Source organism: Carya illinoinensis, chromosome 9, assembly GCF_018687715.1.
Source record: "Carya illinoinensis cultivar Pawnee chromosome 9, C.illinoinensisPawnee_v1, whole genome shotgun sequence".
Taxonomy (NCBI): Eukaryota; Viridiplantae; Streptophyta; class Magnoliopsida; order Fagales; family Juglandaceae; genus Carya; species Carya illinoinensis.
The window spans coordinates 5530989-5597310 of NC_056760.1; the positions used below are offsets into that span (position 1 = coordinate 5530989).

Sequence of the window (66322 nt, forward strand, 5' to 3'; positions counted from 1 at the left end):
TTCATTTTTCATTAAAATTTCACTAGTTCCCAGAGAATGGAGCTTTCAGGTTTTTATCAACATCAGCAAACATAAACTCATCGAAAAGCTTGTGCAAGCTATTGTGAGAGAAAAGTTAATAAAATTCCAACCTTGTGCTGTCTTTTATTGTATTTCAGTCGATGATATATGTGGCCGTAGTATAAGGCCTGTGCAGTAAGGATCCCGCAAGTCACAACATATAACTGCAGACCACATAACAAGGAGAACTTCAATCAAACTTTCAAGCAGAAGGAAGCAAACTAAGACAAAAACTCAAATCTATTATATTCTAGATCACTCTAGGCTTCAATTGACATCTTACCACTGCCATATAGAATTGTGTTGGAAGCTGCATAAACGAGAAGAAGAAAGTTCAGTAAATCAAGTAAAGCAAGGTATGCATTTCATAAATCATGGACATATCCTGTTTACGCTCTTATACAAAGAGCACGGACATTGAGATAAAAGTATAACAAGTAGATGTGAGTGCAATTATGTTTCTTTCTCCAGAGAGAGAGACTCACAGTAGCCGGTTCCAGCCAGCAGCCAAAAAGGTTGAAAAGATCCCTGCCAAAGAAGTGCACCCAATATGCAATGACATGGGCAAATAAGAAATCAGGGAGAAATTTTAACTGACATACGAAATCAGCAAACTGTAGCAGACATGTAAGGAAAAAATCAACTTAAATGTATGATTTAGCATGTATGAATCTTAAAATTGAAGGAATCCGGTGAAACTTCGAAAAAATATTCATAAGAACATCGACCGTGACAAAAATTTAATCAACCCAAGGCCAAAAAAATCCAAGAACATGCATACATATATATAGAAATAACTACAGTTAAATACATTTTGCCCTCCCAATCTATATGCGGATACACTTTGCACTCTCAAACTACATAGGGTTTTGTATTTTGTACTCTTTAAGTACTCAAACTCCCAAAATATTATAATGTGCACCTTCATTAACATTTTTGTTATCACCCATTTTTATCCATCTTAATCATCAGAATTGGACGGACGTGCTATTTGTTATTTCTAATAGTTTGTATTCTTTTCCCAAATAACTAAACTACAATAACCAATGGATAAATCACCAATCAGGAGTCCCACATCCAATCGTCGAAGAAAAGATATGAATAATAGTCAGCTAAACATATCAAACTGCAATACCCAAGTATCCATGTCAGCAAGAAAGTGATAGAGAGGCCCTCTGCAGACTTTTCCCTGTAATTAGTGATTAATTGAGGTATCTCAGCTACACTCCAACCGATAATACTGATTAAGCCCAAAGTGAAGGAAACTTCATCTCTCGCAATCCGAAGAGAATATTTCATTGTGTACACTAGTCGCTTCCGAGCAACGCCAATCTTTGGGGCACACTGGCATAGAGCTCTCTTAAAGAGTCTTGTATAAACCAGAATGAACCAACTTTAATCTGTGCCATGGAGCAGGAGAGAGGGTGTGAGAGATTGAAGGCCATTTTCTAGAGACGATATATGGGTAAAATTAATGAAAATAATACAAAACATAAAATCAAATAAAAACAACGTAGAGGATGAAGCAGCTCATACTTTTGGCAATATTTATCTGACATTTAGAAGACTTGATTGTTTGATGTGCTTCTTTTCCTGATTGTATCTCCCAAATTATTTAGTTTGATTCATTGATGTACGTGGAGTTGGTTTATGGATTAATGAAAGTATTTTCTTATAAAAAAAAAAAAAACCCGAGCAAACGTTCATCACTAGAACATATCATAATGCAGTGGCACAGTAATCAACAAATGAACGTAGAATCGCAGCTCGCATTTTGTAACAAGGAAAAAAAAAAGTAAATTCTGTTCTCAATCCGGTATGGTGTTAAGTGTTTATATGGTACAGTTTGATTTAAAATTTAAACTTTATAAATTAAATTTTATTATTTAAACGAGGAGGTGATATTATGCTTTATTGGAGAATATTATAACTTCTTTTTGTAAGGCTGTCCTTCTAAATTCTTCTCAAATTTGGCAACAAAGATTCAAAGAGGATGCTCAATGCGGCAATGCCAAGCCAAACTTAGGCTTCTATAAACGAAAAGTAGACATAAAACTACTGGGAACTACTGAGTTATAACCGGGAAGCAGAAAAACTGGAAAACACTACGTTAGCAACTGGGGAAACAACAAAGGTTTTGAAGCAAGTAACGAAATAGAAAACCGGCCCACCAATGAATTCTATCCTAACATACGGTTCGCGCGTGAAAATTAAAATAAAATAAAAAAAGCTAATCTTGCAGCATTCAGAATATATACAAAGCGGACACAAAGTATCAAAGAAAAAAATTCTTGGAGTTTTTGAGACATACGATTCAAACGCTCATCCGTTTCTCCGACGAACAAAAAAGGAGATATCTCGTTTTACAGAGAACGCTCTTAAAAGATGTAGAGGAAGCGCCGGAAGGAATATCTTACGATCTCTTCCGTCTCTGGTAGCTGTATGTTATTCTCTGTGTTCTCTTCTCTTTTCCGTTTTTGCGGGCATCAACTCAGCTATCATGGAATTATATATAATAGATGGATCAGTCTCCCTCTCGAATTCGGATTAATCGTAGGTAGTTAGTTGGCACGTACGTAGGACTATGTTGTTCGGTCCTTTAAGAATTCAATAAAATATATATTTGTACACGTCACCAATTATTAATAACATTAATAATTTATATTGATTTAATTATTTTGATATTGCATTAAATTTAGGAAAAAGAATTCCAGCCACGCAAAAATTCAAATAGTTATAATCATACAATATTTAGCTATGCAATTAAGTCTTTAAGTATTTGTATTTTGTAAATAATTTCCATTTAGGTTGTGTTCTCATCGATATAGGCTGATTAATAGAGTTGAATGAAATTATAAAGGGTAATGTTCTACATGCAATGTACCTAAGGAATTTCCAATTATAAATTGCCTAATACACATTCAAAGATCGATTCACTTGAGGTGATCATCTCTCTTTTTTGGATCCTAGTTTTCTTTTTAATAATACAATAAAGTTTAAGAAAGACATTTTGTATATCTCATATTGAAAAAGTTTAAAAATTTAAACTTCTTTTACAACCCAGCTTGTGGACAGATTGGGGAGGTTTGAGGGTAGAGATGAGAATTTTGAATTTGATATGAGAGTTTAAAATATTATTTTTAATAATATTATTGTTTTGAGATTTGAAAAATTTGTATTGAGATTTAAAAAAAAATTGAATTATTTATTATATTTTGTATGAGAATTTGAGTTAGAGATGAGAATTCTTTGACCCCAAACCTGCCCTAAAAGGACTCTTAAGGTTGTTTGAATACTTATAATATCTCGGTATATCTATGAATAATAATAAAATGACTTGAATTAAAATATTTTTATTAAATTTTAAAAAATGAGAGAGAAAATATTATAAAATTAAAAAAATTTTGAATATAATTTTTATTTTAAAATTTGAAAAAAGTAATATTATGCATTGTGTTTTGTTTGAAAGTTATAATTTTTAAATAATGATTAAATGAAAAAGTAAAAAATTAAAAATTAAAAATATTTTTCATTTAAATGATATTGGAGTACGAAAGATTTGAGAAATAGTTATTCTTTAACGTTGTATCCTTATTATTAGAAGGAGCGAGAGAGTTAATAGCGACGGTAACTGGAAAGCCCGAAAAATAGTAATGTCATATTCCTGGTGGGGAGTAGCCGAAAAATAGTAATGGCAGTCCAAGGCAAGCGCTGCCGAGCAGAAATCAACGACCCAACAGCCATCCTTCGAAGGTTTTCAATCAGATTGAGCGAGGGACGGGGGGCTTCTATACATAAGAAACCAGAACATTTAGAACACACACGACCACATAATATAAGCTGCACACATTCCCCATCTCAACTGAAAACATAGAATAAGCAATTAGTAGCTACTTATCTAAAATACCTTTGCATTGTTCAAATTCAATTACTTTCAAAAGAAAATATCCTTTTACCATCCAGTCACCAGCAATAGACACTCTCAGTGTGTAGTAAAAAACTCATTACCGCAAACACAACATTCTATGCTGTTACAAGGAGAAATTCCGTAGGTAATGTGGTAAAAAGACATGAAGCACAAGGTACAACCCAAGACCATGGGCTGTTGTTGCTCATTTCCCTTTTTTATTTTATTGAAAGATCTTGCAGAAAGTTCTAGGGTACAGTATGGCGCTACTCCTTGGAAGCTGATTCCATTGTCTGGGCTGGTGGAGCTGTGACTACAGCCAAACTCAGATCAGGGGATCCAAAATCACCAGACCTTTCATGGATCTCCCGGTACTCTTGACAAATGGCACACAAATGGCAGAAGAAATGAGTAACAAAGTCCCCGCATGGCGCTTCCTTCATAAGCAATAAAAATGAAGTGGTAAGCTAGAGCAAGTTAATATGGCAAAACAATAATTTTATCACAAGCATTACTTACAATGGAGTAGAAAAATTGGTTATTAACCTAGTTTACCAGCATAAATCGCTACAAAATATTTTTACATGCCAAGACCTGTTAGGGGTGGTTAACCCAAAATATTGAACTCAGAGAAAGGGGATAGTCTTAGGTTGCCAATCAGCAGGGCATAGCAAACATCATTCAAAATTTTTTTTTTTCTTGCTGTTCAACCTTACTAATCATGGCTGCCAGTCAATGAAGACAGACAAACCAGCAAATAATTTGAGAATCAAAGACAGTGCCCATCTTCTCATTTCTCATCAAAGTTTACAAGGAGGCTGGACTAGTCTAAAGACATTCTCATGGCAACCTAATAATAGGCCTGGTTTTTTTTGGGGAGGGGCAGGGGAGTCAAAACCTCAAGCGCCTTTAAAGTCTAACCAAGATACAGAAAAAAGAATTACCTTAAGAAGTATTCAATGGGAATAAAAATAAATAAATAGAATTGATGAGACTATATCTTCTAAATACACGATTGAAGTCTAAAAAAACTGTACCCGCAAATTATACTTTGACCGTAGAGCCCTGCGGTATCCACAAGCATAGCATGAGATAAAGAATCCAGGTAAAGCCAACAAAGTGCCGTCGGTCAACAAGCAACAAACAGAATTGAAAAGAGCCCACAAAACAAAATGGGTCAGGCACGATCCCATCAGAGTCCCAGAACCGAGAAATTCTGCATTCTTCCCAAAAAGAAAGCAAGGACAAAAAAAACCTACACAACCTGTACCATGTAACAAACTGCAGTCAGCCAATAATCTTGGTTTAACAGACCTTGCAGATCTGAAGGAAAAAATTGCAATTCCCTGCTTCTATAATTTTAATGCTTATCCACTTACTGACTGTTGATTGAATATTAAGAATTATACCTTTGCTTTGTCCAACATCCAATAATTTTTTTTTTTTTTTTTGGCACCGGGTGTTTGGGAACAGCGCCCCAACTAATCCCGGGGGTGCACAGGCCCTTCGCAAGGAATTTCCCGAAAGTACACCTTGGATAATTCAAACATAACATAACATAAATAAAATCAAAGAAGTCACGTCATAGACCCTCAACCCCAATTCCCAAAACAATGAACAATTAGATGTTTTTCTCCCTCAAACAAGTGCGAATAAAGAACTACCATCTTATTGATGTTATATACCACTGAACCAGACTGCTCACTCCCTTTCTCTTTGGTTTACAAAATATTTTAAAAAATACAAATAAAGCATCTTTAGACCAAGCATGCCATCAACTGATTTTGGCTCTCAAAACACATACATTCAGCTCGTATCATTATGTCAGGAACTTGATCTCTTAATAGATACTTAACACACTAATATAAATATATTTTCAGCCTCATTTTGTTTTAGAGCTGAATAACTGTAAACAATAACATCCATAGAAAGTAAGCCCAGTACCAAGAAAAAGTTAAAAACAATTTGTCATTTTTACTGATTGTTATATTCAAGAGGCACCTTATAATTTTGCCTCTGATAAATCAAGGTCACAAGGCAGAAAGTAGCGTACAGCTCTGCATATCATCGAAACAAGCACAGATTCCAGAAGACCATTGCAACGGTCCATTGCTGACATGACCATGTGTAGGAATATCTTCATTGCCCAGAACAACCTCAGATGCTGAATCTGACTGTCCCAAAGGCACATAAGGGGGCGGCATATAACTGCTCTGGCTTTTCATCTTTCTCCGCTATACACTCAGCCTGTAAACCGTTAAGAGTGTCAGAAGGCAATTACTTGGAACACAAATATTTAGACCATTAAATCCACAAGCACAAACCCTTACAAACAAATGCATTTACTTATTTATTTAAATCCTTGTAATCCTAAGATAGGGCTGGAACAAAAATTCCTTAATGAATGCCCGAAAAAGGGCCAAATTACATAAGTTCCCATGAATTTAAGAGTGGTTTCAAGATGAAACCCTAGTTTCTAATTGTTGCAACTAGAAACTCATAATTTCAAACATTTAATAGTGTACCCCTTCCAGCAAGCCTGTGTACCGTCGTAAGATTCCTCTGGCCGGCAAAGAAAAGCCAGGGAGAGGAGGGATCCTTTAGACTTTAGGGCATCCTACTACTTTCGGGAAACAGCCTTGCCTCAGTTGAGTCTTTATCCGTGCCTATTGTTCGTACTCTCCCTCTCTTTTCCCCTTATCTCTCGTTTGTTGCATAATTTTTAGCTATTATTGCATGGTCTTAGGTTTGGTGATTTGTTCAAAGCAGCCTAAGCAGGTCCAAGAGTTGTTCTCACAGCAGATATTCGATGTGCAGCATTTCAAAGAGAGCAGCTCAAATTATGTCTAGAATGAATGGTAATTCCACCAAGTTCTTATACATTGAGATATTGCCCTTTATTATGAGGATTTTCATAAACCTACTTCTCGTTCTCCCAAAAATAGCTGATCACATCAATTCCCAACAATCAGATTATTATTATCATCATGTATAAATAAGACAAGCATTTAGATAGAAGAACTATAAAAATTACCTCAATGTTTTTAAGGGTGCCGACCCTGGAGGGCCTAGCTCGTAGCTCCAGTGACCTCGTCGGAATTGGGTCGCCGAAGGGGGCTTGAAGCGAACGGAAGGTGGCGGAAGGTGGAATTAGCAAGAGAATGGAGGTGGAAGACCCAAGCGTACGGTTGTGGGTGATGGGTGTGTCAAAGGCGTCGAGCAGAGAGAGAAAGAGGGAGGAAGGAAGAGGAGAGAGAAAAATTAAGATAAGGATCAAAAAGAGAAGAAAACGTAGAAACGGGCCTCTTGACGTTTCTTTGAAGTTTGGCAATCCATGGAAGCCCAATCAAGCAGACCTCCTGAGCTCAGCCCAAAGAAAACAATGGCCAGAAGATAGGCAGGCCGGCCCGTAGAGCGAGCTTAAAAGGAATTAAGCAGTTGTTAAGAAGCCCAAGTAAATTTCTGCTGCCTATATTAATTTTTTTTTTTAATTTATTTATGGTGAGGAATAAATTTCTGCTTCGTATTCGTATTATTGGATTGTGAAAGCTACACATTAGAAGCAAAGCAATTCAAGCATATGCCGTAGAGATGAGATAGATATATGAGTGTGAAAGCCAGAGATTCCTTTAGAGCTGCATGCCAGAAACCACAGCCATGCCAGCAACTTGTCTCTGCATAAAAATAACATGCAAGCAAACGTTGCTTTCCTTCTAATATTCCGATCCCTTTCTTCCAGAAATTATTTTCCCCAATCAACTCAACTCAACTCAACCCAATACCTATATAATTAATTATTAAGCTTTTGGTTAATTTAGCAGAAAATAATGTGACAAATCATGTCATATTATAATGTAGTACTACCCATGATTTTGTCACATTATTATTCAGAAAGTAGTAATCAAATCATGGAGGCCGGACATGATTACACTACCTACCTGGATCGCATTTAAACTTTTATCATGACTAGCTACTTCCATTAATGTCTTGCTCTTGCCGGGACTATTTTCCTGATAATCATTCTCTAATTTCAATCAAAGAGTGCGTATCTTCTTCTTTTTTGTTGTTAAAGGAATTAATAACATATATAGATATAGGAGGGATTTGGCCACAAAGAATAAAGAATCATGTTGATAGACGTACAGATTCGAGCTGAGACCAATTTGAACATTTTTGCCATTTAATGTTGACAATTATTTGTAAATTCGATCGAGCATTTCAGCCAAAAAAATAGTCATGTGAGAAAAAAAGATAATGAAAATTGAAATGCATGCATGGGATATCTCAAATTAAAGGAACGGAACATTATCAGGCTATATATCTTAAGCTTGAGACACAAGCTGAACTTTGCACGAGCAAAGACATCCATCCGCCCGCACTATTAAGGAACGAAATAGCCCTCCCAAGGCATATCGCCGGGGGCGAAAATGTGGCCAGAAGCTAGGACTCTGCCCATGATATTCATGTTTGGTCGCCGAGCTAGAAGTGCATCTAATGTCATGTCTGTAAGTGCGTGCTAGTTCACTTACATATATGCATGCCATGTTAAGTCTACAATCTCTGATCTTTTCATTTTCATTTGTCCGTACGTATAATGACAGATTGTGGAACTCTTGGTGCATATGGATTGCGAAGGATGCGAAAAGAGAGTTCGAAAAGCAATCTCGAAAATACATGGCATGAGTTCATCGATCCGTCTTAATTATTTTAAGTTATATCTATACATGATCTTTTTCCTTCTGGTTCCTGATGATCTCTTTCATTAATCATGTTTGAGGGAGCTAGGCAGGGGCCTGCTGCATATATATAGGTTTTCAAACCCTTTTTTTTTTCTTTTCTCATATATATTCAGATCTTATTTCTCATCAACTTCTTATATATGGAAAGCTCATATATACTCGTGCACCATTTTTATATTTATGAACATGATCAGTTTCTCAGTTCGTTCCTGGAATAGATCTGGCTTCAGTAATCTGCTCTTATTTCTGTGTCTCTTGCTTGCAACAATTGGCATGGAAGCAGGTGTTGATAGCTTGGAAATAGACATGGACAGGCAAAAGGTGACAGTAACGGGATACATTGACCAGAGGAAGGTGCTAAAGATGGTGAGGAGAACAGGAAGGAAGGCTGAGTTTTGGCCATTCCCATACGACTCCGAATACTATCCATATGCATCCCATTACTTGGACGAATCTACTTACTCCTCTTCCTATAACTACTATCACCATGGCTTTAACGAAAGCGTGCGCGGTTACTTTCCAGACCAAGCCTACTCTACTGTCCCTGATCAAACCGTCCATCTTTTCAGTGATGATAATGTTCATGCCTATTGCAGTATTATGTGATTATACTTGCATTAATCATGAACGAAATAAATAATAATGCCATTTCAAATGCAAACTTATATTATCTTGATTTGATTTTTATAATGTTTAAGATATTTATCTTATTTTATCTTAATATAATTTTCTTATAAATAGAGATATATGTCTTGTATTCAATAATATTTGAGAAAGCAAAAAATGTAACTCTGAAAATCTCTTTTTTTATTCTTCATCTTCTTTTATATGATATTATATTATATTTTATATCATGGTATCAGAGTACAGGTCTTGAGTTTAAATTTTAATTCTATATTTTATTTTATTTAATTAAATATTTTATATATTGAACCACTCAATAAAAAAAAATCTGACTTATACGTGAGGATAAATAATAAGATATAAATAAATAATAAAATTTACCTATTGTTATCAATATAAACTTTTGAGATAATTTAACGTGATATCAAAACCTTGTATGAACGCCACAAACAAATGTGATACGGCATATCATTTGCATGTAAACTTTTAATAGAATATAAATTAATCAGAAACTGTTTTTCTCTTTTTAAAACTTTCCAAGTACCTGTCTTGTCTGCTCCGCCGCCATGTCAGTTACTTTAGTGCGTTTCATTAGTAAGTTAAAAATAAATAATAAATCAAATCATAGAAAAGAATGAGTCATAACGTATTATAAAATTTAAAAAAAAAAATAGAATTCAGAAAGGTTATAAAACTTACGAATTTTTTAAAAAATTCAACGATATATATAGGCGTATAAAGGAGACTATGCTAACTCACTATACTAACACTATGCACTATGCATATGTCGGCCAACTCACTATGCTAGCACTATGCATTATACATATGTCGGCCAACTCACTATGCTAGTACTATGCTAGCACTATGCACTATGCATTTGACGACTAGATAAATGTGGTCATACAATTCAAGATAGTTTATAACACTTCTCCTTTGGATGACCATATTTAAAGAATATGCCTCGTTAAAACCTTGCCAAGGAAAAACCCTGTGGGAAAAAAACCAATGGCGAAGGAAAAAGAGTATAGTATTCATGTGTATCGCCGAGTGCTTTAGGATTGTCTCATTAAAACCTTGCAAAGGAAAACCCAGTGGGATAAAACCTTAGCGAAGGAAAAAGAGTACAATCAGCACAAGTCTTCAAGACATTACTTCCCCTGAAAAGTGCATGATAACAGGTCTTCAAACCTCCGCATTCCAATGTTCTGTATAATCTTCTTAAATGTTACAGTTGGTAATGCTTTAGTGAATAAATCTGTCAGATTTTTACTTGACCGTACCTTCTTGATATCAATTTCAACTTTCTTCTCATGAATTGCAATGATCTTCTTGTATGTATCTAAAAGATAACTCGCATCTGTACATCCAACTAACTGTGGACTTGATCCATGTTGATAAAATAATTACAACTGGATCTTTCTGCTCATCACTACTCTTCTGGAGTTGTACTCTTCTGAAGTTCTTGTAAATAACACAGTTAGTAGAGAATTCATCAACATTAAACCGCTAACCTCATTTTTTAATAAAAACGGTGGCCAGCCTTTTAAGATCAGACAAGCACCGCAGATTTTCAACTCCTCTGTAGGTGTCAGGCGTGTTGTCAGGCACCGCAGCTGTCAGGCGCCGCAGAGCTATGAAGCTATATTTCGTCTCTTTTCTCTTGCTTCACGAGAGATGCTGTATCATAATTTTCTCTATAAAAGAGATATTCAGCTCATCTTTATTCGCATCTCATCTTCTTCAATTTTCTGTAATCATACTGCATTTTTACTCTGCAATCTCTTTCTGCATTCTTATCCTACAATGGCTCAGCGATCTTCTCATGGCCAATATATGAGGCACTCTGCACCTCGTTCATCAGCTGTACCTGCTTCTACCACAAGTCCTATTATGCAATATAATGATCTGACTCATAGGTCAGATAATGAAGCTATCTATGAGCTTGTGAGTCTCGGTACCCGATACTCATAATCCATTGTCGCATTTTCTCAGCGACTGCAATCCAGAACTTGTGGAGTTGACAATCTCCACGAGAATATTGCTATACTTCAGCGACTTCTTCTGGAGTCCAACATGAAGATAGAATCAATAAAGCAAGAGAATAGGAAATTTAAAATTCTTGCTTAAATCTTCTTTTCGATTGCCCATCCCTTTAGATAGGGATGCCATGCAGATTCTTGAAGAACAAGAGCGTTTAAAGAATGAGGCAAAGTGCCTCAAATTTCTGTAATTCTTGCTTCAAGATAATAAAATAATATTTCATAAATATTCATATTTGTGTTTCTATCTTTTGGTAGATGTTCTGTGTGCTTCCTTTTATTTCTTTTTTAATAATGCACACTTCATATCAAACCCATAATATGAATCTGAAATACTAATTGTATTAAAAGATGGTATTTCATGACTAATAACATCATCCATCTTCCCCTTGAAGCCGCAAGGGTTTCAGATTTATATTTCAAATATGTGCAGTTTTTATGAGCTCTTCTGGAGCCTCAATGACATTTAAATCATATATATAAACTGCAATAATAGCTTGTTTTCATTTGGATTTGGATTGCTTTAGATCATATAAGGATCTTTGAAACTTGATAGAATACATATTTCCAGATGTATTCATATTAGAAGTTTCAGACATTTTCTATCCTTCAGGAATTTTCATATATATATCATGATCCAATGATCCATATAAATATGCAGTTAATTATGCATATCCAAACTCTCGGTAACTTTCAAGCTAATAAAAATCTCAATATGATTTCAACCACTTTAAAATCATATCAATATTGTTTATTTGAGAAACTAACTTGTAATTTCTATATCACATTTTCATATTAAAAGTTTCAGGCTTTTTATATCATGTATATAAATATCTACTGATATTTAACAAAAATCACCTCTTTAGGCGTTTGGACTTCAAGTCCATATTTATCACATTTTACTTAGTGATATCAATTCTGTAGGAATTGAGAAACTGACTCGTGATTTATATATCACATTTTTATTTCCTTTCCATAAATACCCACTGACATTCAACAAGCATCACCTCTTTAGGTGTTTGGACTATAAGTTCCGATGCATCATATTTTACTAATGAATCAATTCTGCAGGAATTGTTTCTTTCAAATTTGGCCAATATTTTATGTCGTATTCTTCGACGATTCTTGATTCACTTTTATCATTACTTCTGGTAATGTCAATTGTCATCTCATATGGAAATACATTGTCGACAACAATTTTATTTCTATCCATAATTTCTCCATTATTCATGAAATGTAACGAGATCTCGTTATTTTCAGGTACCTGTCACTCTTCAAGGGAAGACATTTTCATGAAAAATCTCTTCAGGAGGTACTCTTCAAGAGTTTATATAGGATAATTTTATACAGAGAATTTGGATGGACTTTATTACTTGTTTTGTGGGAATGGCCTCTTCAGGAGTACCAAATTATTTGTACCTTTCTCTTTTGAGATACTCTATCTTTTGTATCGATAAGTCTCACATGCCTTTATACATGTCTTTAGACTGCTGAATTTCTTAATTGTTCTACAGAGACTTCAATCCTCGCTGGGATTTTAGCAGCTAGAATATGAGACATTTTTATCTTATTGTATCCAAAATTTAATTATCATCTGAACTTCTGGTTCACATATGATAATCAAAATAACATCGAATAATTTCATCTTATTTGCTTCAAGTAAATTTTTCTTTCCACTTCTGGTGGTAAAAATTTATTGTAACAGCCCGCTAGAAATTCAATTGTGAAATTTCTATTAACTTTAGGAATCTCGTGAAAAACCCATAAGTTTTCACGAATCCATTAATCGTATAGGTTTTTGTCTAACTACATAGTTAATGTTATTATTTACTATGGTATCAGAAGTGTATTTTTGATTATTGGAGATAGTTAGAAGTGTCAAAATGTATTATGATTTATGCCATTAGACTCGGAGGGTTATTTAAAGTCTTATGGCGCAATAACATTTTTTCATATTTTCGGACAAAACGTCTGTTCAAAACTGTAGATATTATTGGATAAAAAGAAATATTTTGAGGTAATTTTCGTGAATATTATTGGGTAAAAATATTTTGAGTTGATTTTTATAGATATTATTAGATAAAAATATCTTAAGTTGATTTTTGTAGATATTATTGGATAGAATATTATGAGATAATCTTTTATAGATATTTTGGGTAGGAGAAAACCACACTCAACTCTCAACTCCAGCCTTATCACCTCCCTTATCTCGTCCATAAATGTGTCCAGCCAGCACCCATGAACTTATTTTCAATTACTCCTTCTAATAAAAGATTATCAAACACTCTCTCTCGGACAGATTTTAGGAGATCTTTTGCACGTCCATTTCGAAGCTGTTGTAAGTGTTTTATCATAAAGTCTCCTTCATATAAGTTATTCTTTTTTTAGTCTAGTTTACATGGATATCTTATTTGCCCCATTTGAAGATCATTTGGTTAGTCAAATATTGTGTAAACTATAAAAAGGTCATTCTGGGAGATAAACTGGAGAATATGTTATAGTTTGGAGTTTTTGACCAAGCTAATGGATAGATATTGGTCCGAAATTTTTATGGAGTATTGTTAACATGTATATGTGACTATTGGTTGAGGATTTTTGCATGATTAAAGGTTTTGATGAAAGATGTTCTTAGATTTAGAAACTTAGAAACTGGAAGAGGAAAAACAGTTTCTGTTTTGAGAAAGTTTAACTCTTTGGTGGTCTAAACCTATTCTAATGACTTTGATAATTTTATTGGAGGATCCTAAACATATTATATACATGTTATATTATTATTTTGTAGATATTTGATGTTAGTTTCAAAGATATGAAATTTTATGCAAAGAGATATTCAGATAAGCCAAAGTGTGGATATTCTTGGCTAAATTTATGTTTTGGTTAATTTCTAACCATGTGATCTTGAATTAGAAGCTTGTATATGTTTTAGGACATCTTTTTAAACCATGTAATGGTTTGGTTTGAAGATCATATATTTATAAGTCATAGATCAAGAGATTTATCAAAACTAGTTGAGGAAAAAGTTCCTGTTTTTGGACTAAGTGTAAAACCAAAAACTCCAAATGTTATTTTGTGATTTTGGTGACTTTAGTTTGATGATTTAAAGCATGGTTGATGTTAGGATGATATTATGAATATGTTAGAAGTAAGATTTGATTTTTGAAATTCTTGGAGATGTTTTGATTTAAGGTCAAAACTTGTGATTCAAGTGCTTGGATCTTTTTACAAAAAAGTTTGGTGTTGATTATTAGCTTTTTCTAAATGGATGTTTTAAGTATGGTTTTGAACTTAAGATTGGAAGATGTTTGTTGCAAAATTTTGGTTTAAGCATGAGTTTTGAAGTTGGAAGGAATTGCAACAAAAATAAAGGGAAATGGCCTATGGATATTTCGACCATAGTGTGTTCTTCATAGTTGTGTTTTGTTTTAAATTTTTCTGAGTTGATATTTAAGTTTAGGACAAAATTTACATGAGGAATGTAAATTTTGGAAACTTTTAGAGTTAGTATGCAAAATCCTTAAGTTATGGGTAAAACGGTCATTTTCCCACATGTAGAGAGTAAAATGAAAATTTTACCCTTTAAGTTAGTATTTTCCATATTTCAAATTATTAGTGATTTAGTTCTAACTTTTAGAATCACTAATTACAGTTCCTCGTGATCGCACTTGAAGTTTTATAAGAAACGCGGAGGTCGATGTAAGTTAGCTTTTAACTTACTAGCAGTCTACTGTGTATGTGTGCTAAGTAAAGGAACTATAGTGTATGTATGTATGTTATCATATATGTCATGTCATGCCAAGTTATCACGTAATTATCTATTATACAGAATTTATTCTGTCATCAATTTTTATCTGTTACATAATATATTCTGTCATGTATTACTGTACATTACAAGTATGTCATGTTAAATATGTTGTCTATTATATGTTATGCCATGTTACGAAATGTTTCTATCTCAAGTTGGTCATGTATTTCAAGTTATATTCAAATCAAGTTATGTTACGTCAGGGATCCAGTCCTTTAGTTTTCTAGTCACGTTTCATCTTGAGTACATTCAGTTTGTGTAAAATACATAGGGCCACAACAACTGTGGAGTATGTATTTAACAACATTGTGATGTGTAGAATACATGGGGCCACAACAACTGTGGAGTATGTATTTACACGTAGAATACATAGGGCCACAACAACTGTGGAGTATGTATTTTTCATGTTAAGTCAAGTTTGCGTAGAATACATGGGGCCACAACAACTGTGGAGTATGTATTTACACGTAGAATACATGGGGCCACAACAACTGTGGAGTATGTATTTTTCATGTTAATTCAAGTTTCAGAGTAAGTTCATACTAAGTCAAGTTCAGTTCATGTTTCAATTTAAGTTATGTCAATTATGCTTTAATTATTTATGAATTTGATTATACATTTATGCTTTTACTGTCATCCATGCATCATTAGCATGTGTGGAAGTTTTTTGTTAACTTGCTGAGATTTGAAATCAAATCTCACTGTGGTAGTCCCAACTACCATTCCCCTCGAATGGTAGATCTTGTTACAGGACTTGAAGGAGGATCAGGAGCTGACCAACTAGACACAGTCGATTGAACGACGGTGCGTCGTTAATGTTAATATAGTAGTTAAATTATTACTTGTACGATGGAGTTGCATCTCCAGTACTTTTGGATCATAACTATTTTGGACTAGTGTTGTGATTTTAGTTGTTCAATAGGTTTTTATGTATGGAGTATGTTTTAAGCATTTGAGATATTTTCAATTTGGTGCATAGTATTGCTAAAAAAAAAACAAAAAATTTATCCGCTGCGAATATTGCATATTGTTAGATGCATGTTAGGAACATTGCATCTTATATGTCATGAACGGGGGCAGGTAACCTTGTGTTGCATGTCTCGACGCTTCAAATTTCCGTTCGATCCCAAATGGAATTTGGGGGCGTCACATTTATAGTAAAAGAATCTTCTGGTTCTTTTATGAACGTCCATATGAAAATCATTCGACTTATCGTAATTAATTTTGGATGATCAAGATAACCATGAAAAGATACAAATATTTTGAATCATATCACCTTTTGATGCATCATAATATTTGATTCAATAATTTGTATAATATCATCTCAAAGAGAAAGTTTACAGCTTTTCCAATACGAGCTTCTGGCCCGAAAAGATATTCATTATTACGTCCAATCTCTTAGTTTCTTTGAATGAAACGCATCATTCTTTTCACTTCAGGGAATAGAATGATATAAATTCATTATCATTCACTTTAGAGAATGATGTAGATCTAGTAAGACGTGAATAATGATTCTTATCAAAAGCTCATTATTTTGCTCAGTCACTGATACAGATTTAGAATATATTGTGAACGTTTGCATTTCATATTGCTACTTCAGGAGCATACTCGATATTGCTACTTCAGGAGCACATTCGAGACGTTCATTTAAATATATATTATTTCCACAATTTCAATTATGCAACTTCAGGTGCATAAATCATAATGAGTTTTTGGTACAAGTATCACTCATATGAGATACTCAATAAAATTATTAATTTAGGGCGATCCTTCAGGGATGCTCCATTTCCATTCTCAGATAAATCATATCATCAATAATTTATAACAAGTATAAAAGAATAAATAAAACTTTCATTACTACAAAACATTGCAGAATATAAAAATATTTTATAATAAGATAAAGGAAATACATTAATTAAAAAGAACACTTTCATGATCAACTCTACCACTAGAATCCTCAAAGAAATCAGAAACATCAAGACTTGTAATATTTTCTCCATCTATAGAATCTAAAGCATATGATGGTTCAGCAAAATTTGTTTCAAATTTCTTTGTTTTTTCTTTTATAGAAGATTGGTATAAGTCAACCAAGTGCTTATCTGTACGACAGATATGAGCCCAATGTCCAGTCATACCACATCTATGACATCCATTTTCATCTTTTTTTAAAAATTTGTTTTGAGGACCTTTGCCCTTCTCTGAGTTGAACCACTTCTGGTGGTACGGTGTATATCTATTATTGCCCCTTTTAGTGTGGTCACTTCTAGGACCTCCACTTCCATAGTTTTTCCTACCACGTCCACGCCCTCGTTTTCTTTAAAAAGATGCACCATTCGCTTCTGGGAATGATGTAAATCTAGTACCATTCACTTCAGGGAATGATATAGAACCAGTAGGACGTGACTGATGATTTCTTAACAAAAACTCATTATTTTGCTCAGCTAATAGAAGACAAGATATAAGTTCAGAATATTTTTTAAACTTTCGCTCTCGATACTGCCGCTGCAGGAGCACATTCGAGGCATGAAAAGTAGTATATGTTTTCTCTAACAAGTCATCATCAGTGACTTTTTCACCACATAATTTCAATAGTGAGCTAATTTTAAAGAGTGCAGAGTTATACTCACTAACACTCTTGAAGTCTTACAACCTCAGGTGCATCCAATCATGATGAGCTTTTGGGAGGATTACAGTTTTCTGGTGTTCATATCTCTCCCTTAAATCATTCCACAAAATAAGTGGATCTTTCACCGTTAGATACTCAGTTTTTAATTCTTCATGAAGATGGTGCCGAAGGAAAATCATTGCCTTAGCACAGTCCTGCAGGGACCCTTGATTTCCGTCTTTAATTGTATCTCCCAGGTTCATCGCATTCAAATGGATCTCAGCATCAAGGATCCAAGATAAATAATTTTTTCCAGAAATGTCAAGAGCAACGAATTCCAATTTTGTAAGATTTGACATTTTTTACATATATAAATCAGGAATATAAAAATATATTGAAAAATTTACTTGAAGTAGAGGACTACTAGTTTCAAAATCGTCAGAACTTTCGTGCTGATAACGTGTTATGAAATCATAGAAAAGAGAGAGCTATAACGTATTATAAAACTTTAAAAGGAGAGAGAAAGAGATAGAGCTCAGAAAGGTTATGAAACTTATGAATTTCTTAAAGAATTCAACGATATATATAGGCGTACAAAGCGAACTATGCTAGCTCACTATGTTAGCACTATGCTAGCACTATGCACTATGCATATGTCGGCCAACTCACTATGCTAGTACTATACTAGCACTATGCACTATGCATATGTCGGCCAACTCACTATGTCAGTACTATGCTAGTACTATGCACTATGCACTATGCATATGTCGACCAACTCACTATGTTAATACTATGCACTATGCATTTGACGACTAGATAAATGTAATCATACAATTTAAAATAGTTTAAAACAAATCAATATTTCTTACATCGATGATGGATGCTTCATATCGAGGACATAAAAATTGTAAAAACGCTTTAGTATTATTTTTTTTTTTTGGAAATGTCGGGAACCTCCGTAAAGTAGCATCCTTAAGACACATTCCTGTATAGTAAATTTCGATTCCTATACACTGCACTTTTTAAAGTTTTTTAACATCAAACTGATTAAATCAATAATTTTTTATTAGAGTGTCGTGTTTAAAGTATTATTTGCACTTATAAAGTAATAAATCTTAGATTTTGAAGAAAGTGATACTTCAATATTAAGATCTTCATCACTTGAACTTAGGAATGAGAATCGGTCGATCTGGTCGGTTTCGGTTTAGACTGAATAAATTGATCGAACCAGCTATTTTTGGACCGGATTGGACCGAATTGGTCCTGTTCGATCCGGTCCATGGTCTAGGAATTTTTCACCCCGGACCGGATCGAATGAAATATTAAAAAATAGATATATTATTTATATAAATAATTGTATAAATTAATTATATATATCACAATATTATATAAGTATTACATTATTTAATGTATAACTATAATATATAGTATTAGTATATATTAATAATTATACAATTTATTATGTAATTCTTATTTAATAGGTCACTTAATTTTAATTTAATATTTTAAATAATTTTTTTATTAATCGATTTAAAAAAAAAAGATTGGACTGATCGAATTAGATCGATAACTACCAGTCCGATCTGGTCCTTAGGGATGTCCAGTTTGATCCGGGAAAATGATCACTAGGACCGGACGGTGCTCTCCCCCACTTTGACTAATCCCTTGGAGTTCTTTATAGTAAATTTCATAAGAAGTTTTAACATTTTCAGTTTTATTGCTGTTTGTATTGCACGACATGCACCTTGGTCTTATACTCAATTTGAAAGTTGCGGTATAAGGAAATAAAAGTGGGATAAGTGTAATTTTGCTTGCATACAACGCCGTGGTGAAGTCAACCATTGAAATGAATAGAAATCTAACTTTTTATCACCGAGAAATTCCAAAAGTTGTTATGCATTAAACATGCAAATTAATCAGCGTGGCTTTCTGTCTGGACTGCGTTTTAAGTGGTCGTGTATAATGGTCGTTGTCCGTAAATTCATCTTGTCCCTATGATCCCCCCCGCATGTCCCCTTGCAATTGCAAAGATCCCATTCACTCTGTTCAGACTTCAACTTGCTCTGCTATGCGCAATATTTTAGCAGTATCGTAAGCTTACTGATAACCTTAATGCAAGAAAAAGAGAGAGTGACGGAAAAACCCTCAACAGGGAAGGAGCAGGTTCTACATTACATGCTGCTGACCATACACATCGTATATATAGATTTGGAAACCATCTGCCTAGCAATAAAATGCAATCAAAAGGGTCTCATTTATTCAGCTCTCAGATCTATTTTGTTACTGCCATCCACAGCAACCCACTACATGATTAAAACCTCAGCTATATGCTCAGAAGCTCAACCTCATGGGGAGGAGAAAACCAAGAAAATGAAAGCATTTTCTTTGTATCACTCTAGAGTCTAGGCCAACAAACTAACTCCTATTTCCCCCCTCTATTGTGCTTTTGCTTTTTCTTGCGGGTTCCGACTCTCTTCAACTTTATCTCCACTTTCAGGGTGCTCAATCCTCGTTCCTTCTGGGACAAGCTGCCCAACTTTCGCATATTTTTCAATGAATTTATCTTCCCAATCCTGCAAAATTTCAAGCTCGGAATCATCCAGACCTTCAAGGTTACCATTAATGTCTTGGGGGTTAAAAGATAGAAGCGCTAGGGCTCTGCTGGCTTCCCTTCCCGCAAACATTCCATACGGTCCACCAGGACCGTAAAACATCCTGCACGTAAATATCAACTCAACTTTGAGGCTCGTTTTAACCAAAATCCAATATTATGGTAAACATTACTATCATTCAAATTGTAAAGAATATATCAAGATATTAGATGAATGGTATAGAAACTGAAGACAAGGAATAGGTTGTGATGAAGTGCCAAAGCAACAACAAGCATACCAGTCCTAGTAATCTCGTACAACAAAATCTAAGCACAACTTGATGGGGGTATTTGTCAAGCAGAGGAGTTCCAGTTAGGCCTGAACGCAGAACAAAGAGTTGTTTGGACGAAGAACCAATCTACTCATGAATTTTATAGGTTTGAGGAAACAATATTGGTTTTTTCTCCCTTTTCTCATGAAGAAAAGATTTTGGTGGTTCACAAGTCACTAATCTCAGAATTTTTATTCGAGCTTAAAAGTTCAGAACCAATCCAAACAGTGAGAATTTGAAACCAATTACACTATCCGCAATCGGCCCAGTTCCATGATTTCAAAACACCACCAAAGTCCCTTAAAGAACCATTCAAGAGAGAGAAATTGAAAATTTTGAGGAACCAAATCATGATCCTGCTGAGAATTGAAACAAAAAGAACAAGATTTTATTAGGGTACCTGGAGCTAGAGACGTCGTAGATCTGACCTTTGATGGCCATTAAGATGGGTTTATTGGAGTCAGAACCGTTGTAGGCTCTTAGTTGCTGCTCACTCATGTCTCCCAATTGGACCGGGTTTCCATCATTAGTACCGGAGAAACTCGAGTTAAAAAGGTTGGAGCGGATGTTTCCGGCGGTAACGATGGGGGGTTGATTGAAATCTTCGGGGGAAACAAACATGCCGCACACCATCTTATAAACCACGACCATAAGAGCCGCGATGGTGAAGAAGGCCGCCGGAGATAGCCCCGTGTACTCTGTCATCTCTTCCATCACAGTTGTATAAAGCCCCATCCCAATTCCCTATCTTCTTCCTGGTTGCGTTCCAAGCTTTGTGGTTTAGCAACTTTACTTTTTCACAACAAGCTAAATAAGGAAGAAGAGAATCGAAGAAATGAAGAAAGAAAGAAAGAGAAAGGAAGAAGGGTCTAGGACTCTACGCTTACCTACCTACTGCAACCAACCAGCTTGGCTTCACCTACTCACTTTTCATTCCAGTTCAATTTGCAAAACCATCCCTCCAAAAAACGTCGACGTGTAAGACCGTATTCCCTTAAAGGGGAAATCGGAGCCGACCCAATGTGCCGACTCCGCTGACGGTAGTGAGAGGTAACTTTACTACAAGAAACAATCAATTCTTTTAATTTTGATTTTATAAAGAGACACTCGAGCACAGGGTTACTTTTTTAAGCGTTCTAAACATAAAAGTTTGATTATTTGCGTCATTGATTTTATCAAGAGAGTATCATTTTCCTTTTAAAATCTTAAAAAAAAAAAAAAAATCTGACAAAATTTCATAATTTAAGGTGACAAGTTGAAGACGCAAAATGATTGTTCCAACGAAATTTGGAAAAATCATTCTTCTTTACCGCATAGTCGACACGGGGGTAAAGAGTAGCAGCAATCCTAACTGGAAAGTTTTTGAACAATAACCCAAAATCATTTGTACCGGTCTATAAACGTTCTCAATGTTGATCAATAGTTCTGCATGCCAAACAAATATAAAATAGACAAGTAATGATACAGTTCAAAAATGGACTGTATGAAATCATTAATCTCAAAAGTTCATATCTGTACAAGGTAAAGAAAACGCACTTTGATGTTTGCGTTCATATCTATGCAATTGATGCATAAAGTACTATATATATATATATATATATATATATATTATATACACATGATATGTCAACATTTAGCTACTCAATTTTCATTACTAGGTGGCTGCTTCAAGGCCTCACCATTTGCAACATCATTGGAGCTTGGTGGATGGACTTGTATTTTCTCGTCAACAACCTCCAAGTTTGAAGAAGCTGCTTCATCACCGGATGATTCATCCGAGGCCTCTGAACAATGATCAGTAACCAATGAGTCTGATTGCTGGCATTCAGACATTGCAGATGATAATGGAGATAAACCACCAGAGTCGATTAAATCAGAAATTTTCCTGTCATCTTCCATCATTCTTTGAGCATAAGTTTGGTAGACAAAACCAGCTGAACTTCTCCCACCAAATTTGGATTCCAACTTGTCCATATCAAAGAGCTCTTCCATTATCTTCTGGCTTTCTGGGTGGTTGGGGTAGACAAACTTCACTTTCTTGAAGGTTTTGGGCTCAATAAATGGTTTTACCAGCTATTTCAAAGGGAAAAAAAATTGTTCAATTATTTTAATCCAAAATGCATGAAACATAGGCTAGTTGGTGATATGTTTTTTTTTTGATAAGATGGCTAGTTGATGATATTGAAATCCAAAGATGTCTCATTTTAGAGTCCTTTTATACAAATTCTCTCTTTGCCTATTATACTAAAAAGTTTTCATCATTTTTTCGGGTACCATAAATAAAAGGTTCCTGTCGCACTCACTTTTCAGTAATTCTGAAGCAGTCTATAACTGCAGAATATCTGAAGTTCCAAGAATCTCTACGCTATAACAGATTAACACAAACGGGTTCCAAGAATCGTAATTGAATATTTTGAAATTTAGGGTACACGTATATACATTGAAAACTAACCCATCCCTTCAGTTTATTTTACAGGAAAGAGCTTCCTTTAAAGCTTGAATTCACCAGGATTGGGCCTATGACTCAAATTCATCAGTACAAGTTGTACAACACGGAGGAGTGCTGTCTGATCTAAAAACCACTGGCAACTCATCCCTACTGTAAATATGTTGATGTAAGAAATTTGTCTTTTGATACGGTAATAGGGTAATAAGACAGATGTCACATGTTCAATTCCCAATATCCATGCATATATATTTTTATCTATATATAGCCAAAATTTACAGCTTAGAGGATACCACAATAAAAATTAACATAAGATGATGACAAAATAGGGGTAAGGGTATATGATGACATACCGTCCAAAAGGACTCAAATATTTTTGGTGGATTATAGAGTATTGCGAGTCCCAGCCTCTCTGGGTAATGATCCTGCAGGATATGAGCCGTTTCCCGAGTCACCTTCATAGATATTCTTGATGTGTTCCATCCTTGAAAATCAACTAGCCACACCATCTGCTCCTGATCTAAATTCAAATTTTTAATGGCATGTTCCATACAGTAAACCAAGTATCTGATCTGCCCACTTGTTGAGTTTGTATTCTGATATCATAAGAGAAAAGGTACAATCACATAGACTTCAACCGTACCAACTAAAAAAAGAAAAAAAAAAACAGAATACAATAATTCATGTTGTCCGAGTGATTCTTATCATTCTCTTTGAACTACCTGATAACCAGGTCTCATGATAAGAACAGGTCGTCCAAACTTGTCAAAGTAATTTGCCATATATGCTTTTCCTGTCTCAGCTTCATGAGCAATGTCCTCCTAAAAGCATGAAAAATACCACTTTCAATAAGTAGAAAATGGACAATGCAACTTATATCTTCGTTTTAATTTGAGAGCAGGACTTAGAGAATAAGCCTACAACAGAAGTAGCATCACTTACTATATATTAAGTAAATCAAACTCCAAGAAGGATGAAAATCAAATTCACCGTTACATATTTAGGTTTTATGCCTCGAACTCTTTGTACTTGGGCTATTGCCATTAATTTTAATGGCCATGATTTCCATGATTTTCTTGTATCTATTGCTCCTACGTAGTTAGGGCATTCTTTGTACTGAACACGGCTGTTGCCTATTCTTTTAATTAATATACTTTGATTTACTTATCAAAAATAAAAATGTTTAGGTTTTATGCCAAAATCTACAAAATTAAACATCACTTCTCCCAACAATTTTCCAGAACATATCATCTTTCCTTTGATATGGTACTAACTCATAAACATTTGAGTTAGTACCCATTGGATATATCGTGTTAGACAGCTACGGCAGAAACTGCAGGTTTATCCATCAGGGTATATTTTAGATGTATTTTTACATAGAGAGGAGAAAATGGAAATCTACTCTTACATATCATTATTTAATATAGCGCACATATGCATACCCATTGGATCTTCTCTGGCTTGTACTCCAGCCTCCACTTCAAGGTTTGCTTCAGCATCTTGCATGCCTTCTTTGTATTCCAGTTCCGAGCTCTAAGAAACCTCAATATTGATGCATTGGAACACAGGACTGGAAGCTTATCAGCAATTGGACCAATCAATTTTCTTGTTTCATTGATCTGGAGAAAAAACAGAACCAGTGTTTCTGATTTCACTTAGTAAGAGATGGGGTAGATTATCTCTTATTCACCACTTGAAAGATTATTCCAAGCAGCAACTGTGTTTCCTACTCACACCATGGTGAAAGAGACTCCATGACATGATTAATGTCCATGACGCAAAGTTTGAAATTAAATTTAAGCATAAGAAACACTCGTATAATTTCTATCACAAAATATGAAGCATAATATTAATAAAACTAATAACAAACTGCAGTCTCTCCTAGCATTGATCTGATGCACAAAATTGGCAATTGAGAAGAACCATGGACTTCTATTTTTCATACTAAATTTTCTCAGTAAAAAGACATACTGGCCAGTTAATATTATTCCTTAAGTTTGTAGGCCGTTCTAACAGACAATTTTACAGTTCAAAATCGCCAAAACAAGTAAAAGATTTACAAAAAAATAAAAATAAAAGGAAATGGTAAAGATAAAGCTTTTATCCCCACTTTTCTCATACCCAGCATATGTAAAATGCGAAAAGTACAGGCAAAAGCAAATTTATGATATCAAGTATTCACAGCTTACCAGTTAGATCCCATTAATTGATGCTGTAGTCAAGTAAATACATAAACAATACACTGAAAACCATACTCAAATAATACCTTGGCCTGTTGCTCTTCAGAAGATAACGTTTTCTCAGTTAAACTTCCTTGAAACTTCTTAGAAGACATTAGTTCAGATTTTGGCGAGTCTACAGGAGGCTGAAATGATTCTACAGATATGCATATTGAGCATAATTAAAAGATTCATAGATGTGAAGTTACAAAATTGAGCATTGGCAATTACAGATATATTGGCATACGATATTTCTTGACCGAATAGATCTAACACAAAACAATTAGTATGTATAATGAAAAATGACCACAACACATCAAAAAAATTCCTGCTTGTTTATTAAACCCTATGGATAGATAGATTAATAGGACTGGTTTGTACAGAATATGGATTCGAAGAGAGAAAGAAACAAAGAAATCTTATTCAAAATTGGTGAACTTCCTAATGAGCTTACTCTCCTTTCTTTCTTTCTTTTCCCTCTTTTTCTCTTTTTGTGCCTGGGGGCGGGGGGGATTGACGAATCTTTCAATAGAATCAAAGCCGGGAAGCAGAAACTTAGTGACAAAACAAAGAAAGATAAAAGGAATGTACAGAATAATATGGCAACGTAATACTCAAATGAAAGACAACATGTTACAGGTCCAACCGACTTTCCAGAGAATCACAGAACATGTCAAACCTGTAGGCAGAGGAATCAGATTACTTTATTTTTCTTTGTCCTTTAGCTTTTATTTGATTGGAGAAATCTCTCTCTCTCTCTCTCTCTCTCTCTCTCCCCCCCCCCCCCCCCCCCCAAGTTTTGCTAAAATTATTCTCAGATCTCCACTCCATGTTCGATGTAATCCATCTGGCTCTAGAGTCCTCACTAGGATCAATTATAGACTCAATATCCAAAGGCTCGACTTGGGAAACACTCCATGTTCCAAATGGTTCTAAGATGTCTCTTCCCTTGGGCTGGTTTTATTTACCACAAGTCTCCTCGACACCTTCTCAGTGTAAATGCTTCCTTCCCCATCTAGCACAGCCAACTTTGTCTTAATGTCCCCATTTCAATCTTGGAGATCCAACTCCCCCATAGGCACCAAAAATAACTTCTTTTGTTTCCAATAGGCAGCATCCCTCCAGTCAAACTTTACACTGTACATAAGACCTATGATACTTCCTTTCAGTTTCAACTGTACTTGAGATCTTTTTGTGCATTCAGTTTCATGGTCCAAAACCTCGACACAGTCCAGCAATATGAGATCCCAGCCTTTTATATGAGAACTGATCTGCATAGAGGCTTCCCCAATAAGGCTTCCAATCCTACTCATGCAGGATATCTCGTATAGGCTTCCAATCCCAGCCTTTTCGAGAAACTTATTGACTCATATAGGCTCCAGTAAAGCCATGCAGGATATATCTCTGAAGATATGGACTTAGAAATAATAAACTTCCAGTGTACATGGCTTATGCCTATCTCATTCATATCAATAATATTTTATCTCTTACTTATAAAAAAGAAAAAGAAAAAGAAAAAAGAAATAATAAATAGGAGCAGTTAAGCTTTACAACCCAAGACAAGCACATGATATTCAATGATGCAAACATCATTCATCATTCTGTGGACTTTCTTAAGAATTAACATGCTATATAAAATTCTTCAATAGAGTGACTAAAGGACTATTTCGCACTGACAATTCCAACTGAGTTGCAAGCATGCTGTACACTTACTCAGTTCTCCTTAATATCTTCACGAAATCCCTATGCAGCAAAAATTATATATGCATCAATTTTAGTCATTTAATTTAACAATCTTCAATTATTATTGAAAATTGTATTATATAATGTTAAACACTGCAGAGATTTGGTTCAGTTCTCTTAACTTGTTTATTGTCACTCCTCAATTCTAATTTAACATATCTGCAAAATCTAACAACTGCAGGTAACAGTTCTTTAAATTTGCCAGATGCACAGAGCACCTTCAGTCAATAACGAAGATATCTGCCTAATATACGCCTTCAACGTGCAAGGGGTGGCAACTTCAAATTACTAGCTCCTCTTTTATAACCAGAGATACTTTCAAATTTGTACAAAAGCACTTCCATAGCCACATCTCATAACAGAGTAAAATAGTTCTCCCCACTCAAAACTCCTTCACCAGCGAAATTACCACGTCTATCACCGCAATAATCGTTTCACAAAAAAATAAAGACTTTACCTTAAGCATGATCTTGCTGGTGAAACCGCAAGACCTTGATGAATAAAAATATCAGCAAGAACCGAAAAGGAAATAGAATAGGTTGGTGTTTTATCCGAAACCAAGCACCAGAATCCGCAGTTTCCTACCACACCAAACCCCCCCCCCCCCCCCCCCCCCAAAAACCAACCTTCTTTCCCCCAATCCAAAATCAAGTATTCTTGATGCCCCAAAACGTTATTACCTTCCCCACCTGTCCCTGCCCAAACTTCTCTCTGCTTCATCTTTTCAGCTCCTTCGTGAGGGCTAAAAAATTCTTTCAAACAACATAGCCAGAAGACCCTTTAAAGATCCAAACAAAACTATCAAAACATGTTCACTCCAATATCACAGTCCCCAGAAAATCAACCATACTCTGACTTTCACATAGACATGCATATGCATTAATATTCTTGTCGATTCATAAATCTCTTAGTATTTCAAAAGCGAAAAGACAAATGCTACATCAGACAGTTTTTAATACCTCTTGCTGAACCGGGAGGCTTATCTCAATGGAAGATAAAACCACAGATTTGTGCTTTAGGAAATGAAGCCGCAAGGGATATGCAGCGCAGCCCCATACGTGCGTGGGATTGACGACCGAGTAGCACGAGCGAGAGGAAGGGAAAGACAGACGCGTCACGTACAACTATTATCCATACCTCCTCGTGTCTTTGACCAGAAGGTAGGTAGGCATGGCTAAGCATAATGGATTTGGTTCTCCCCCTGGTTTGGAATGTCTTCGATGTTCATTGTGTTGGCATTTGTTAGGTTAGATCAATCTATCGGTATATCAGCCTATCACGCTTCTCTCTCATTTTTATCTCATCTTATAAAATATTATATTTTTATTGCCTTTATATCATCTTTTTTATTATTATTAAAAAAAAAAAAAAACTAAAAGTTAATTGATAATATCCTACGAATATTGTTAACGTGGTGTTTTATCGTTTGGCCAGTCTCTCAGAAACTCAGATATTTAGAGGCCAGAGATACGAGAACTTGATTGAGGCCAGAGAATCTTCAATATCTAAGTTTATCGTTTTACTATTTTGTACAAATGAATAGTGAGCTTTATTCATTCACGAAAATGATCTTTTATATTAAATTTCTGGAGATCAAGTGCATGTACTTTGTGTTAGGAGAATATCTCTTCAACAGATTATTTAGTTATATTTTTTTAATGTAACGTGACTTTTAGGATGGCATAATTAATATAACATGGTTCACTGTCTCTTTTATTTTACTAGTACATACTATTAAGCTCTTCATTTTCTGCTTATCAGAAGATCAATGACACTATATTGCCTATCCACCTTCCTATATAGTTCTATTTGAGACTGTCATGAGGGATGCCAAGGTGAGTTGTCTCCTCATTCTTGACATTTTGATGGTCTTCTCAAGTGATTATGGCCATAAACATATTTTTTATAGGCTAAGGGCCTCTAGTGCGACGAGGGAGCGCCACTTCAAATCAGGCTCCCATATTTGGGCTTACCTTTTGAGCCTTTAGTTCGATAGGAAAAATCTCTTTACAAATATGATCATCCATACACACAATTATATATAAGAAAAATACTTTAGTGATAATCAAGTTGTTTTTACGTTTAATCATTGCATACAAAGTTACAAAAACATTGCGCAGCAAGTTTAAATAAAGAAAATGAGATATTTCTTACAAGAGTTTTGATACATACAAGTAAAGTTATATACTAATTTGCGTATCAATACTGATTTCTTCATACTTAAAATTTAAATTAGCACTATTTTCAATAAAATCTAATTTTTAACCAATCATAATAAATTAGTGCACATATTAATACATAATTATATTTACAATTAGATTTTTTCTTCCTACAAAGGTATATTTTTCATTACTGTATAATACATAGTTAAGTACAGGCTGGAGAATGACTTTTTTTGTGGAAGAAAATTAGTTTGAGTTTTTAATTTATTTTATTTATTGTAACTGAGATGGTATTTATTTATTAGATGTCCCTATTTTTGTTAATTCTCTAGAAGAAAAGATGTGGTTTTAAACCAGAAACTTCTAAACATATTCTTTAACAACCTCTAAGAAAAAGTTATCAACCGTGTAAATGGATTTAACTAAAGTAATGTTACGCATCAAGTCATAGTTATTCGCACGCAGACTCTTTATTAAAAAAAATAAAAAATAGACTTTATTATAAAAAATGGTTATTCTTATATTTTTTTTTTAATGATTGAACCTACTTTTTTTTTTTTAATATAAATAACTTCGATATCTCTTTATATATTTGGAGTTTTATATAAATTTTTATTCTAATAAAACTTTAAATAAAAACCAATTTTCTCAGCATAATCGATAAATTACTTCAACTTAAAATATGATAATAATGATTATAAAAAAAAAAAAAATATGATAATAATTAGGGAAAAAATTTTTATTTTATTTTTTATTTTTAATAATTAAAGATTGTGGGTAACTCCAGTCCGCTATTGGCCGGCCACAAAAGCAGAGGGAGGGGATTGGGAATGGGAACGGGAACAACATTACCTTATTAGTTTCCAACCGCCAACTTGTGATGAAAGCAAATATTATACTAATGACCGATGCCGAGGAAAGCCATGATTGTCCCCACAACCCCCATCTCACTATTTCTTTATCTAAACCAATCCACGGCGATGGCGATTCCATGCAGTACGTTCCACCGTGCTATTTCAGTCTCATTCTCACTCTTTGAATCATTCCAACAGCCTTAAATGTTATGCGCTGAGATTAAGGATAAACAATCAAACAAACCAGCCAACCAACCGACCAACATCGTGTAAAGTTTGATTGAAATCCAATGGCGACTAATTAGATCAAAAAAGAATGTGTCTTTTTCAATCTCTTTTCTCTTCGTGCCGCCCCATTTTGTCTTTCTGTCAAAAACGATCAAAGATCATGACATTAGCATATGGTTCTCCACACCGATTCTTCTTCTTCTTGTTATAAAGGCTTTTCATAATCTTCAATAGATAAAAGTGAGTAAAGGGTAAAGGAGAAGGATCAAAAGCAGAGGGATTCTCGTTGCCTTTATTTTCTCTGCTTTCTTTAATCCGAGCTGTGTTCAGTCTTTCCTCTTTAAATTTTCTCTCATTTTGCCTTCTATTCGTTTTCTCCACCAGGGTGATTCTAAGATTTTAAGTAACGCCTCTCTTTCTCTGACTTTCTGGTTATCAGGTATTGAATTTAATCTTCGTCTGATTACACTGAATTTCGTTTGTTTAGATTGTTTTCCAATTGTTTTCTTCTTCTTCTTCTTCTTTTTTAATTTTGTTGTGGTTACTTTTGGGATATCGTTTTCATGGATCTAATGGGTTCCATGGATTTATCTTTGGTACAGTTTATAGAAACGGATTGGAATTGGAAAGATCGTCCGAGATTGAGAGACAAATGGGATCAAATTCGGAAATTGCAATTCGAATGAGGAAAATCTTGATCATACCAATCAGAACATGTTATAGATCAGTTTGCAGTCATCCATTCCTTGTGGGTATGCTCTGTTTTTTGTTGTTGCTGTACAGATCTTTTCCTTTTGTATTCTCCCTTTTGGTCTCTGCATCCCCTGTTTTGTTCTGCACTGCTCTACTCCTCGGGACCCTTTTGAGTTTTGGGCAACCCAACCTAATACCCGAGATTGAAAAACATGATGATAAGGTTAGTCCTGCCCATGATGTCGCATCGCTTAAGGCCCGGGTTTCGGGGGATACAACTGTTGTTGTCGATGACGAGAGAGATGAAAGCTTTATTGTAGAAAGATACACAGGAAAGGGAAGGGATATAGTAGAGGAGGCTATTGAGGGTGCTAGTTCGGAAGACGAGGTCAGGAAGGTCGCGACATATGATGGTCTGGTTGATTACGTGCCACTGATTGATCACAGTTCACGGGTAATACGGTTACAGGAGTCTATTGAGGGTACTAGTTCGGTGGAAGATAAAGTTGGGAAGATTGAGATAGACGATGGTCTGGTTAATTACATGCCCCTGATTGATAATAGTTCCCGGGTAATTCAGTTGCAGAAGCGAGCAACTGGGGAAGTTGTGGGGTACTTTCACGGTTTGGAGTTGGAAAGAAAGAGGGGAATTAATAAAGAGAACTTGGGGATTGAAGAAGTGGCAAATGATGGGGAAGCAATTGAGAATCAAGGTTTGGTGGTTCACAAAGGGGGAGATGAGATTCTTGAAGTCGAAGGTAATGGTATTAAGCACCCGGGAGAGTTAGCTGATGCTCGAAAGGGAGATCACTTGGATTTATCTGCTAATGATGATGAGGATGGTGATGATGGGTCTTCGGGTTTGGGATCTGATCTGGCTGAGAGTTCCTCGCCAGATGCTTCCATGGCTGACATCATTCCCATGCTTGATGAACTCCACCCACTTTTAGATATGGAAGCTCCGGCTCCGGCTCATATGTCCCATGACGAGTCAGATGTTGCTTCCGAGCACTCTCAAGAAAGCAGCGATGTCAGTGTTGAGTCGGATGAAGAATCGGAAATCCATGGAGAAGTAGAAGAAGATGGTGTTGACGAAAACGAAGATGACGAGGAGGAAGAAGCACGCGGAGGTAAAGAGGATGAAAGTAAATCGGCAATCAAGTGGACTGAGGATGACCAAAAGAACCTCATGGATCTGGGGACTTCCGAGCTTGAGAGGAATCAACGCCTGGAGAATCTCATTGCAAGGAGGAGAGCACGGAAAAACATGAGATTGATGACCGAGAAGAATTTAATAGACTTAGACGGCGCTGATCTTCCCTTGAATGTACCACCCATTTCAACGGCAAGACACAATCCTTTTGATCTCCCTTACGATTCCTATGATCCACCTGGTTCGGCACCGTCTATTTTGTTGCCAAGGCGAAACCCTTTTGATCTTCCTTATGACCCAAATGAAGAAAAACCTGATCTCAAGGGAGACAGTTTTCAGCAAGAGTTCACGACATTTCAGCAGAAGGATGCATTATTCCGTAGGCATGAAAGTTTCAGTTCGGGACCATCCGGCCTTGGGGGTCCCAGGCAAGAGAGGCGTGCTAGCAATCTCAGACCCTTTTTTGTGCCCGAAAGATTTATTTCAGAGGGGACAAGCTATTCCTCGTTCGAGAGACAGTCTAGTGAAGTTAGTGAATCAAAGTTGAGTTCTGTTCCTGACACTGAATCTGTGAGTTCTGCTGCTGATCAAGACGACAGGAACGCCAATGAACAAGATTTTTCTCAAGAAACAGAACTCATCTCCAGCATAGGCCATGCTTTTGATCGTGCCGAGCGTGGAAGCCAATTGTCTGTAGATATTGATTCTGTGGAGATAGAACCAGTTGAGAGGAGGGATGTTGGCCATGATGAGGTTGAGATAACATTGGGGCAAGTGGGAAACAATGCTAAAATGGATTCTGGCTTGTCTGAAACCAGAGGGGTGGCTATTCCTCTGGAACTTAGTAACAGCGAAATTCACTTAACATCACGATCAAATGTTGGCCATGATGAGGCCAAGATCATATTGGGGCAAGCGGGAAATCATGCTCAAATGGATTCTTCTGGCTTCTCTGAAACAGGCGAGGTGGTCATTCCTTTGGAACTTAGCACTAGCGAAATTCATTTAAATACAGAATCAGTTGAAGAGGACTACAGCAGTACTTCACGTTTTTCATCGATGCCGGAAATAGATGGGAATGCAGAAAATAAGGGATCGACAAGTTTGGAGCCAAGAGGCAATGATATTGAAGAATCTGGTAGTTCAATGCTACCTTCCCTTGAGGAGCCAGATTTCCGCGTTCAGGGTGGGGAGGTGGATGACAATCAACACGAACCTGTTTATGATTCAAGTCCCCCAGCAGGTGAAAAGATCCTCCATTTTCCTTCCATTTCTTCTGAAATGTACAATTTGCAAGCAGAGATATCCAAAATGAGTTCACCTCCAGTATCAGTTGCAACATCTGTTCCTATTTCCGATAAGGAATCTGAGTTGTACAAAGGGAAGGATTCTTCTAATTATGGAGAAATTGATAGAGCATCCTTGGTGGCACATCCAAAAGACGAGATGGAACAAAGGTTTGTGGAAGTACAGGAGTTAGGTAAAGATGATGTTACACAGGCCAAGTCTTCGGGAGTTATCCTTGATGAGCAAAATGGAGCTGAATACGTGGTTGAGCTTGCTTCAGTTAAATCAAGGTCATCTTCTCCTAATCTTGGATCAGTAGCTGAGGGCATGGTAGTATATAAGAAAGAAAGCTCATCTCATGAACTGGATCAAGTCAGGTCCTTGAGTATTGATTCTGAGATTCTTTTTGGTGTCCATCAAGATGTCCATGAGAAGTTAGATACAGTGGCTTCTAGTTATCAGATGGCTTCCGAGATTCCTTCACTGGTGGTTGAGGATGTGTCAGTCATATCTTCAGGAACTAAACCTGTTGAGTGGCATGCCAGTGGTAAGGAAGAAACTCATCAACTAGAGCAGGATCAAACGTATTCATCTAGTTCATCAGACTATGGATCTGTAGGGGAAGAGTTGATCCACAAGGACATAGTTCTTCAGCTTGAACGGGATCAGGTCAAGTCATCAAGCTTTGATGATGCAGAGACCCAGGTGGGAGGGCAACGAGAAGGGGGTGAAAATTTGGATCTGTTGGCTTCGTCTCCCCACCATATTCCTTCCTCAGAGGAACAATGGCCTCCTATGGTAACTGAACAGGTTATACTGGTTCTTTCCGGTCATTCAACTCCAGAAACTGAACACATGGAGGACCAGTCATTGAATAGGGAGGACATTGTTCAGTTCGAACAGGATGAAGTTCATTCATCAGGTTCTGATGCAAAAATTGACACTGCTCTCCACCATGATTTGGATGAGGATGTGGTTTCTTTGAGTTATACCGGACAGTACATGCTTTCTGAAGAAAAACCTCAGTCTGAGTTGAAGAAATATGTGGCTTATGCAGATAAACCTAGGCTTGAGGCATCTTCTGAAGATCTTGATAAATACACAGTAAGTCGTCTGGTTGTAGTTATGCTGCTATTTAATATTTGCTTGTGTTCTTGCTGTACTTTTTGAAATATTGTTCTTACTAACTAAAATTTGTAATTCTCTTCAATAATGAATTTTACATCCTTTTTCTTTTCAGTAGTATTAAGTGGCATACGTTATTGCAACTTCCTGTTTGGAATGATTAGATTCAGTACCCTTCTTGCTTACGCCATTTAGACAACAGAACTATAAAATGGCCATCCTTTTTAATGTTGATCTTGGTGCCTTTTTGTATGTATGCTACCTTGGTGATGGGTCTGCAGAAAGGGACACTTGTACCAGAGAAACTAACATAAGAAGAACTCCAAGTTGAAAATACAGATGTGCATTTTAGTTTCAGATAATAGACATGTTCAATTGATTTATTGAACATGCAGGGGCATGATGCTCAGATATCAATGCTAAACTTTATCGTGGAATTAATTTACTGTTACATGAGAGGTTCTTATAATAGTGTCACCATACAATTGTAATACCTTAGTAATGTAAAATCTTGGTGTTAACTTGGATTTTTTTTTTCTTTCTAAAATTTTCTTATTTGCTGATTTTTTCCCTGATCTGTCTGCATTTCTTGCTTTGTGGCATTTGCATGCTTGTTTAAACAATACGTGTGAGCCATGACACCTTGGTTTTTTTGTCCTCTTTATTTCAGTTAGAGAGCATGTTGGTTGGTTTGTTTGATCTTTATGGTATACACATCACTTAGCATAAGTAGGAAACTAATAGTAATAGTGGTGCTTTGACATTTAACAGGAATCAAATAGCATCCAGACAGAATCTGCAGAGGTTGTGAGAATCACCGAAAATGGAGATATGCCAGAAGTCACTGATCCTGAGTGCAAAATTCTGCAAAATTTGTCATCCTCAGCTTTGGATTCTACCCAAATTGATTTCCCAGCCGAGAGTCATGAATACAAGTCACCTTCTGGTGGAGTAAATTTGAAAGCTGATATCCTAGGCCGAAATGTAAATGAAGATCAAACAAAGGTCTCAAAAGATTTAAACTATTCAGCAGAAACTTACGGTTCTCTTGATGCCGTGCAAACCATCAGTGAAGAGGCTGGTGAAATAAAAGAGATTGATGAAGAGTTGTTGTTGGAATTGGATACAGTTGGGGACTTTCGTGTCAAAGAAGTTGTTGGTGCTCCACATGAAATTAACCTTGGGGATACTGACTTTGAGTTGTTTCCCAAAGATTCAAACCGTTTAAAGACTCAGATGGACCTCCCGGTTCTTGAAGCAAGATCACTTGAAGATATCGACTTGGCCTTTAAGCAACTTCATGAAGGCGCAGATGTTGAGGAAGTCATCTTCCCTAGCATGGTTAATGATTGGCTGCTTGTGGAAGAATCCAAGGATCACGTAGAACCAAATTCAAACTTGAAAGTAGTTGATACAAAATCTCTGGAAGATAATCATATTGCTCTCAAGCAAGTCTCCGAGGCTAATCTTCATGTGCTGCCAGAAGCGTTGGATTTAGAAGAGAAATCGGCATCTGTAGAACCATATGAAATGGGTTCTGCCAAGGAGATTGAATCAACTGATGTAGGATCTGGTGTTCAAGGAATTAGCACAGTTGCTGCCGATAAACCAGAACATGGATCCGATGAGACTTTGAGGCTTTGAACATATCAGGTACTTTGGACACAAAAAATAATAGGGCAGAATCTCATAGTGCAAGATCCAGTGCCAGCTCTAGCTCAAGCCCAAGTGATTCTGATTGAAAATCAGGACTTGAGAAAGAGAAAAAAACAGAGCGTATCATTCATGATCTGATCAATGCTAGTTGCCTTTGTGTTGTTTTTTTATATGCATTGCTTTCTTCAAGAATGAGTTTTGGTTTGAGTCATTGAAGCTTGAGAGTTTCTCGTTGAGAGTGAATAACAATATGAGGCTTATTGGGAGAATTCTTTTTAAGCTCTGCATATATACAGTTTTTTTTTTTTTTTTGGGGGTGTTAGATTTATATTCCGGAGTTAACTTTCTATATTTTTAATCTTTTATTTTTATCTCCCCTCCCCCTTCTCTCCATATCCTTGATCCAACACATTCCATTAATTTAAGATGATCTTGAAGGCATTTATGCGACGGTCCCAAAAGCTCTACTATCGAGTTCATGGTATCGTGGGAACTCCATTACCATATCATCATTAAAAGCTTGCACTTCAACAAGAATAAATATGAAGGCAACAAGCATGCTCTGATTCATGGTTTATTTAAAAATGGTAATTTTTATTCTATAATTTCTTTTCAGAAAAATGCAATTTATATATAAGCATGTTACTTTTGGGAACAGTGTTGGATTTTTCTTTTCCATGCTGGCATATTATTTCAAGCATTGTTTTTATGTTATTCCCATGTTTATCTCGTAATAATACTGTTACATATAGTTTTTATTTAAAAAAAAATTTGACCAAATCCTCAAGCTTTTCTCCATTAACCCATCTAATAATTTCCCACGAGGTACAAATATGGAAAGAACCATAACATAAACATCTCAGGAATGAAAAAAAAAAAAAAAAACTAAAAATGATCATCCACTAGTGTTATTATGGGAATCCTATTGGCAGGCAACCAAATTCACCACAAATTAACTCTAATTTAGCACCAAATCTACAATTATCAACTATGCAATTCTATAAACTTCAAACAACTCACATAAGAAAAAATCGATAGTCGCATTTGATATATAAAATGTTAACTTCACACATGGTTAGCCCCCAAAAGAAAGCAATAACAAAGAAAAGAGGCTGGGGTGGAGGGGTAAGATATGGATAGGATTGTAAATCATTTTTTGACATAAACAAATATCGAAGTATGACCAAACGAAATTACTGCCTTTGCTTCTTTTGTGCTGGCACCGATGGAGTCCCAACCTGCCAAAGAGATTTGTCCACTAGACAAGCTCAGATATACCGCTTTCAACTTTAGGATGCAAAAGTAACAGAACATGTGGGAAGACCTCAATGCATGCGTCTTAATTAATCACTTGTTTAGGTTTTCCTACTAGTATGCTAAGAGATTCAGACACCAGGTATACTTTGCATCATTATTTTATTTTCATGTTTTCAAAGGGATCTCTTCAATCTTTCCTCTACCGGACAAGATATGTAAGGCAGGCACCGATAACTGAATTTTACAGGCTAAAAATGATTTTTGGTCCCTGAAGTAGTTTATAATTCCTACGGTTCTTTTACAGAGGCTACTGAAAACAAGCAGTTTAATTGCCCTATCTATCATCATAATCAAAATAAAGAAACTGCTTACCATGCTTGATAGCTGTTCGCTAATGTAGGTCATTGATTTCAGCATAGCTTCAAGTGTGTCTCTACTAAGCTGAAACTTCACCTCAATTTCACCTGAATGAGACTTGCTGTAGTCTTGCAGCTGCAAATAAGAAGATAAGAAAATGACACTCTATAAACCGAGATGGATGAGAGACAAAGAACTGCATACAGAAGGGAATCATTTCACAGTAGAGGTCCTTTCTCACATCCAACTTGACAATTACATGAGAATATTTGCAGTTCAAATATTCAAAAATAATAGTGCACATGTCCTTCAATAAGAAAGCCAATTGGAAAGATTGTTTTGATGAGTAATACATTTCATTAAAAAATGCAAAAGGCACAACCCAGATACACCGGATGTACGCAGGAGAAACAACTACCAAGAAGTGGAAATAAAGAAGAAAGTTGAAAAGGAAAGTTTTGAGCCCCTCCAATGTTCATTCTTGGTCCTTAAAACTTAACCATTCATTTCCCTCCAAACACATCATATGAACAAGTAGGGACCATCTTTCACATGATCTGCCACCCAACCCTCTACAATCACCAAAAAGACACTCTACTTTTGGACGTTACCCAAGTCAAACCCATCCGACTGAAGAAATCATTCTGCAAAGCACTAGCAATCTCACAATGGAATCAAAGATGATCAACAGACTTTCTATCGTTAACTATACATGCAACACATCGCAATGATATTTCTTTTCCTTTGATTATTTGGTGTGGAAATCTTCACTAAAGAGGTTGTCCAAGCAAAAAACATTGCTATGAAGGGACTTAGTTTGCCATATGCTTTTCCAAGGAAAAAGATATCAAGAAAGAATGAACATTATATAACCCTTTCTTGGTAGGAGCTCAAAGACGCTATTCTTCCCCACCTTTCCTCAATATGGTGGAATATAACAGATTAAAAAATGCATTCAGAGAGCTTTCATGCAGGAATGTCAATCGAGAAAGTCATTTTAAATGAAACCTTCCATCTAAGGATATAGGTAGTGATAAGAGGTAGAACTTTGCTTATTTATAAAAAAAAAAAAAAAAGGTAGAACTTTGTTGCATTTATCTGAAAAGCCATCAGAATGTCATCACAAACTTCCCAGGCAAACCCCTTACCCCAATGGCCCAATCCCAAATAATGCAGTCATCTGAACTTCAAACTCTCTTTTATTCAAGATAATAAATTTCCAATGAATTATAAATATTTATAAGTATTTTTATATAACAGTAAAAAAGTAAAACCAAATACGGTCAAAGGACGCAATGATATTGAAAGTCTTAAAAGTTGCAAAAGAAATCAGATTTCCGGGAGAGGAAAAGGCAAATACTGGCCTATATATTCCACGTTGAGCTCAGCATTGATGAAGAAGTTTACATATCAAACCTTTTTTTTTTTTTTAATATGTAAAATGAAAATTTTAATTGATACGAAGGAAGTAGGCAAAGCCCATGTACACAGAAAGTATACAAAAGAACACCTAAATACATTCTAGGAACCAGAAATTAAAAACAGAAAATCATGAACACTAGTTCTGTTAAGCACAATGGCTAAAAACCAGAGCAATAAGGTGTGCACAAAAAAGTTCCAAAGTTCCCCCATTGTGCGCTCCCATCTTCAAAACACTGATCATTCTTTTCCATCCAAATACACCACATAATGCACAAAGGAATCATACTCCAAACTGCAGCCACTTGGGGACAGCCTTGAATATCCTTCCAGCAAGCTAATAAATCCACCACCCTCAAAGACATAACCCAAGCCACATCAATTCTTCTAAAGATCTCAGATCAACCCGATGTAACTCTGAAAAGCGCTTTTCCTTCTCTCTATAGGATTGCGCTTGATCCGGACTCCTCAGTGGCTGAGAATATGTGTAGTACTGCTGAGCCTATTCATTGGTCTGTGAGTTTCACTCGCGCTGCTCAGGATTGGTAGGTGGGAGACATCACAGATTTCTACAGCATGCTATATGCACTGAAACACAGGGCAGAAAGGGAGGACAGATTAGTATGGACATGCACCGGGAACAAGAAATTCTCAGTTCGCTCATATTACAAGGCCTTGACAACCCACTCTCCTAATACCTTCCCTTGGAAGAGCATCTGGAGGAGTAATGCCCCTCTCAAGGTCGCTTTCTTCGTTTGGTTGGCTTCTCATGGCAAAATACTAACAATAGACAAGTTAAGAAAGCGCGGTCTAATTATAGTGGATTGGTGTTTCATGTGTAAACACAACAGTGAATCAGCGGATCATCTTCTCCTTCACTGTGAAATAGTCAAGGCCTTATGGGATGAAATTCTCTCAAGACTTGGTATCGCATGGGTTATGCCAAAGAGGGTAATAGATTTATTGTACTTCTGGCAAAGGATTGGAGGAAATCGACAGATTGCCGCTGTTTGGAAAATGGTGCCGTTATGTCTAATGTGGTGCACTTGGAACGAAAGAAACAACCGCTGTTTTGAGGATAAGGAACGCTCCCCGGCTGGTTTTAGGGATTTTTTCTTTCATACTTTGTTATTGTGGGCCTCCTCTATTGTACTAAATGGAAGGAGTTTTAGTGACTTTTATGCTACTATCCGTAGCATGTAGTTTGTAATTAGGCTTTTTCTTGTATACTTCCTGTGTACTCGGGCTTTGCCTTTTTACGTGGATCAATAAAATCTCTTTTATCTATAAAAAAAAAAAAAAAAAGATCTCATCCCACAACACTCCTGTCACCCCACAATGCAATAATAAATGATCCATTGATTCCCCATTCTTCTTGCACAAATAACACCAATCCATAACAACTCGAACTTAATTAAGACCATTCTAATAGTTTCATATATAAATCACAAAATCTCAAGACAATTGTAGGTAGATGTTGTCTCAAAATTGATCATAACATTAAGGGAAAACATTCAGTAAGTCTGTCATATCATATTACATTTGGAAAAGAAATTTTCTTCATTTCTTTAACATGACTTCTCCCTCCAACTACTCACCTCTATAAGAAGCACCTCCTCATGGTAAGTATAACCCTATACTCTCTCCACACACAAACATAGTCACGCATGCACATATGGAGGTGTTTTTAACTTGAACAGGACTAATTCACTAACTTTTCAAGTAAATCTCAAATGTTTTTCAACTAGTCTTTTAAAGATGGTGTTTTGGATACCTATATAAAAAAAAGATGATGTTTTGGACAAGTTTAGATCCTTCAATAGTGCTGAAAGCTCCAGTGAAAGTTGGCATGTCTTTCTGTTATTTTGATGCACTACCAAAGTAGAAAATTCACTTGTGCCACTGGAAATGAAATCATGAAGGTGCAAACAATACTGCCAAATGACAATCAGAAAGTTAACAGGGTCACCCATTAATCTTACTTGGCTTCTAGATTAAAGACAAAATGCTGCTCTGGATCTATATACCTTAAGGCTAACGACAGCCACTCTATTAGTTGGTGCAGAGTTGCGATTCTCAATAGTCCAATCCATTGACTTGAGACAGGGTAGACTTTCCTATAAATTAAAAACCAGTTAGAGCCGGGATATAATGTCAAATTAAAATCTATTAGCACTTCATACAATCATAGTTTGTAAACTTGATTCCTCAAATGAGAAACATAAAAGGGAAAAAGAAGAATCTAATAAACCTAAAACAAAAAACTACCAAGTCGCTGGGAAGAACAGCATCACGTTGGAGCCCCGAAGCAGCAACAATGGGTGTGAAAGCCCCAAAATCGTTGCCTCCGCGATTGAGTCGGGCACCGGGATCATCTTGACGAGGCCATGACGGAGTCGAAATCTCGGAAGATGATGGCAAAGAAGTGAAAGACGGTGGCACACTTGTACTCACCTGATAGGAAACACCAGTCCTAGGAAACGTACGCTGGAAATGAGAAACAACGATTGCAGTAAGTCAAACAAGAACAAGTGAGTAGTTTAATTTGTAAAAAGAAAGCAGGTAACCTGTTCTCTGGAACAGTCGTCCTTCCACAGACCCTGATACTTCTGGAGCGACAAAACAAGGATGCTTTGTAGGTCAAGCGGAAGATCGGGTGGGAAAAGCTTCAGAAGATGATCCCCGCTGAAGTTTTCGTGTACGCATTTTCTGATGAGCGAACGAAGGCATGCCAATACCTATTATGCTTATTCCTATTATCCACCAAAGAATTAACAAAATAAACCAGAGAGAGAGAGTGAGAGAAGGGAATAATCTATTGACATACGGGGTCCAATTCGGAGGGAGAAGGAAGACCGAGGAGGGACTGAATGTGGGACTTCTCGGGAGGACGGAGACCGGTTCTTCTCGTCTTCCAAAGGGTGGTCAGTATCTGGTCCACAGCTTCCTCCGGCTTCACTAGGCTCGAGAGCTTTTGCAGTTGCTGGTACAGTGTTGCCTCGTCCTCCATTACCCTGTGACGCTGCTTCCCCCTCTGAATGCGAGTTCCCTGGTTGCCCCTCGCATGCTTTATCCAAGGGTTTGGGTTTTGGCCCTTTTGGGTAAACGTGTAATTTTAGGAATTTCCATTCCCCAACAATTTAAAGGCCTGTAATGGCTAGGCCCAATTATATTTAAGTCTACCGCGGTCCGCAAAAATGGCTACATCCCCACGGGCCCACACAAGCACCGGGACGGAGCGTCACTCACCGCTCGCGGCACCTTCACATCTCATTTATCAGTTCGATCCTTTTCTCCGCTGCGAAAATAAATAAATAAATAAATAATAATAATAATAATAATAGGACTTTGCTACATACAGTCGGGAAATGCAGTCGACGTGCAGTCGGCTGTACGGAATGAATAAAAAAAAATTATAAAAAAATTATTTTATATTCAGGAAGACCTACATGAATTATAAAAAGTTATAAAAATAATTTTTTTTTTTATATAGGTCTCGTATTAATTTTTTTTTTACAACCGACTCCACGCCGACTGCATTTCCCGACTGTACAAATCATTTCTGATAATAATAATACAGCAGGTTGTCTCTGTTCTAGGGTTTTTGAGCCAACAAATCTGTGTAATTCAATTCCAGAGCCATTCTTAAGTTCTGTAACTTAAGTGGGACTTTCTTCAGCTCTCTCGCCTTTTTGCTGGTAAATCTTAACCCTTCCATCATAGTTTATGTGCTTTTCGTGTTGTTGCATGTTATGTGAACAAAACCCTAACCTTAGTTTTGGTTTCCTTGTGGGAAATTAAGGGGAAAAAAACACAAAAATGAAATTCAAGATTCTGAATCGTAATTCAAGACTCTGGATCGTCTATTTTGTTTGTATTTTAGGCTTACCTATCGTAAAACTTACACAGAATTCTTTGTCTCGTCTGCGAAGAAATATAATGGAAATAATGCCTTTCATGCTGTGAGGCCCCGTAAAAAGAAAAACATATGCTACTAATTGTCATTTACGATGTGTATTAATCGGTTTCACAGTTATGGGCATGAAAGGATTTTTACGTTGTTTTCTCGAGCTGAAATACAAAGTGACTGGCATTCCTTTTTCACTGCAAAAGATTGTGTTGCACACGATTTTTTGTACTTGGCGTGTTATTAATTTTTGCATATTCGAGACGATGCCAATGTCGAAATTTGATTTCTATATAATTGTTTCTCTTGTTTTTGACCTGCAGCATTTTTAAACCCTTGTTGCCGTCTAATTTTTTTTCTTGTTCCTTGGTGATTTCTCATTGCCTACCTGTGGGATGCATTTAGCATGCTCATTTGAGGGGGAAAAAGTTTGGAATTTTACTTTTCAAAACAGATTCAGAACGCATATCCTTTTTCCCCCTTAATCAAACTACTTGGATTTAGATTATATGATGGAAAATGTTATCCTATGAATAAACTCAATCCACTTTCTACCATAAACTCGACGTTATCTAGACTCTACAAAACAATTTTTGTAGTTTGACATGATGAAAAACTTTCATTCTTCAGTTGTCGTTGATACAATAGCACCTGAAACATACACACTAACCTTCTTGTGGACTCATTCCTGTTAAATTGAGCATATATTCTCGTGTGTATTTTGGCCTTAACACGGTATGATCTGAAACATATACAACGGCCCCATGCTTACTCATTCATGCTTAAAAAATTATTTTTCCTACTTATGATAAAAAGAATTGTTTGTCCTATTAATGTAAAGATAAATCTCTCGCCCATTTGCAAAGATGAGGAGATGTGCTAATATTTCACAAGTGAGGATTTTACCTGTTTTTGTTTCTCTCTTGATTTTTTATTTTTTTTTGTTGACAGCCAGGTTTACTCTGTCATTTCAGAACCGTAACGCTTTCTTTTTCGGAGATATAGGACATCCTTCACAGAATGTAAAAACTTGGAAAACACCAGGATGAGCAACGGCGAATTTGACGGACAGATTTTGGTTGAGAAATTATTGAAACTCAACAATTCGCAACAAAGCATTGAATGTATCCTGCAATGAAATCCCAATATTTATATCCCAATATTTATGTCAGAGTTAGCAATAGAACATATGTAAAACAAATGTTTATGGCATATCTTATTTTACAAATCATAATTACTTGTCTCCCTGAATTTTATACGTGACATTGGAACTGCTGCTATTTTTCCACTAATTTGTGCTTTTTCCTCTTCTGAAACATGCTGCATGTGCATTTGTTGCAATGGACTATTTAATATCTTGGACATCATCTGATTTTGGTCCATTGAAGTCTATGGGCTACACGATGGAAATTAATCTTCTCATCTCCCTTAAGCTTCCCATGCCAAGCTGTAGGCAGGATTTGATCTCAGGTTTCTTCTGCAAGGACAAGAGACTTTAGAAACTAAGTTAGCTAATACCCACATATTTTGGGCATAGTCACTCATGAGAATATTCTAATATGTTTTTGATGTGCAGAAATACTTCACCTTAAGCTACTTATTTTCTTATGGGAGGCTTGAATGCCATATCTCAGAATTACCTCACCTTAAGCTACTTATCAAATAGAGAGACAGATTATGAATCGAATTAGCTTTTGATAAATTGCAGGTGCTTAAGTACCCTTTTGTCATAGCTCCTTGATATTGCTTTAGCTAATGATGAGCTTCCGATGGGTATGAACGTTTAGTCCATCCATAGTTAATTGTCATTTTTATGTTGTTTTATTTCATATCTAGTACTCTTGCACTGGCTGGTTCAATGGTTGATTCAGATTGAACCAGCCAATGAACTGGTGGACAAGTCTGAATTTTTAATGGTCAGCTTTTTAAAATTATAGAACAATAAGATCTTCTTTCTTCAAATACTCAACAAAAAAAAATTACACTAAACTAACATAAATATATTATCTTTATGTATTTAATTATAATGAATGTAATTGTGCTTAAATTGATTGAGCCGGTTCATATGTTATCAACAACAATGATTGTTGGAAACTTGTAGTGCATATTATGCGTGATCTCTTTAATCAGCGATTGAAAACTTTTAGAGGAAAAATATATTCAGACAGTTTTTGACCAAAAGTTCAGCATCTTCACATAAATGGTCTATAAATTGAATCCCGTTGAAATGGTGTCAGTTTCACTTTTTCTACAGACATGAGTTTTTGTTCCCTTTGATACTGTACTTGGATATTGTGGTATGTTTTTCTTAATATATTTTTATCAGCTTTGTCCCATTGGTGTATCTCTCACCAGAAGAAGGCAAAACAGATTGTTGAAACATGGGATAAATTGTTCAACTCTTCTCAGAGAGAGCGGCGTGTTTCTTTTCTGTATTTGGCTAATGATATTTTGCAAAATAGTAGGCGAAAGGGCAGTGAGTTTGTGAGTGGATTCTGGAAAGTTCTTCCTGCGGCCCTTAGTCATGTTTACGAAAATGGCGATGAACATGGAAAGAAGGCAGTAACCAGACTGGTAAGTCTTTTTTGAAGTTAATGAATCACTTTTAGTTTCTTGTTTCACACACGCCACATTAGACAATATGTAAGAAGTCTTATATATTAGAGAAATTCATTTGCAAGCCGGTGTGGAGGACACACCTTCCGCACCATTGACATGGCATAATTTGATTTGCAAGAGAACTTTATAAATTTGAATCTTGCAAATCAAATCTTACCATGTGAGCAGTGTGGATTGGATATCCTCTACATTGGCTTGCAAGTAGGACTCTATATTTATACTTGTTTGCATCTATATGTCTAACTTTTGGGGCTTGCATATTGATAGTTATTCTATCATGGGTATTATTTTGTTTGTACTTGTTACTTATCAAACAATGTATTTTGTTTGTTCTTGTGTTTTTTTAATGGGCAAGATAAAGATTTTTATGAATGATGAAAAGGTTGTCACCACAGTTAACAGTACATAGGAAGTATGCATGAGATCCACCTAACAAACAAAAGTTAAAAGAGCTAAAAACTCATGAAAAGTATAATTAGAGAGAGCAACATGATCTTGGGCCATTATCCAATGAAAAGAAAAAGGCATCTAGAGTGAAATACTTGTGCTTCGACATTGATTTTTCACAATGATCAAAGCTTCACTTCTCTCTATCCATAGACACCATAGTAAACATGATGGAGTCATCTTCCACAAAGGTTCACCAATGGTTGCCAAATTTCTCTTTCCAACATGTTTGGAATTCCATCACTTGAGAAGGTATCACCCAGGTTATCCCAAAGAGACCAAAAATCATCCATAGAATGCTAGCAACCTCACAATGTAAGAAGAAGAGATCCAACGACTCCCCACATTTCTTGTACATGCAACAATAATTAACCACCCGCCTGCCTTGCTTCCTTGTCCAAGGTAAGAATCTTCCCCAATGCTGTTCTCCAAGTAAAAAAAGCCACTCTATGGGGAGGCAGGTTTAGGATGAGCTGTAGCCTTTGACATTCTCTATTCGATTCCACGCTAGTTACCTTGGATTATCTAATACACAGTTTATGGCAGGTGGGGTCATGTATCCAGGTTTACTTCCCAAGTGTGGATTTGAAGGGCCCTACCTTGGTGAAGTTCCATGTCATCAAATTTTAGGAGAAAATCCCAATTGGCTCTACCAATTCTTTCATGAATAGCGCTCTAATTGTGTTGCCTAATGTCTTCCAATATTTGGCCGGTTGGCACCATGCCAAAAATTTGGAAGTCTTGATGTTGTACAATGGAGGAATCCAGTTTGGCATCCACCATTCTGTATTTCGTGTTGCTTCATGGCTCATGAATGTTGCCTTCTTTTTTGCATTTAGTCTTGTTACATCATTCATTGACACTTTTTTTTTTGGGGGGGGGGTGTATGGTTGGTGTTGCATTTTTTTGTGCAGGTTGACATATGGGAAGAAAGGAAGGTTTTTGGTTCTCGAGGGCGGAGTCTTAAAGATGAAATGCTGGGTAAGAATCCTCCTCCTCTCATGAACAGTGGAAAGAGTTCAAATCCAATCAAGATAGTGAAGAGGGATGCAAACTCAGTTAGAATTGTGAGCATATTGCTTGTTGTATCTATTTTTTTTTTTTTTTGATAAGTAGCTTTTTGTATCTAATTATAATCTGTGGTTTTTTCTGCTGTGTTTTTATGTAATTGATATTGGGTCTTTGGTTATCTTGACTTCAGAAATTGGCTGTTGGAGGTATTCTAGAGAAACTATTTACCGCATTTCAATCTGTACTTGATGAATATCCTGCTGAAGAAGTCGCCTTAAGTAACTGTAATGCTACTGTACATCATGTGAGTATAATTGGGCAAGATGTTGAAAGTGCCTTAACACAAGGTAAGGGTTCAGTGATGGGATTTGATGTTCCTACATGGAACTTTCTTCTAACATAAAGCTCTGAATTTTGATTAATGGTAAATAATCATTTATCACATAATGCTTATAAAAAAAAAATCATTTATCACATAATGATGATTAATGATAAGTGTAAGATTTATTTGCTGAAATTGTTATAGTGAAAATTAGTCTTGGAATTTGGATGGTGTGTAGTATTAAAGGTGAACTAGTAGTAAGACATATTTAAAGGTAGACCCTGGAGGAAAGCCTTATAGTTGTGATGTTTTCATTGACTTGTTTGACATATGATGTGTAGGATGTGGCACCTTTATTGGAGGTCCATGTGTGTATTGGAGAATATAATATGTCTAATGAATTGATGGTTTTACAGCACTAGCTCTAGTTTCGTTGTTTTTTATGTTGAATGGTTTTTCTTCAACCATTTTGCCGCATTTGTTTTAAAAAGTGAGATGAGATAAGATGAGTTGATATTAAAGTTAAAAGTTGAATAAAATATTATTATAATTATTGTTTTAATATTATTTTTATATTGGGATTTGAAAAAGTTGAATTATTTATTTATTTTTGTATGGGAATTTGAGAAAGTTGTAATGATTAGATGAGATAAGATGAAAAGGTTTGTAAAAGTGAATGAGGTTGTATCTCCTTGCTTTGAAAAGAAAATAATATACTTGATGTAAAATAAGAACTACATGCTCAGCTTGGAAGCAAAAAGTTTTTCAGCAGTAATATCTTCTGTTGTATTAGGGACGGAGGGAGGGAGATGGGAGGGTCCGGAGGGATAATTTGTGGACTATGCACACAAATGTTGTTCTATTTTAAGATGTTTGCTATAGCTTATTTTAGTTTATCAGATACTTTTGCATGTTCTGCCAAGGCTTATTGATTTTTCGCCCTTTTGGGGTAATGACATTAGGAAATCAGCAAGGATCTGCTGTGGTAGATGAGCTGCAAGAACAAGAAGGGATGCTTAAGCAATATGTTGGGCAACTTGAGAGTGCAGAGGCAACTAGGGCTTCCCTGATTTCCCAGCTTAAAGAAGCACTTCAGGACCAAGTATGATTGTGTTATTTTTATATTTTCAATCTTTTATTTTTATTTTTTTGATCGGTAAACAAAGTGCTATTGATGATAAGGATAGGGAACAACCGGAGTACATGGGACTATTTTAAGTCTTTTATTTTACCTATCCAAAAAAATTTATATTTTAAATCGTAACCTGTAACTGCAAGTAATCTAAGTTTTTTTCAGGAATCAAAGCTGGAATTTATTCGCACTCAGTTGCAAGTAAGAATAAGCATCATCTCTCTATATGCTACTTGGAATTGTTTGCTACTTTGAAATGCTGCTTGGAAAACAAAGATCTTGATGTTTTGGCATTTGGTGATCTTTTCTCAAAATCACTTTTTGGGCCTCATTATTGGATAGAAAACATCTTTCTACATATGCTCTGATTTGATAGTTATCAAGCCATTCTGCGCTCTCGTGAAAAGTGCCGGCAATGGAGGGTGAGCAGAAAGTCACCTGGTTTTGATAGTTCCAAGGGTAGAGATTGCTAATAGGGTGTGACTCTATTTGACTTGTAGAATGGGCTTGCTCCAACCATTCTTCATGTGGAAACTACTTGCCAATGAGAGCTTCCAGTTGCACTTTTCATTTCTTTCAGGAATGGTTACTCTCCCTCTCTTCCATAATGAGTGTCTCTCTTGTCAGATTCGTCTATTTTATAATGAGTTTCCCATTCCAAACCGATAAAATTTTTGCTTCCAACAAAATTTTAATGGTCAAATATTTCTTTCTTGTCTTTTATCTTCACTCGGAAGTTTCTCCTTTACGGAAAATATTATAGTACAAACTAAGATTGAATGGTTGTGGCTTTGTAGGTTGCTCGGGATCAGATTGAACAAGCAAGCAAGATTAGGAAGAGATTAATATCACCCACTGTTCCTTGTCCCCCGGCCACTACCATGAACCCAACAGCAGAAGCAACGAGGGTTGTAGAACAGAATATGCTTTCAGTTCAATCAACCAGTACCCTACCTCAGACTGCCCTTATGCAACCTGTAGTTTCTTTTGCTCCCACCAGAACTACTGAAGAAGAGAACAAAAAGTCAGCAGCAGCTGCAGTTGCTGCTAAACTTGCTGCCTCCGCATCCTCTGCACAAATGCTTACCTCTGTTCTTTCATCCCTTGTTGCAGAAGAAGTTGCCTCTATGAATGGTAGCATGAATTCAACTGGATTTAGTTCAGCACTATCCATGTTCCCTCCAGAAAAACGGCCCAAACTTGAGAAACCAATGCCTGTTTCTGATGAAAGCAGTTCTGATGTCAGCAGCACAACCTATTTTATCCCTCTGCAACAGCAACCAATGACCAATGTGCCATCTGCACCATCTACTAGCTCTTCACAAGCCAGCCAGATGCAAGGTCCCTTTGCTGCCCTACTACCACCACCTCCACCACCACCTTCAACCCCTGCAAATCCACCAGCAAGTCAATATGTCCAATCTGCTGGACTGGTTGTAATGCCTTATGGGTATGGAGCAAATACTCTACCCCCTCCACCTCCTCTTCCTCCACACGTTACAATGAGTTTGGCAAGGTCTGCCCCCCAGCCACCTGGGCAGCCACAGCCTCAGCCTCAGCAATCACAACATCAGCAACAGCCAGCCACTGGAGGATTTTACCGGCCACCTGGTGTTGGATTCTACGGGCAAAGCCATCAGCCAACGGCGCCGCCAGTAACTCGGCATTGAGTTCCCACTGAAATCACTGGGCCACATATTTTGTGGGGCCTTGAGTACCTGAATTAATGGCAAAGGCATCAATGCCAAAACCTCAGTTGTAATTTCCTCTTGAAATCATGGAGGCTGGATTGTCATCGAAGAGGTGCTGTGTCGTTATGTAGATTATTAGAGTTAGTGACGTCTTCTTGACTTTAGCTGAAGTCCTGCATGCACCTCTACTTAAAAATTTCACACCTTCCCAATCCAATAACTGCAAAGGATCCTTTTGATGCCTTGGCACTGGCAAAGGAGTTACTTGATACCGATGCTTCAATAATAGAAGTTCTCGATGTACCTTTACCGACTGGATTAGCGTTGAGGCTGTGATAATCAAAGAACCTGACTGGAGTCTTACTAATGTGGGTAATGAATCCCACAATTGCATGTGCTTTGTAATTTTTATTTTGGGGGGGGGGGGATGGGGTGCCCAGCTGCCTCCTCCCTCGTAGCTGCTACGAAACTGAGTAAACAATCCCCAGCAACCATTTTAGTCGTAAGCTTTCTTTGGATCTAGCACCTGGGAAATGATTGCACTACCATGCATATCAGATGCTGCCTTTTCAGGTAGACAGTTCTAAAGGAAGTGACGTGATTAAATGGTATCTATTGTAATTACAATGCTACAATATGTATTAAGAAAAAGACCAATTTGTAGTACAATTATTCTCAACTGAGGTTTTCTAGTAGAGAGCCATGTGGTAGGTTTCTGTTGACTGGAATTTTTGTTTTTTGTTTTTTATTTTGCTGAGTTTCTGTTGACTGCATTTGGTTGTTAGATGTTGTTACTTATGAATTTGGCGTTCAAAGAGGGTGGTGCTTTTCTCGCGATTTGGGGATTATTGGTATATAAGTTCTGTAGTTTCTGTACCCCTTCAGCACAATCAAGTCGTTCATATATTAAATTAAAAAAGGTTAGAGAAGAAAAGAGGTGTATCTGGCTATATGAAAATTAATTTTCCCTAATAGTTTCTGTTCTTTCCAATTAGAATATAGATAGAGATAATCTTAATTTAAATGGTATGAATTTTTGTAAAATAAATTGACATAATTACATAATATCATTATTTTACAAAAATATACTCGTTATAAAAATGTTACATCTTCCAAATTTATTGCAGGAGACTGGACAGTGGACTGCTGACATCGTATATCAACACGGTACTTGCTGAACTACTGCTACTCAGAGCAACAGCCGCAGTGGGCTGAGTAAATAATTCGACAGTTTCAATCAAGAGAGTTGCTCCACTGTTACACGAAATAATGTTGGTGGTAATTGGAATGATGTCTGTATTCCCTGTTCAGAAGTTGTCGGAACTACTGCCCATGACTTCTCCCCATACAAACACCAATTGTATTTTTCAGTTTTTATAAAAGCGAATGATCCATCTGATGGGAAATGCAATATATCTCTCAGAATCCAATCATATTTGAAAACCTAAACATTAATATACATGCAAGCAATCGCAGTTGGATGGAGACTCGTATATGCCAAAGCCAGCCTGCTCGTAAATGCTATATACAAATCAAGAGCCCTGGGGCTAAAAGAAAATGAGGGCAACCTTGGATCCCGTCCGGACATACCTGCTTTAGTGACTAGGCCCCTAGGGAGATAACTCCTGCTTTGAGTGTACAATTGTGATATGAGTTTGAAATGGGTTGCATGCGTTTCTCAGTACTTTAGTTTTCCCCTGGTGAGCTTGAGTTTGTACTCAAGTTGGAGTTTGAGTTGAGACTGGGGATTGAGATCTGTTGATGGTGAGGCCACGAAATGCGTTCGGGTGGACATGGCATGGGAGCTGGGTGTGCAATGAAGGTAGGAATATCATCACCAGGCATCAATACCGAAACTCCACTAGCATATACAGTCATCTGCAGAAGCAAGGAACAAAAAAATGGCTATAACATTAGTTGAAAAGTGAGATTTCGGATTGGAAATAGCATAATAGATTAAACATGTGAGACCAAAAGCCCCCTGCCAGAACAACTATAATCACAAACCCATGTTGGATCAGGACGTTAAGTGAGTTGCAGGACGGCCAAACTGATACCAGGAGCTTGTATAGTAGACAGGAAGCCGGCCAAAGTCTTCTTACCATTGAAATACTCATATGTCAACGGTAAACCACTAGCCATGCACAAATTTGGACAGAAAATCTCCCATGCCAGCATTCAGACATTGTTTGTTGCATGGTCATCCAGGAAATGAGTACCACACACAGTGTTCGTATACTCATGTGCATTGCATTGCTACCACTAACTTCAAAGTGAACAACTACAATGATTTCGGGACTTCAAGAACATCAGGACATGACTAGCAAACAACCAAACTTATTTAGATGCAATTTTTGCGTTGTTCTGAACCAGAGATAAGATATCAGTCTTAAAATTAATAGATTAGTAAATGAGACAACTTCAGGCATGCAACTTGGATAAATGATTAGGCATGGCCAATGGCAAGGCCAGTAATAAATTAATAATCCACAAAAAGACCTTACAGACTAGAAACAGCTGAATCCATTAAAACGTATAACCGAAACCCCAGTATGCTTTGAAGAAACGTTATCTAGAAGATGGTGCCACAGCTGGATCAAATTCCACTGCTTGCTCTTCCATGTACTAAGCTGACAGGTGGAAACACTACACGAGGAGCTAGTTGTCCCCATCCTTGCAAGAATTTTAAAGTAGCATGCACCAATAAATGTTGTGGCGCAATAAAATGGAGTGATTTAAGGACCATTCAGTAATCTGAATTACTTGCTACATATTTTTAAAACACAAACAGGAAGCAAAAATGAGAAAAAAAAAAAAAAAAAAAAAAAATCATTGAACCCAGTCTCGTGGTCGTGATTTGATTATGCATTTTCTATTACCTTTCTTTCTTTTCTTTTTTTTTTCTTTTTTTATTTTTTTTTTTTTTTTTTAAGGTGGCAACATTATCCCCACTTAGCATATATGTTTGACTTTTTGCATTTCACACAGAAGCTTAGATATAAATGGTGGATGCTGTAGAGGAAACAATATTTTAGAGGAAACAATATTTTATGAAGGACAAGACAACTTTAAAACAGATAGAGCTGATAGGTGTATAGTTTATGGCTTCATATAAGACAACCAGATGCCTAATTATTTAATTGAAAACATTCATATCGAGCTAGATTCTTCTATAATAGGCTATATTACATCAATTCTTACCGTGCATTTTGGCTTGAAACCGGCCATATGTATATTCTAGGTTGCTAACCTATTGAAACTCCCATGTGTAATTTACCAGTGACGCTGGTAGGACATCAGATCAACTTCACCCTGGAGTGACACACTGCTCCTGCAACCGTTTCTAGCTCTCTATTGATTTTCTATTTTGCCATCATCGGGCATCATAAGTTTCTGCCACTGACACCAATTTAGATATCTTGCGTTTTATTGTAGTCACCATCTCTCTAATGGCCTGAATTGAAAAAAGTAATCTCCCCAACTGGCAATCCTTTAAAACTTGCAGAAAAAATAGGCTCTCAGTCCCATAACACATTTGTTTGGTTCTTTAGTTGTGTAATGCTAACTTACCATGTTGATATTCTTGTCAAGGTGGCCATTGATTCGCCACATGACCCTCTTTAATGTTGTCTAGATTCCTAAACGTTGGAATCATCCTTTTTCATTGATAGTTCTAGACCTACAATTCTATTCATACCTTCTTCATGTAGGCTATTTGCCACATAAAAGGTAGTTCTCTAATTGAATAATTAGCATGGATGAGTAAAGAGGCCTTGTCTGTTCCTTAGAACGTATATATATGGTACAAGGTAGACCAACGATGTGTTTGTTGCATATGAGGGACTCCCGATAAAATCCTCTGGACAAATTAGGAGGATTTAGTAATTTGAATGCAATTATGGCACACAAATTATCTTTGCTTATGGGATGTAGCTGGATACAAGTTGACATGAAAAGATGGAAATAAGAAACAGTAAATTAAGACTTTCCAACAAAGAAAAGTTGACTACCAGCAGCCTGAGACTTCCCCGGACTGGCCATGCGGGGTGTCATAAAGATTGAAAGTGATGGGCTCGATGGCCACCATGTACGTGGTGGGTCTAAATTCTAAGTACATTTAGTCCCCCAGACTCTTCCTCCGGACCAACCACCGACCAATAAACAGACAACTACTTGCATGGGCCATTTTCCAACAATCATAATTACATGACAACATAGGTCTTTGATAATGAAAAATGCAGAGAGAATGTAAATGCGGATAAGAGAGAAACTTAAGCAAAAGGTATGCAATGGTGCCAAATCATTAATTTTATATCAATTTGGTTTCTGGGACTATTGCGCAAAGCAACCAATCTTTGGAACCGACTTTTCATCTCGACAGCCTGGTACTAAAAGTTGGGTTTCAATGATGAAAAGATAGAGTAGTTTGATCTGGGAAAAGGGTTGGTTGGGTATTAAATAGAAAGATCATCTGCATAGTAAATTTTGGCGGTCAGTACAAGGAAAGGGGAGGGTCCCAAAAAGAGAGAGTAGTTGGGCCCTTATGTAAAACTTTATGTTAGGGATGTGCTTATCCCACAGAGAGTGCTCTGTGTGATTGGATGTTTCGGTAGTAATTGGTAATCTGGCAACTCAAATTCAGACTGGGCCTGATGAAACAGGAGTACAATAAAAACTGAAAAAACAAAGAACCAGCAATATAAGGGAACAGCTAGGGAAGAAGAATTGAACTTTCAGAAGCAGATGGATCATTAATGCCCAGGATACCAATGTAACTAATCCACTCAGTTAAAACCCCTGAACTGTCTGACTAGCAAAATTATTAACTAACTGAAGTCATTATAAGATAACACGAATTAGGCAGCATGACTTTATGTCTGGCGAATAATCATTGCTATTTACCAGAAATCAAAATAACCTCCCAAACTGTCAAGAAAGGAGAAAGGGAAAGCATTTCTGGGAAAATGGATTTTTCCCTGCATGGTCCTAGTGAAAGACTGAAGAAAGAGACCAAAAAAAGCGGAACTTTCAAGCATCATTTAGAAGATCGAACATGACCGAAATAACCTAGACCAAAATGTAATGGCAAAAAGACCCAAATATTAATATTAAAAAAAATGAGGGTTTGCTTACTTTAGGAGATGGGTGACCGAGCTTTGCGTTAAAGCCCATCTGGGCCTCAAGGTCGCCGTGGCTACGGCCACCGGACGGAGAGAGAGCTGTCGAGGTGGGTCTGAGAAATCTCTCAAAGATGGCCATGACCAAGAACATGGAGATGAGAATGGCAGTAGCAACGAAGCCAAACGATACGGCATTGACGGAGTTGTCGAAGTGCCTCCAGTGCTCCTCTCTCTGCACGTTGTTTAAAGGAGACCCTATTGGTGCCCATGCATACCCTTCTTCCACCATTTTTCTTACTTCTTTTTCTCTTTTTTTGGTTTTTGCTTCTCAACTCCCAACTCTAGCAGTGTTTCCCCATGTTTACGTGGTTCTTCGGCCTTGGTAGTGCAGTTTCAGAGCAAGAGCGAGGGGTTTGGACTGTAGTGAAAGTTGCGACGGTACTTCGGGCTTTACACCATTACCAAGGCTTTTGTTGTTGCAGTGCTTAAAAAAACTTGTGATTTAGGCCTCCAAAAAGAGGACCGATGCTCAGAGAGAGAGAGAGAGAGAGATGGGGGCTTTGGACATTGGACAGCTCTTTAACTAAATGGGGGAAGAGGGGATTTTTCTTTTTTTCATTTTATTTTGGCCAGTAGACTAGAGGAGCGTAACTCCTGGAAATTAAAGCTTCTGCTCCTTTTTTCCCTCACCTTCACACAAAGCCAATGGAGTCTCTCGATCTGTCCCTTGTAGTTAAAGTCTTGAAAAGTATTGTTTTAAAAGGAAAACAGTTAAAAAAAAGGAGTGGAAGGTGCATGGTAGTAGAAATTATGGTTTAGACGAAAAACATAAAATGGTGTTAGCTTTAAATTGTACAATTAATTTTTTAAACTAAATACGTAAAGCCCAAAATTTAGAATGATTTGGGAAGAAACATGATCAAAGATGCAAAGTTTTAGGATTTTCCCTTTTCTCTTTTTTTTTTTGCTACTCCATTTTGCACAAGAGGGCCACGATGCTTCCATTAGAATCTTTGTTGAATTATTCTGGCTTTGTGTCCAAATCAGAATTCGACCAACTTTAAACAAACTTTTCACCCATGGTTTCACCATCTCAACGAACATTTTATTATTTTATAACTTTATGTACGTAATCTCCTTAACTCATGATCAGAGAGAGAGAGAGAGAACATGCAGTGAGAAAAAAAATGGAGCTATTGGACACACATGCAATAATTCAAACAGTACCTAAACAAGGAATATCTTTTCCCATTAAATTTTTCTCCCTTTGCTTTCACTGAACAGACCATTAATGAATAATTATTTAACTTGAAGCAAGTAGCTTCTTTCCCACAGAAAAACACCAGTAATGACCTGGGCCATGCCAGCTCCCCATCGTTTACTTTTCTATTTTTGTAGTTGCCTCCCAAGGGGACCCAACCCCAGTTGGTTGCCCTAGTTTTGGACTTACCTCCTGCAAATAATACCATACTTATCTTCAAAATTATAAAACTGCCCGACTCATGATCATCATAATTCTTCAGGCAATACTGCTCAATAATGTATGCATGTATGAATAGCCTAGCTCGTTGCATTTGCAGAAGGGCAGCTGTGAAATTAAGAGGAGAAATTGGTCTAAGAGCTTTGTGCAAAGGTCCAAAAATTGGGAAATAGCATGTAGGGCTACAGATGATAAAAACACAAGTACTACGATCATATTTCCTTTCTTTTCCACGTCGTGAAAAGACCAACACAGCAGTCTTGGCCCCTCATGGCAAATGAAAACCCTTCCAACGGTCCCCCCCCCCACCCAGTACTGTCATAATTACGTACGTATAGTCCGACAAAGCAGTTCGTGACCCCTCGTGCAGCTCACATCATTAGAACTCGCTGCAGCTTCATGGTGAATTTTCTTACTTGGTGCACGAGGAAGCTGCAGGTTAATTATGTAGTTATTTTTTTACACTTTTTTTTCTTCAACTTTTTGGTGTACGTACGTATTGATCTCATGTTTTTTTTTTTAAATATAATTTTGTAAATCAAGTATTTCTTTTATAATTTAATTATGTAATGGTTAATGGTAAGAAAATTGAATGCTTTGTCTTTACTCAACATATATACAGCTAGGTTAGTCCAAATTACAACTAGTACATGATCAGGAAGAAGCTCTGTGTACATGATAATTAACTTTCATATCCAGTGCTACATTCAGTGGCACAAAACATAGCTAATATATATATATATATATATAACTCAAACAACGATCAACAATGCAAATAGAGAGCTCAATCGTCACACTCATGAAAAGCATGGATGACACAAAGCACAACAATTGGTAAGTACGGTAGGCATGCATGTTTCATGAGAAAGTTTCTTACGAACACTTCATGAATTACCAAAAAGATATGTAGTATTAATTTCAAAAAAGATATATAGCATCAGGTAGAAAGGGGACTCATGGAAGCCTTACCAAAAAAAATGAAAATCACTTGTTCGAAAAGTTGATGATGAGAAGAAGTAGATTTTATTATTTAATTTATATTTTAACAATTTTTATGACTTTTTATACAACTTATATCACTACAACAAAAATAGGTTTTAGTGACAGATGAAACTGTCACAAGAAATGGAAAAAACGTCACGAAATATATTTGGTGACGGTTTTAGACCGTCACCACCACTGTCACGTAATGTGCGTCACGGATTACATTTGGTGACAGTTTACTGTACAAGCGTCACTAAAAATATTTTTAGTGACGGTTGGGGATGTGCCGTTTGAAGTAACGTTCGAACGTATTATTTTCTGTGACGGTTAGAATCTGTCACAGAATATAACGTTCGAACTTAAAATTACACGTTCGAACGTAAAAAAGACGAGCTGACATCCGAACGAGAAAAGGTAACGTTTGTTGATTATAGTTCGGACGTATAATGTAAACGTTCGAACGTTTATACGTGCGAACGTTACGTTCGAATCTCGATTCCAACGAAAATGAAATAATGTCCGAACGTTTGTATCATGACGTTCGGACGTTAATTCGAATGTTAAGAGAGTAGTGTTCGAACGTAAAATGTACGTTCGGATGTTTGGAACGTTAAACTTTTTTTACATTCGAACGTTTTTTTTAAACGTTCGAACGTTTTGTTACTATTTTGTATGGTTACGTTCGAACGTATTTTCGAACGTTTAATACTGTTGAAACGTATTTTATTTACATTCGAACGTACATATCAGAAATGCTAAACTCATCCACTTAATAAACAAACCAATTGTTTCATATTACAGTACATATTTCACAACCAATATTGTTTGAAACTGTTTTCAAATTAGATGTTAAAAACGTAATACAGAAATAAAATTCATTTCTTTTTCTTTCCTCGCCCAGCACGATTCTGTTGCAATGACATAACACGCTCCATTTGCAGCATCATCTCCCGCTGCACTTGCTGTTGGACCTCACTACGGATTCTTTCCTCCTGGTCTCTTTGTTGGTCCTGCAAACGCGTCTCTAAATGAGACTGTCGCTCTAAGAGGGACTCCAACTCTTGCTGTCTAGACCTCATATACTCATTCTCGCGTCGTGCAGCTTCTAAATCTTTGGTAAGATTATTAATTTGTGATGTCGATGAGGTTGAGGAAGATGAACCGGAATGCTTGAAAGATCGTCCCAAACCTCTTGCCATACTAGAGTTGGGCCCAAGCACCTGTGAAAAAATGTCCAAATCACTAGGAGAGGAATCCCCAGAAACTGACTGCATCTCCATCATTTTCTCCTGCAGTTTGAAAGATCAAAACACACAATAAGTAACATATTAAAAGAAATACAAATAAAAAATAATTTAATCACATGTTACATAATATAATTCAACAAAAGGAATACCGCTTACATAATTAATTGCAGCTGCAGGATCCATCCACTCACTATGCTCATTAGTGTGAGCAGCAGCATAGACATGAATGAGGGAAAAGTTTTCAGGATCATCACGTTTCTAAGAAAACGACATCATTAGCAATTTGAAAAAGACAGTATTAGTACTTATATAAAAGAATAATAAGAAAAAATATGAATTATTGTGTTTATTAATTACCATTTTTTCAGCAAGACGATGGAATGATCTTGAACCAGCACGATGGTGAATAGTCAGAGCAGATCTATTATTTGCATTTGTAGAACTTAAGTGCTACAAAAATAATTCTCACCGTTAATTGTAATATATGTACATACATATAATATAAACAACAAATATAAATGTAAATAATTATAGAAAATAAATCTAGAATACCTGATATTCTGGAGAGGCAAAAAGATCACAACACTTTATCCAGTCGTCTAATTTCATCTGCTGGAAAGGGGACTGTGCAGCCTCTTCAAACGTCTCAAATTTCTTGAAATGGTCGTGACATCGTCCCTTGTGACGTCGGAATAGTGTAGCCATTAACTCATTCACAGTTCTCAAATCCTCGCTACGACCAAAGTCGAGGTCAAATTCATCCTAATTATAAATTAATTACGTTAAAAATAAAATAAACTAATGTAGGTGAAAAAAATGATATAATAAGTAAACTCACCAGCACACGACTTCGAATGTGTTCCTTAATCTCATTCGGCACATCTCTCCAGGAGCGCACATAAAATGGAGCGTAAGCTCGAATTACTGTGCCAATATAGGAGGAAAGCGCTGCTGCACTATCATTCACTCCTCCAGTGGAATTATCAGGAATTGTGATTTTCAGTTTACCATGCCTTCGATTTTTCTCAAGTGAGATGCCGCGTGTATAGCCACGACCACGACGAGCCAATTGTTCATCAACTAATAGATAATAGTATAATTTTGAAGGTTATATATATTATTTATTGAAACAAACATCTTGATTATATATAGTATTAACGTAAACATTCCTTACCGGTAGGTGTCGATTGTGCATCGTTCTCTGTAATGTTAACTTCATCTTCGGGAACGGACTCCTCAGGTGGGGAGTCCTCAATGGGTTCAGGACTTGGACTCGGTGGAGGAGGCACATTTCTCCTTTGTCTTTTTGGCGGCATACTTGGAAATGATTATATATAACAAAAAAATATTATTAGAATAAATTTATATTTATTATAAAATTCTATAATGGCTGTATATGAATAAACTTTTTAGTACTTTTAGTCTTCATCTTCGGATGTATTTTCCATGTTTGTTTCAGAATCTCTTTGTATAACATCTTCGTCATCATCATCAAGCTCTTGTTCGTCATCCTTATCCACTTCCCCCCCGGATTCTTGTTCGTCTTCTTCTTCTGACTCTTCTTCTGTACTTTTCTCACTTTCTTCAATTGAGTGATAATTTAATGAAGACGGGTCGAGATGGATGAGTGGGACGTCATCTCTACATAAGGGGAGCAACTCGAGTGCACCGAGGTCAACAAATAAGTTAATACCCCCTCCTCCATCTTCCTGGTAGGCCTCTACATTTAGAGTGTCATCTTCATCTCCACTATTATCGTAATCTGCACTCGTTCCTACTTCATATATATTTCGAGGGACAAATTTTTGTACAACTCGCCAAGTTATCTCTCCACTATCTTCATCAGCACTTTTCATTGGATCAATCAAGTAATAGATTTGAGTAGCTTGACAAGCCAGTACGAATGGATCATCTTCGTACCATTTAGATGCAGTATTGACACTCGTAAAATGATTATCCCTATATATCGAATCCCGACCACCGCCTAGATCCCACCAATCACATTTAAAGACATATGTTATAGACCCACCCAGATATTTCAATCCGATAATATCACGAACGACACCATAATAATCAATATCATCTGTTCCATGACTCCCCTCGACCAAGACACCACAGTTTTGAGTTTTTCTATTACGTTCACGGTCCAGAGTATGGAATCTATAACCTCGAACTGTGCATGCAGTGTATCGAAGTGCTCTGTTTGATGGACCACGGGCCAATGCATACAATTCAAAAGAGACTGATCCGGGATCACGAGCACGTTGTTCCAATATCTAACAATTTAAATAATGTCATTTATTAAATATTAGCTAGAGTTAAAACTTTCATCATGTAACATATAGTATAGAGTTTAGTTCATACACGTTGTTCAAACCATCCAGAAAATTCTGACTCGTGTCTTGCCACTATATCCTCGACGCCTTCCATCTTAAGTTTGTCCATGTGCTCACTGTATAGTATAAGTTATCATATTATTTTACATAACAATAGTTAAAGTTGTATATAATCTTTAAAATTATTTAAACCTTGTACAACGACATACCTGAGATAGTGATCAATCTCCTGACAATTATTTAGTACGTACCACCGAACTTTACCCAACTCTGTATCAAGTAAATCGTAACCCGTTTGTGCACCCAAAGGTCGTACATTCTGAGAAAACACTGATAGCTCACGAGAAGGCGGAGCAGCAAGATCAGCATTTCGTTCTTGACGAATAAATCGTGTCTCAACACCACGAAGATATAAAGAGCAAAATGTTAACCATTCATCGTGTATATAGGCCTCTGCTATTGAACCCTCAGCTCTGGCTTTATTCCCAACAGTGCGCTTCAGTCGACCTAAATATCTTTCGACTGGATACATCCAACGGAACTGTACTGGTCCACCCAACATGATCTCCCGGGGTAAATGTATTGCTAAATGGACCATGACATCAAAAAATGACGGTGGAAAGATTTGCTCAAATTTACATAGTATAGTAGCAATGTCTTCTTCCAGTTTCTGCAGCATATCTCGCTTCACTACCCGAGCACACAAATCCTTAAAAAACATACACAGTTCAGTTATGGCAACACGTACAGCAGATGTTAGCTTCCCACGAATTCCCACCGGTAATAACTTCTGCAAAAATACGTGACAGTCATGACTTTTCAATCCACCAATTTTCCAGTCATCATGGCTTACGCATCTACTGATATTTGAAGCATAACCATCTGGCAACTTCACACCTTGCAACCATTTGCAGAAGTCCATCCTCTCCTCCCTTGTCATTGTAAAACATGCATGCGGCATGACCACCCTCTCACCATCCACTCGTAAATGCAAATTATGTTTAATTCCCATTCTCTCAAGATCTTTCCTTGTCTTAATCGTATCTTTCGTCTTTTTATTGATGCTCATTAATGTACCCAGTATATTATCACAAATATTCTTCTCAATATGCATTACATCCAAACTATGTCGCAACATGCAGGACGACCAATACGGCAAGTCAAAAAAAATACTACGCTTTGTCCAATTCAATTCTGCTATGCCTCGTTTTCTCTTGTTCTTTCCCCGACCTTTGCCAAAATTGTTCGCTGCCACATATACCAATTGTTCCAGGATCTCTTCCCCAGACAACTCATTTGGCGCAATTCTATCTTCTACACGTCCATCAAACTTAGCGGATTCTGTTCTCCATGCATGATTTGTTGGTAGATAACGTCGATGACCCATGAAACACAACTTTTGAGAATATTTTAACCACTCACTAGTAGTTTCTTTATTACACGTCGGACAAGCTAACTTTCCTTTAGTACTCCAGCCGGAAAGATTCCCATATGCCGGAAAGTCATTTATCGTCCACATTACCGCAGCATGCATCTGAAAAGTTGTTGATGTGGATGCATCATAAGTTCTGACGCCTGCTTCCCATAACTCTTTCAACTCTTCAATCAACGGCTGCAAATATACGTCAATGTCATTCCCAGGTGATCTCGGGCCGGGGATAAGCAAAGTTAACAAAAAGTTGGGCGCCTTCATGCACCTCCATGGTGGAAGATTGTACGGAATCAACACTACAGGCCAAGTGCTATAACTTGTACTCATATTTCCAAAAGGGTTGAATCCATCAGTTGTGAGTCCGAGACGCACGTTCCTTGCTTCTATCCCAAACTCTGGATACTGATTATCGAAAGATTGCCACGCAAGTGAGTCAGCCGGGTGCCTCATAAATCCATCATTTTGAACTCTTTTCTCTTTGTGCCACTTCATATCGTGAGCTATTTTCTTACACATGTATAATCTTTGCAATCGGGGTTTCAATGGGAAATATCGCAATACTTTAACCGGAACGCTTTTCTTATCCTTCCACCTCGACTCTCCGCATACAGGACATGCTTGTTTCTCCTCGTTCTCATTCCAAAATAAAACACAATCATTCTTGCACGCATGTATGGACTTATACTCAAATCCTAATCCCTTTCTCAACTGTTTCGCTTCATAAAAGTTCTTCGGCAATGCAGATCCTTCGGGAAGCACTTCGTTAAATAAGTCTAATACCATGTTAATTGCTTTGGTTGACATTCCACACAATGATTTTATGTGAAGCAACCGCACAATAAACGACATTTTAGAATGTTTTGTACAACCTGGATAAAGCTCACGCTTTGCATCTTCCCACATTGCTGGAAAATTATCTGACTCATTCCGTCCCCCACTTGAGCCATTGTCATCAACCTCATCCATAAACATCCCAGCTCCAATGTCACTCAACATCTCCTCCATCTCATCTCGCTCATAATCATCATCCACGTTGTGCAAATTTTCCCGCTGACTGAATAAGTCATCCGCTGATTCAGCATACGGCTCACCATGCAGTACCCATCGAGTATAGCCCAAATCCATACCGTTCACAAATATATGACTTTCAGCTTCATCCAATCTTATCGCACACAAATTTTTACAACCTCGACATGGACACTTAATGTAACCACGACTATCAGCAGAGGCCTTTGCAAAATCAATGAAGACCCTTACTCCACGCGCATAGGGTATGTAATCTTTTCCAAGTCTATCGCGTAGACGCATCCAACTTTTATCCATTTCTAAAAACATCTAATTTTTTAGTAATTAAGGTAAAGTTAAATACACATGCATGTCATGATACATAATGTTCAAAGTACTCTTTCTCAAGGTAGTTGGTCCTATCCCATTCGAGATTATATTCTCCATATTGCACAAGTCTCGTCACTCTACTACTTTGAACGTTAGTAAAAATTTCGGCAGCACTTCCCCATAGTTCTCCAAGTATACATGTTCACATATAGGGATTATGACCCTAAGAACAGTATACCCGAAGAACAAATGAGGAAGACACCGAAACTTCATACTAAACGTTCAAAGTAGGAATAACGTTTATGTGCAATACGGATAATATAATCTCAAACTGTCCACACTGGACAATTCAGGAATTAATGTACACCTAAATGTACACTAATTCCCAAACGGGTCTAAGGTTATTTATGCAATGTTATACAATATCTAACAAAAAAGTCTACAAATAAATTAGCGCACATTGTTTGAATTATCCCGATGTACTAATAATATTTATATTATTAATGATTGATAACACTTAGAAATTATTTATAAACTTATGTAATTCCTAAGTTATTATATTATATGTCATTTATCAGCTATATAATATATAACACTACTATAAAATATCTTATAATTACTATTATAAGTTACTGATAACACTTATATTTTATTTGTTATTATATAGCATAAAATAACAAATTTTACTTATTTATTTCATATTTAATATAATATATAGCAAATTAGATTATAATTACTAGTTATACTATATATTGATAACACTTAATTGTTATAAGTTATTATATAATATGTACCAATTATTGCCAAAATTATTATAATTTTTATAATAATTTTTATAATTAAATAAGTAATTATTATTATAATTACTTATCTATTTCTTAGTAATCATTTTTTAATACTATACATTACATGATAATTATTATTATGGATTAATACTAATATACCCTATACTATATATTATTAGATAAAATATTTAGGATCATCAAGCTATTAGATTTTTAGGAATTATTATTTTATAATACTTATTTATATTATAATTTTAGTAATTCGATTTTTCTGCTATATACTATATAGTTATGCCTTATAATTGACACTTAGTAATATATGATAATTTATTATATTAGTTATTTAACTAATTATATATATAATAGTTTTAATTGTAATATTATAATTTATAATTATGGTTATTAATAATTCATCTCCATAATTTTTATTCTTACACAAATAATCACACTATTTATCTAACAAATAAATTGTTATATATATTCTTTTATCACAACAAATTACTAAAATAGACACATAAACTAACAAATAATTATTATTCAAAAACATACACTATACTAAAACATTATCACATTAAGAATAAACATATTCAATAACAATAATTTTTCTTTTTAATTCATCCAAACAACACAATCTATATCACAAATTAAATCCACAATAAAATGTAACAATATAGTTTAGTATATATACCTTGTGCTTTAAATAAATTCTTCTTCAAAAATCACAACTTCTCAACAATTCACAACAAATGATCCTTCAAAAAATACACAATACTAGTTAGTTAAATATATATGAAATAAAACATTGAAATTATCATGTATATTACAAATAAAAAATGAGAAATATTATTTACCTTAATGCTTAAAACAATATTTCTAGAAAACTCTCTCTCACTATAACCCTCCACTTCTTCTTCACTTCTTCTCTTCTCTTCCCAGCTCCCTCTCTCTAAAACTCTCTCAGTCTCTCACTCTAACACGCACGGAGGAAAGCAGAAATGAATCTGCTTTCCCGTGCGTGAAAGTTTTATTTTCTGCTTGTTATGCAATTAACGTTCGGACGTTCATTAAAGTACGTTCGAACGTTTCATTTTACGTGCGAACGTTTAAGCATAAACGTCCGAACGTACAATAGTCCCGCCCACAAAATATATAATACGTTCGCACGTATTATTGTCAT

The 66322-nt window shown here is 36.3% G+C and overlaps 9 protein-coding genes across 23 annotated transcripts in view; 3 read left to right on the top strand and 6 right to left on the bottom strand.

Annotated features, from left to right (window-relative positions):
- The window catches only part of LOC122277267, a 7755-nt gene extending 5207 nt beyond the window's left edge, over nt 1-2548 (bottom strand). Inside the window, exons 1-5 of the mRNA XM_043087208.1 lie at nt 2372-2548; nt 1196-1460; nt 546-588; nt 344-370; nt 132-224 (exon numbers count right to left, since the gene is read on the bottom strand). Coding sequence (XP_042943142.1) covers nt 132-224; nt 344-370; nt 546-588; nt 1196-1359 — 327 coding nt within the window. The 5' untranslated portion in view covers nt 1360-1460; nt 2372-2548. The remainder of the gene's footprint in view (nt 1-131; nt 225-343; nt 371-545; nt 589-1195; nt 1461-2371) is intronic.
- Nucleotides 2549-3936: 1388 nt separating this feature from the next.
- LOC122275186 (protein PLANT CADMIUM RESISTANCE 10) lies at nt 3937-7245 on the bottom strand. Of its 2 annotated transcripts, XM_043084158.1 has the most exons (5): nt 7002-7245; nt 6021-6214; nt 5377-5499; nt 5005-5231; nt 3937-4404 (listed from the first exon to the last, which is right to left on the bottom strand). In XM_043084158.1, the coding sequence occupies exons 2-5, from the start codon at nt 6190-6192 to the stop codon at nt 4234-4236; spliced, it is 693 nt and encodes a 230-aa protein (XP_042940092.1). In that variant the 5' UTR covers nt 6193-6214; nt 7002-7245; the 3' UTR covers nt 3937-4233. The 2 variants fall into 2 exon arrangements, with proteins under 2 accessions (XP_042940092.1, XP_042940093.1); XM_043084159.1 differs by lacking the exon at nt 5377-5499 and having other exon boundaries at nt 7002-7243.
- Nucleotides 7246-8300: 1055 nt separating this feature from the next.
- LOC122275187 (heavy metal-associated isoprenylated plant protein 45-like) lies at nt 8301-9367 on the top strand. Its single transcript, XM_043084160.1, has 3 exons — nt 8301-8472; nt 8569-8644; nt 8990-9367. Exons 1-3 carry the CDS (start codon nt 8395-8397, stop codon nt 9310-9312), a joined length of 477 nt encoding a protein of 158 aa, XP_042940094.1. The 5' UTR covers nt 8301-8394; the 3' UTR covers nt 9313-9367.
- A 10540-nt stretch (nt 9368-19907) lies between these two features.
- On the bottom strand, nt 19908-21775 carry LOC122275189 (membrane steroid-binding protein 2-like). Of its 3 annotated transcripts, none has more exons than XM_043084166.1 (3): nt 21590-21775; nt 21099-21453; nt 19908-20491 (listed from the first exon to the last, which is right to left on the bottom strand). In XM_043084166.1, the coding sequence occupies exons 2-3, from the start codon at nt 21431-21433 to the stop codon at nt 20212-20214; spliced, it is 615 nt and encodes a 204-aa protein (XP_042940100.1). In that variant the 5' UTR covers nt 21434-21453; nt 21590-21775; the 3' UTR covers nt 19908-20211. The 3 variants fall into 3 exon arrangements, with proteins under 3 accessions (XP_042940100.1, XP_042940099.1, XP_042940098.1); XM_043084165.1 differs by having other exon boundaries at nt 21586-21775; XM_043084164.1 differs by lacking the exon at nt 21590-21775 and having other exon boundaries at nt 21099-21579.
- A 371-nt stretch (nt 21776-22146) lies between these two features.
- LOC122275188 (phosphatidylinositol transfer protein 3-like) lies at nt 22147-28386 on the bottom strand. 2 transcript variants are annotated; one of them, XM_043084162.1, is made up of 6 exons: nt 28066-28386; nt 25411-25520; nt 24587-24763; nt 23867-23965; nt 23498-23740; nt 22147-22771 (listed from the first exon to the last, which is right to left on the bottom strand). In XM_043084162.1, the coding sequence occupies exons 2-6, from the start codon at nt 25477-25479 to the stop codon at nt 22340-22342; spliced, it is 1020 nt and encodes a 339-aa protein (XP_042940096.1). In that variant the 5' UTR covers nt 25480-25520; nt 28066-28386; the 3' UTR covers nt 22147-22339. The 2 variants fall into 2 exon arrangements, with proteins under 2 accessions (XP_042940096.1, XP_042940097.1); XM_043084163.1 differs by lacking the exon at nt 28066-28386 and adding an exon at nt 27564-27587.
- A 1891-nt stretch (nt 28387-30277) lies between these two features.
- LOC122275499 lies at nt 30278-36572 on the top strand. 2 transcript variants are annotated; one of them, XM_043084591.1, is made up of 4 exons: nt 30278-30590; nt 30735-30789; nt 30953-34587; nt 35380-36572. In XM_043084591.1, exons 3-4 carry the CDS (start codon nt 31003-31005, stop codon nt 36250-36252), a joined length of 4458 nt encoding a protein of 1485 aa, XP_042940525.1. In that variant the 5' UTR covers nt 30278-30590; nt 30735-30789; nt 30953-31002; the 3' UTR covers nt 36253-36572. The 2 variants fall into 2 exon arrangements, with proteins under 2 accessions (XP_042940525.1, XP_042940524.1); XM_043084590.1 differs by having other exon boundaries at nt 30279-30789.
- Nucleotides 36573-37285: 713 nt separating this feature from the next.
- Nucleotides 37286-42379, bottom strand: LOC122275502. 4 transcript variants are annotated; one of them, XR_006228561.1, is made up of 7 exons: nt 42125-42378; nt 41865-42035; nt 41566-41784; nt 41325-41414; nt 41072-41231; nt 37894-38013; nt 37286-37502 (listed from the first exon to the last, which is right to left on the bottom strand). XR_006228561.1 is itself a non-coding variant. In XM_043084599.1 (6 exons), exons 1-6 carry the CDS (start codon nt 42305-42307, stop codon nt 37458-37460), a joined length of 828 nt encoding a protein of 275 aa, XP_042940533.1. In that variant the 5' UTR covers nt 42308-42373; the 3' UTR covers nt 37286-37457. The 4 variants fall into 4 exon arrangements, 3 of the variants coding, with proteins under 3 accessions (XP_042940533.1, XP_042940532.1, XP_042940534.1); XM_043084599.1 differs by lacking the exon at nt 41072-41231 and having other exon boundaries at nt 42125-42373; XM_043084598.1 differs by lacking the exons at nt 37286-37502; nt 37894-38013 and adding an exon at nt 39219-39885 and having other exon boundaries at nt 42125-42379.
- Nucleotides 42380-42860: 481 nt separating this feature from the next.
- LOC122275500 (actin cytoskeleton-regulatory complex protein PAN1-like) lies at nt 42861-51174 on the top strand. Of its 6 annotated transcripts, none has more exons than XM_043084592.1 (9): nt 42861-42995; nt 44156-44328; nt 45531-45778; nt 46817-46873; nt 47185-47337; nt 47472-47628; nt 48566-48705; nt 48901-48936; nt 49533-51174. In XM_043084592.1, the coding sequence occupies exons 2-9, from the start codon at nt 44250-44252 to the stop codon at nt 50403-50405; spliced, it is 1743 nt and encodes a 580-aa protein (XP_042940526.1). In that variant the 5' UTR covers nt 42861-42995; nt 44156-44249; the 3' UTR covers nt 50406-51174. The 6 variants fall into 6 exon arrangements, with proteins under 6 accessions (XP_042940526.1, XP_042940529.1, XP_042940530.1 ...); XM_043084594.1 differs by having other exon boundaries at nt 42864-42995; nt 44179-44328; XM_043084593.1 differs by having other exon boundaries at nt 42865-42995; nt 44160-44328.
- A 423-nt stretch (nt 51175-51597) lies between these two features.
- On the bottom strand, nt 51598-56263 carry LOC122275503. Of its 2 annotated transcripts, XR_006228562.1 has the most exons (3): nt 55560-56263; nt 52017-52304; nt 51598-51821 (listed from the first exon to the last, which is right to left on the bottom strand). XR_006228562.1 is itself a non-coding variant. In XM_043084602.1 (2 exons), the coding sequence occupies exons 1-2, from the start codon at nt 55833-55835 to the stop codon at nt 52113-52115; spliced, it is 468 nt and encodes a 155-aa protein (XP_042940536.1). In that variant the 5' UTR covers nt 55836-56263; the 3' UTR covers nt 51598-52112. The 2 variants fall into 2 exon arrangements, 1 of the variants encoding a protein (XP_042940536.1); XM_043084602.1 differs by having other exon boundaries at nt 51598-52304.
- Nucleotides 56264-66322: the final 10059 nt, after the last annotated feature.

What these genes read in the sequence shown, in the direction of transcription:
- LOC122275186 (XM_043084158.1), bottom strand. Translation starts at nt 6,192, where the DNA reads ATGAAAAGCCAGAGCAGTTATATGCCGCCCCCTTATGTGCCTTTGGGA. An exon ending in TTTCGATGATATGCAGAGCT is followed by an intron (nt 5,500 to 6,020) that starts GTACGCTACTTT and finishes GAATTATCCAAG; the next exon opens with GTGTACTTTCGGGAAATTCC. An exon ending in GGATGTTGGACAAAGCAAAG is followed by an intron (nt 5,232 to 5,376) that starts GTATAATTCTTA and finishes TACATGGTACAG; the next exon opens with GTTGTGTAGGTTTTTTTTGT.
- LOC122275187 (XM_043084160.1), top strand. Translation starts at nt 8,395, where the DNA reads ATGTGGCCAGAAGCTAGGACTCTGCCCATGATATTCATGTTTGGTCGC. An exon ending in GTGCATCTAATGTCATGTCT is followed by an intron (nt 8,473 to 8,568) that starts GTAAGTGCGTGC and finishes GTATAATGACAG; the next exon opens with ATTGTGGAACTCTTGGTGCA. An exon ending in AGCAATCTCGAAAATACATG is followed by an intron (nt 8,645 to 8,989) that starts GCATGAGTTCAT and finishes GCATGGAAGCAG; the next exon opens with GTGTTGATAGCTTGGAAATA.
- LOC122275189 (XM_043084166.1), bottom strand. Translation starts at nt 21,433, where the DNA reads ATGGGGCTTTATACAACTGTGATGGAAGAGATGACAGAGTACACGGGG. An exon ending in TACGACGTCTCTAGCTCCAG is followed by an intron (nt 20,492 to 21,098) that starts GTACCCTAATAA and finishes ATTTACGTGCAG; the next exon opens with GATGTTTTACGGTCCTGGTG.
- LOC122275188 (XM_043084162.1), bottom strand. Translation starts at nt 25,479, where the DNA reads ATGTCTTCTAAGAAGTTTCAAGGAAGTTTAACTGAGAAAACGTTATCT. An exon ending in AGCCAGAGAAGATCCAATGG is followed by an intron (nt 23,966 to 24,586) that starts GTATGCATATGT and finishes TCATGCTTTTAG; the next exon opens with GAGGACATTGCTCATGAAGC. An exon ending in TATTTGAGTCCTTTTGGACG is followed by an intron (nt 22,772 to 23,497) that starts GTATGTCATCAT and finishes CCTTTGAAATAG; the next exon opens with CTGGTAAAACCATTTATTGA.
- LOC122275499 (XM_043084591.1), top strand. Translation starts at nt 31,003, where the DNA reads ATGGGATCAAATTCGGAAATTGCAATTCGAATGAGGAAAATCTTGATC. An exon ending in AAGATCTTGATAAATACACA is followed by an intron (nt 34,588 to 35,379) that starts GTAAGTCGTCTG and finishes GACATTTAACAG; the next exon opens with GAATCAAATAGCATCCAGAC.
- LOC122275502 (XM_043084598.1), bottom strand. Translation starts at nt 42,307, where the DNA reads ATGGAGGACGAGGCAACACTGTACCAGCAACTGCAAAAGCTCTCGAGC. An exon ending in CTGTTCTTCCCAGCGACTTG is followed by an intron (nt 41,415 to 41,565) that starts GTAGTTTTTTGT and finishes TTTAATTTATAG; the next exon opens with GAAAGTCTACCCTGTCTCAA. An exon ending in ATCATCTTTTTTTTATATAG is followed by an intron (nt 39,886 to 41,071) that starts GTATCCAAAACA and finishes CCTGTGTTTCAG; the next exon opens with TGCATATAGCATGCTGTAGA.
- LOC122275500 (XM_043084592.1), top strand. Translation starts at nt 44,250, where the DNA reads ATGAGCAACGGCGAATTTGACGGACAGATTTTGGTTGAGAAATTATTG. An exon ending in AGAAGGCAGTAACCAGACTG is followed by an intron (nt 45,779 to 46,816) that starts GTAAGTCTTTTT and finishes AGTTTATGGCAG; the next exon opens with GTGGGGTCATGTATCCAGGT. An exon ending in AAGAAGCACTTCAGGACCAA is followed by an intron (nt 48,706 to 48,900) that starts GTATGATTGTGT and finishes AGTTTTTTTCAG; the next exon opens with GAATCAAAGCTGGAATTTAT.
- LOC122275503 (XM_043084602.1), bottom strand. Translation starts at nt 55,835, where the DNA reads ATGGTGGAAGAAGGGTATGCATGGGCACCAATAGGGTCTCCTTTAAAC. An exon ending in TCGGTCACCCATCTCCTAAA is followed by an intron (nt 52,305 to 55,559) that starts GTAAGCAAACCC and finishes TTGCTTCTGCAG; the next exon opens with ATGACTGTATATGCTAGTGG.